This window comes from Panthera leo, chromosome D1 (genome assembly GCF_018350215.1).
Source record: "Panthera leo isolate Ple1 chromosome D1, P.leo_Ple1_pat1.1, whole genome shotgun sequence".
NCBI lineage: Eukaryota > Metazoa > Chordata > Mammalia > Carnivora > Felidae > Panthera > Panthera leo.
This window is the reverse complement of record NC_056688.1, coordinates 84604328-84676416: the sequence shown is the minus strand read 5'-3', so window position 1 is coordinate 84676416 and position 72089 is coordinate 84604328. Positions and strand designations below refer to the sequence as shown.

The 72089-nt window shown below is 39.5% G+C and overlaps 2 protein-coding genes across 9 annotated transcripts in view; one reads left to right on the top strand and one right to left on the bottom strand.

The window, feature by feature from the left end:
- Positions 1-28255: 28255 nt before the first annotated feature.
- Positions 28256-56636, top strand: LOC122199835. 8 transcript variants are annotated; one of them, XM_042905186.1, is made up of 6 exons: positions 28256-28651; positions 50526-50583; positions 52328-52420; positions 53135-53389; positions 54542-54655; positions 55766-56636. In XM_042905186.1, the coding sequence occupies exons 4-6, from the start codon at positions 53325-53327 to the stop codon at positions 56388-56390; spliced, it is 804 nt and encodes a 267-aa protein (XP_042761120.1). In that variant the 5' UTR covers positions 28256-28651; positions 50526-50583; positions 52328-52420; positions 53135-53324; the 3' UTR covers positions 56391-56636. The 8 variants fall into 8 exon arrangements, with proteins under 8 accessions (XP_042761120.1, XP_042761119.1, XP_042761117.1 ...); XM_042905185.1 differs by lacking the exon at positions 28256-28651 and adding an exon at positions 39382-39735 and having other exon boundaries at positions 50529-50583; XM_042905183.1 differs by lacking the exon at positions 28256-28651 and adding an exon at positions 39382-39735.
- Positions 56637-66049: 9413 nt separating this feature from the next.
- LOC122200474 (ADP ribosylation factor like GTPase 14 effector protein) overlaps positions 66050-72089 on the bottom strand; it is a 15518-nt gene continuing 9478 nt past the window's right edge. Inside the window, exons 2-4 of the mRNA XM_042906093.1 lie at positions 71414-71913; positions 69668-69795; positions 66050-68602 (exon numbers count right to left, since the gene is read on the bottom strand). Of these exons, the coding sequence (XP_042762027.1) occupies positions 68374-68602; positions 69668-69795; positions 71414-71836 (780 nt within the window). The 5' untranslated portion in view covers positions 71837-71913 and the 3' untranslated portion in view covers positions 66050-68373. The remainder of the gene's footprint in view (positions 68603-69667; positions 69796-71413; positions 71914-72089) is intronic.

The window sequence follows — 72089 nt, the reverse complement described above, 5'->3', positions numbered from 1 at the left end:
CTTCCTTTCTGCTTGAGGCACACAGCACAGTGCACAGTGGATAGGAGCACAGAGCCTGGAGTCCGTGTGCCTGCCCAAGCCCCAACCCCTCCTCCAGCTGTCTCTGATGTCTTTGCCTGGGTACTTAGCATCACTGTAAAGTAGGGCTGATGATGAAGTTGTTGTAAGTTGTGATACGGAGATCACCACCTGGCATCCAGTTTGTTAAATAAGGTCCCCCATGCTGCCTTGAGATTCTCCAGGTAGGACCTGTCTATTGCCTCCTCACCCTTGAGAGCCCCAGTAGCATTATTTCCAAGAGAGTGTATTTGTTTGCATTCCTTGGAAACTATAATGAACCTCTCTTTCTAAACTATGAAGAACCCCAAGGGCATTTGTGAGAGGCAGATAAGGGGGCCTGACTTTTCAGTTTGGGGATCATATTTTGCAAATCCCTTCTAATCTCAGGAGAGGAAGGAGTCTGCACTCTTCGGAGTTGCTTTAAATGCCACCCGTGGATCTTAGCATCTTTCTCCCTGTGGAGTCTTTACATTCCATGTCACCATCTCCTTCAAGCTCAATTACTGAATTTTTTCTCTACATTTTCTCCCAATCCCTTTTTGTCTTATATAGATGATGTGGGGTTGCTGAAATCCCCTTAAGAGGCAGGTCACTGTTATTCTGACAGGTGGCCAGCGTTAAGCCTGCCTTCATCTCCATCACTTAAGTAAATAAATACTGTGACCCAGGTCTTAAGTAGGGAGAAACAGAAGCTGGGAGGATTTGGGATTTGTCACTTGCAGATAAAACACTTGCTGTGCCCAGAATAATGCCCCCTCCCCCAGCCCTCCACCAGCAAGGATGTGCTGCTCCAGTGGAGTGAACATCCATCTTTTATTTTGGTTTCCCAGTATCTTTTCGTGCCCTGTTCCCACTTTCCTAAAAGTTTTAAGTACATTTTGTTTAATTATTAAACCAAAGTGAATTAAGGTCTACTTTGTTTTGAGAATTTGGCTGTAAGCTGAGGCATTTGGAAACACTGCTGGGCATGGAACAGGAGGCAATGGGATGTGGGGAGGGTTCCAGGACTGGACATTCTTAATGGGTGGTTTTAGAGAAGGATTTAGAGAAGGTATTCAACCCACTTCTGGATGTCAGCTTCCTAATGCAAAATGTTTTTTCTTTTACTTTGTGATAAAGTAGCAAGATTGCTGCCTGTGTCCACTCTGACAAGGCTCTTCCAGAAGCTTAGAGCTGTTTTCGCTTCCTTTTCAAGATGTCACCTCTACCATTTTGTTCCTATCCTGCCTTTCCATGGAAAGATAACCATACTGATTCAAAAACCTCTCTGATAAATCTTCCTCTTCCCTGGTGCCCATTGTAAAGTCGGCCTCTACAACTCACAAGAAGTTCAGAGAGGGTCAGTAGCACCACCATGGTCACAGAAAATCAAGAGATAGCCCCACATTGGCATTTGGGCTCTTAACTTTGAGCATGAACTGCTTTTTCAGTTTGATATTCAGGAATAATCAAAGATGGAGAGATCGATTTGGCCAGACATAATGTGATTTTGTAGCAGAGAAAAACATGCCATCTGTGACTTATTATTATTAAACCAGATTATTTAAAACAAAACAAAACAAAACAAAACAAAACTTAAGAATCTGACCTCCAGGTGTTCCCAAGAAGATTCACTTTCTTTCCCCTCAACTAGTCCACATATAACAGTTCTGATGGGCACCCAATTCCTCCTCCCACAAGAGAGATGTTGCTCTTTGTCACATGTTTTGACACACATGTTTATGTCCAGTCTGGAAGACATTGGGTATCAGTAAGAACCCCTGACTTTGAAATTGGATGTGCTTGCCTTCAGATCTCACTGATGGCTATCTACCATCTGGGTAACCTTGGACATGCTACTCTACTTCCCTCAGGCTCAGACTCCACACCTGTATAATGGGGATAATTCCTACTTCATGATGGATTTGTCAGAGTTGTTATGATAATATCACTAAGTTCCTGGGCCCAGGGAGCTATTATAATACACAGAAGATTTTATTATGCTGTCATTCATAGTTTCTTAAAGCAAAAGAAAAAAGGGGGGGGGGGCAAAAGGAAACATTTAGCTTCTTTTTCCAGGTTATTCAGAGCCCCTCACAAGAGAAAGTGAATTCCTTCAGCTGGACGGAGTCAAGGTTGTAGAGCTACAAACTCAAGCCATACATAAATCGAGCTTTTTAAATTCCTCCCTCTCTCTCTCTAAACTATAAGACAAAACATTTGTAGTAGGTTCTTCTTGACTCCTCCTCATTTCCTTCCTGAATTAAGGATGTCTTACAAGACAAAAATCTTGAGGTAAAAGGCCTTTCATATCTGAAAGCATCTATATCTGGGTAATGGTGAGAGAGAGAAATGCATTTCCATTAGGAAGCATGGCCACAGTGGTACTAAAAGCACGAACAGACTAAACACGCGAAGGCAGAGAGCCTGCACCCATCAATCAGCTTTGATTTTTATGAAGCCACGGTTACCATGCGGTGCATCCGAGTGCTCTCAGAGCCCGCTTACCAGGGGAAGGGGCCTGTAATTTCATAGCCCATTTCTGTCCTGACCTTAGTGGCTGACCTTGAGAATAGGTTGAGTTTTTCAGTAGAAGCTTCTGAAATAGCAAATGACTTGGAACCCAAATGCTCCATGCTTGGGCTCACCAACATGCCCTTGCATACACTGGCTATAATGCTTAGGTACCAGCTACTTAATTCTTAAAAAGGACTCATATTTCCTGGAAGCCTTCCCTGAATCCCCCTACTCATACCCAGAACACTTCCTTTTGGTACTGCCATAGCCCCCACAAGCATTTCTACCTATACCATGTTCTGATTGTTGCTGTCTGCCTGCAAGCTACATGAGGTCAGCGGCCAGGTCTTCTGTTACTGCATTCCCAGCATCTAGGTCTGAAGAATGCTTTCTCAGTGAATTAATCAATGTTTGGCAGACAATAGCCAGGTATGTGAGAAAGGTAGGAGAAACTAATCACAGATAAAATCGACAGACATCTGAACACTGTAGGGCTAGTGGCGTACTCGTAAGCTTCAGCTGCAAAACTCCATTCTTGTCACTAAAGGTCCTTGTAATTTGGTGAAGAAAACAAGATATTGCCACATGAAGCTAAATAGCAGTTAAGATTTAAATAATAGTTCAAAACAGCAATGAAAGGAAATCAGGGCCTGTGATAGTCAGGTTTGTCCAGTTCTGTGAGTAGCCATTGTTATGAGAAGTGCCAGCTGGGGATTTAAGTCTCAGACAAGGCACTGGCAGCTAACCCAGGAGAGGGAGTCTGAGTGATAATGATAATGTCAGTCCCATGCAGCTTCATTCCTGCAGGAGAAAAACCGGTCTGGCCAGTGGCAATTCCAAGTGTGTCACGTAGCTGGTTTGTTTTCTTAATTTACTCTATGAAATGGTTTTCTCTAATGGCATGCCATTGACGAAATGCACCATAATGTCTCCATCCATCACCTCCAAATGCTTTTGCATGCATCAGTTGTTGACTTGTTTTCTCCCGTTCAGCACATAAATGAGAGGAATGATTTATCCAAGGCCACCAGTTACTCTTATGTGGAATCTGAAATAGCTCTCTGGAGAAATACTGCACTAAGCACATGTTTCTTTATGCTGTTCTCAACTTGTGTTAGAGGGTGACTTTGGCCTGGGCTGTACTGCTGTCCTTCTGACCAGTGTTTCCCGGGTAGCTAGTCCAGGTGTCCCCTGTGGTCTGTGACTCTCAGATGTAAGAGCTTGTGTTCCTGTGAGTGTGACCACTAAATTTGGATTACGGGATATGGTAGCCAAGGCTTTGGCCTTTGAAGCTGTGTATGGGCATTTGAACAAGCAGTGATTCCCCCCCCCCCCCACCATGAGCTCTCTTCAAGTCACACTCACCAGGAAGAGAAAAGGTATTTCATGCATGAGTGCAGTTCCCCTTCCTTCTTTCAATTTGCCCCACTTCCTTGAACTCTCCATGCTGGAGACTTCTGGCCCCTAACCCCTCAGTTTTGCATAGATTGGGAGATCAGAAATAGAAGATAAACAGGAACGTCAAGATAATTCTTATCTGCTGCAGGTTCCTTGAGCGGAGGCATGGTATGACATTCTCTAAATAAGGTCTTCAAGTACTAACTTGAACATGAGAAGGGGCACCTCCACAAAGTTTTTGTCTTATTAGATGATGGTGATAATGAAATTAACAGTTAGAAGCATCAAATAATACAGAGACCCTGAAATGTTAAACACAGTACTCCTATCTGTAGCATTAATAAATTGTGGCGAGATGTGAAATACTAGGTTTATCTTAATTCTTAACGTAAAAAGTTGAAAAATACAGCTTGGAGGGTTTCACCTGAGAAATTTGTTTAAATATATTTCGTAGAAATAAGAAATAAGAAAAATGATACTTTTCACTTCGTATTAAAGTTTCTTTCATGAAAGTGTGTGTCTGTGTGCGCACGCGCGTGTGTGTGTCTACTTCAACAATATTATGCCCAATATATAACCAATTAACCTTTTTCCTTGACTGGCTATATTTCTGGTTACCAATGCAATTGAAATAAGATGTACAGAAGGGTAAGAACTTTCCTTATATTGTTTTCTAAAGGACTAAATAATGAAAATTAAAAATCTGGAGATAATCATAAGACCACTAGTTGCCTTGGGAGTGATATGTTGGTTTCACATCATATGAATGGAAGCTATGTGTTCTGCAAAGACTCAGAAACTAAGGTAGATGGACGTGTATTTCTCCTGCATTTGCATTTAACAGGTCACCTTCCCGAGGAAAGGTGAGGTCTATGGGTTTCGCATCCAGGAATGGCAGTAAAATTATTTGAGTTTAGAGATTGCTCAGAGAAATTTACTCAATAAAAAAATAAAGTGCGGATGGAGGAGTGGGGGAAGGAAGGAGAGAAAGCAAGAGATCTGGATCCAAACCTGAATGAACCTTTTGACTTCCCAGGTTAAGAGGTGTGACCTGTGCATGTCGTTTGATCACTTTCTTTCTCTAAACTATGAATTGATAGATTTTTCCTCTCTGATGTTAGGACACCCTCGGACAAAGGGGGCAAGTGAGTTGCCTGGTGGTTTTATTAATAGGAGGTCTGCTGGCTTTTGTGGGGGAAAGGAGAGCCAGACCCCTCATCACAGTCTCTATGTGTTGGCTTTTTCCAACACAGTCAACACAATGGCACATGGGAACCTATTTGGTGGGGATGTTCCTCTTACAGAAGACTTTTCCTAAGAAATAAATTATGTATCTCTGGCGAAGTGACAATATGCAGGCTATTCCAGCTATACTTGTGGATTCAGCAGTATCCCATTTATTGATATGAATATTTATATCCACACCAGTAGTGTTGCGGTTGTTGGTAGTATTTGCAGTGAATGGCTTGGCTGGGATGCTGAGGACATCACCTACTGTTTGTAAAGCTCAGCATTCTCAAAGCTATTTAAAGAACCCCTTCATCCCTACCACTCTGGCCCAGTGTTAAAAGTAATTCAATAGAGGCATTCTCCTTTCATTACCACCCCACCCTCCCCCAAATAATTACTGCTGACCTAGAGGCCTTCTGGAGGTAGATGTATGTTGGTCATTTTTGTTTTTTTATGCAGTTCTCTTTCATCTGAAAATTTTGTAAAATTGTAATTGTCTTTCCCCAGTTGAATCTGTATACAGTTCTTTTAGTTTGCTACAAAAATGTTTCTACTACTTCCCTGAAGAGATTCTGTTTTAGTCCTTATTTTAATTTTTTTTTAACGTTTATTTATTTTTGAGACAGAGAGAGACAGAGCGTGAATAGGGGAAGGGCAGAGAGAGAGGGAGACACAGAATCTGAAACAGGCTCCAGGCTCTGAGCTGTCAGCACAGAGCCCAATGCGGGGCTCAAACTCACGGACTGCGAGATCATGACCTGAGCCAAAGTCGGATGCTTAACCAACTGAGCCACCCAGGCACCCCTAGTCCTTATTTTAGAAAGGAGGTTTGGAAGTGGGGTGGCACACCCAATAGATGTCTTTCAGGTGTTTTTAGTGGCCAGGAACATATAGCTGGGGGATATTAGATTGAGGCCAGGGAAGCAAATGTATATCTCTACATCCATGCACCAGATAACTAATATTTATCGTGTAGGCACTCTGTTTAGCATAAGTCCTCAGCCCGGAGTTGGGCCAAAGAGAGTCTGCAACCAAAGCTTTAACTACCTGGTCTAACCTGAATCAGAGCAAATGTACCTGTGTTCCTCCAAGTGACGTGTTTGAAAATCAGTGATGCTACTCCATTTTCTCCACCTGCTGTCCTGTAACACACAGGCTCAATCTCCTGTAGTGGCTTTTGCTGGCCACAGCTTACATTTCATAACTTTCATTTTTGGGCCATGATGTGTGTAAACAGAAACTGTGTCAGTAAATTCATTTAAGAAGGTTTGATGACAAATATGTTTTATTGGAAAAAGAAATGAATACAAAGCAATTGGCCTTTGGATCATGTAGTTAGGAGTGCATGTCTATAAGCCAGAGAAGTCTGGCTAATGTTACATCTCAAAAGTTAAAGTTTTAGGCCTTTTGACGCTTTCAAAGTTTGGATGATATGTCTTAAAACAGATATGCACTCTCTATTCGTCAAGGATTTAGAACTTCACTGGCTAATACTAACATTGATATCAGCAAAGTATGTTGAAAGGGACACCCACATAATGAAGAATGGAATATAATTCCCATGGTTCTGGACCTTAACTACTTTAAAGCTTTGAGACAGTGCTGAATTTTCCTAACGTTTTAGGATCCCTCCTTTTTCTCCCAAATAAGTCAGTCACAAAACTCCTCTCCACAAATATGTCTCTCTAATTACAATTAAAGAATTAACTACAAACTCAAGACTTTACATATTTCTTCACAACAGCGCTAAATTTCAAGATTCTATTTGTGAGGCCGAGATATATATATTCTTTTTTTTTTCCAGAAATTTTCTGTCTTTTTTAAAAGCAGTATCTTAAAGGTTAGAGATTATGGCCATAATTTGATTTCCACAATTTATAATCTTTAGCTGGTAGTTCAGCCTTTTTTTTTTTTTTTTTTTTGAGATTCTACTGAGGTCTTCATTGCAAATGAAGTCTCTCTAATCTTCACCATTGTCCATTTACACATGAGTAAATATGTTAAACTATTCGTAAAATGATAAAATAATTCTGAAGATAAATGCAAAATGACTTTTACGAAGACCCGAAACAGTACATTACATTCTACTCTGAGTAATGTCTGCCAACATTCCAGAGGCCGGGGATTTGATAAAACACCAATTTAAAGGATGGGGAGAAATGATTCTGTGAGTGAAGAATTCCAGTTCCTTGGGTTGGAAGTCTAATTCTAGAGGGAAGGCGAAACATACAATTTTTTCTTACCTTTGTAATTCAGCAATTCCTAAGCTAATAAATTAGAGTAAGTGGTTAGTCTGAGACATAGAGAAAATTGGATACAGCATGAAAAATTAACAGCAGTGTTAATGAGAAAATGGTTGGCTTATAAGTCCTATGCTTGAATTTAGTATGCAGAGTGATTATGTCTTCATAAAGTTGTTTATTATTATTTAAAAAAAAAAGTATTCGATCTCTTTTTAATGTTTCCAGATCCTACCAAGGTCAAAGAAGACAATCTCTGCTTTGTCACATTATGTTCTGGTATAAGGGTTGATAGTTTAATGAAATTGTTATAGAAGAGCCAGCAGCCAGTGTGCATCAGACTTGTGTGTGTCACTGGGAGAGCATCTTTCACAAACAATTAGCTCTTTATAAGACATATGATAGTCCTCACATTTATCACATATGTCCCATGCCTCCTGAATAAAAACACCATTTGCAACCAACCAAAATTAATCTGGGTCCAGTTGAAGAGAAGGAAGTCAACCCCTAGTTCCTTGTGGGGAGTTAACTCTTTCAAGTCTGATACATATCATTTTATGCTCTTTAGTTGGTAGATCTTTACCCATTTGTACACATTTGTACTAGCAAAGGGCTATTTCTTATAGTAAAGGAAGTTTAATACATCTCTCTTGTCTAAGTGATACTGGATAGGAACCAAAATTCACTCTAATTCACTTTGAAAAAAGGTGGGGAGGGTCATTTAAAGGATACAGACATAATAAATGCAAGAAACAAGCAAGCCTAGCAAGAGAACAAACCAAGAATCTTGAGGCACTTCAGTAGTAGTTGTTCATGGATCTTTTATCTGATGCTTAATAAAAAATATTATCTGATCATCTTCTTCATAATCAAGGAATTGGTACCCCAGGTCATGTGTCCAGCCCTGATATAATCAGCAGTAGAGTCACGTAAAACCTAGAGCCACCCCTTTGGGGAACGAGTGGAATAGGTTGGGTTTAGGTCAGCAGTATACTAATGAGGACAAACATTACATATTCTTGTCCAAAGCCCCACACAATTTCATCCCTAGCACCTTCCCAATAACTCATTGGTGTGGCCATGAAGGTTAGCTGAAAGAATATAAGTGATAGAGGTAAGTCTGTCTCTGCTACGGAAAGGGAAAAAGGCTACAATAATTCATAGCCCTTGATGTGGTCATAGGAATCATAGTACCCCATGTTTATTTATAAGGATAATGAGTTATTAAAAAATCCCCAGACCAGTTTTCCTTGTTTCCTACAAATTAGAGAAATAGATTAGTGAAACTCAAGGAATAAATCATACCAGCTAATCTATGAAGCATCTCTTGCAAGATGTTTTGCCCTGCCCATATTAAAGATCCATAATAGACAGATTTTTAGTCACATGGTTAAGCTAAGTCATACGGTATATGGTTGAAAAGATGAATCTGAGATGATAATGGTGGCGAATAGTTCACATTTTTAGTATCATGTTTGGAACACGGGATTTGGGGCCAGGCAGATTTGGTTCAGGACAGGATTCCATTACTCACTAGCTATGAGATTTTGATCAAGTTTTAATCTCTTTGAGCCTCAGTTCCCTCCTCATTAAAATGAGTGATAACAGTACTGATCTCATAAGATTATTGAAAGGAGTCAATGAGAAAATGGATGCAAAGAGCTTAGCATGGTGCCTGGCACATATGTGCTACCATTATCAAATCATTTATTAGACCTTTTTATATATTCCAATGGTTGATTTATGACTTATCTCCCTTGTCCTTTTCTACACTCTTTAAATTCACTCTGCATGTGCATGCATAACTTTTCTAAATAAGCAAACAAAAAAAAAAAGAACATTTGATTAGTGATTGAGATGAAGATGATTGTGTATACTGGGCACTGAAATAGAAATGTGAACAAAGAAAGAATGGAAGCTGGTCAGATGTAGGAAGTTGTGACTCTGAGTTTGCAAGTAAACCTGAGATTTCCTTCAATAAATTTGGTTTCCTCCTCGGTCTCCTTGTTTTGTTAAGCTGAAATACAGAAAGAGAAGGCACTTGTTCAAGACCAGCTCTGAGAACCAAACCACCGGCCACTTGCAAAACTTAAATTTATAGCACCCATAAAATGTATAGTTATTACGTACAAGCATAAGGAATAAGCAGTCTCGAGGATAAGAAATTTAATAAAAATTGCAGATACAGCCAGCTGCTAAAGGCTGGAATGGGAATATTTTCAGCAGTGGATATGTGCCGCCGTCAAATGCTTAAATCCATACGGAAGGGGCATTCAAAAGGCTGTTGAGGGGTCAAGTTGCTCCAAGTATTTTGCAAGGTTATATTGTCCGTGAATGAATGATTTTACTCAGGGGAGTCAGAGGACAGAGTACTCTCTTAGTCCCCAAGGAGTCTTATCTGTTGTGACTAGCAAAAACCCCAAGTAGGAAGATGGGTCAGCGATCTGAAATCCAGGCCTTGCTGGAATGCGTTGATCCTTAGAAGTAAGCGTCTCAGTATGATAAATACGAACTCCTCAAGCCCGTTAGGGAATGGAAATTTAAGAACCGGTTAGGTCAAAGATCAGGAAATTTATGACGATTATCTGCGGTTACAGTGGAGAGTGTTTGAGGATGGTTTAAGCCAAAGAGTCCAGTGCCTGTAAATCTTGAGAGTGATATTAATACCTCTGTGAGCATGTGTGTACAACGTTTCTGAAAAGATTAATTGCAAAGGCCAGTTCCCAGGAAAGACAAGCAGGTAATTGGCATTTAATTAATGAGAATAAGTTATATTAAATTAAAGACTTAAAATCCTTGATTATTTATCTTCCTGTAGCCAGTGTGACAATCTACTCTTAGATTATTAACTCAGCACTGTTTTTCAAGAGGTCAAACTGAACCTTCTGTTCAGACTGTATAAATAAGAGTATGTTTGCATCTCAACCATGGGAACAAAATAACTTTTGGGAAATCACAGAGGGCTTTTTTTTTAAATATAAATACTTTCTTGAAAATTAAATCTAGCTGAGGATTCAAGGTATTCCCAGGCATATCCCATACTTCTAGAATCAGAAGAGTTGACATGAACTATTGTGTAGTAGACAGGTTGTGAGCTTGAGGGTCAGTCTGACCTGGGGGTAAGTCCTGGCTCAGCCTCATTAATTACATAACCTTGGGCATATTATTAAAATTCTCTGAGGTTCACTTCTCTTATCTTCAGAAATGGGAAAATAATACCTACCTGAAATACATTGTTTGAAAAATTAAGTAGAATAAATTTCCATGGTCCAGTGTCTATATCACATAGATAGTTCCCAATAAAAGATTTTTCTCTTTACTTTCTCCTTCTTTTGCAGCACCAAATGACAGCAGTTAGAAAATTATTCCATAACAAAGTTGGAGAACTCATTCTATTTCAATTTAACAATTGCTATAATGATACATTACTCAAGGCAGTGTGGTTTTGGTGAAGGGATAGGTATATACTTGAATGGAATAGAATCGAAAGTCCAAAATAGACTCGTATAGTATGACCAATTCTTTTTTTTTTTTTTTTTATGAAGGTGCAAAGGCAATTCAATGAAGAGAGGCAGGTCTTTTCAATAAATGATGTTAGAACAATTCAACTTGAAAAATAAATAAATGTGATTGTGCAAAAATAAGTAAACTTAGGCCTAAACCTCATATCTTATACAAAAATTAACTCAAAATGAATCTTTGATTGAATTGTAAAGCATAAATCTGTGAAACTTTCAGAAGAAAACATAAAAGGAAGTATTCATAACTTGGAATTAGGCAGAGTTCTTAGAAATAACATATTCTAAGCATATTCTAAAAAAGAAAAAAAGGTAAGTTGTACTTCATTAAAATCAAAAACTTTTGCTCTGTCAGACACACTAGATATTGAAAAGACAAGCTACAGGCTAGGAAAAAGTATTTGCAAATCACATTACATCTTATAAGCTAGAATGTATTTTTAAAAGTCTAAAAAATCACATTAAAAATGATAAAAGATTTAAATAGACACTTTACCAAGGAAGAGATATGGATGGCTGATAAGCCCAAGAAAAGATGTTAAACATCATTAGCCATTAAGAAAATGAGATGCCACTACTTGCAAATTAAAACCGTGTGATACCACTGCATGCCTGTCAAATGGCTAAAAAAAAAAAAAAAAAGTAAAAGAATGGGAAGAAAAAAAGAAAATTTGACAACACCAAGTGTTGATGAGAATACAGAACGACTAGAATTCTCATGCACTAATGATAGGAATGTAAAATGGTACAGAAACCTGAAAAATGACTTGTTTCTTATGAAATTAAATATACATCGGTCATACGACCTAGCAAACCCACTCGTGGGTATTCACCTTAGAGAACTGATTACTTAGGTTTACACAAAATACCTGTACACAAATGTTTATACCAGCTCTTTTTTCAATCACCAGAAACTGGAAACAACTCAAATGTCTCAGTGGGTGAATGTTTAGACAAACTGTGTGACATCCATACAATGGAATACAACTTGGCAATGAAAAAGAATAGGCCATTAATACACACAACAACTTGAATGAATCTCAAGGAGATTATGCTGACTAAAAGAAGACCAAAAAGTTTATATTCTGTATGATTCCATTTATATGATAATGGCAAAATGGCAAAATTATAGCGATCAATGATTGCCAAGGATTAGAGTGGGGGTGATATGTGACTTTAGTTGGGCAGAGTGGGGAAGTTTTGGGGTGTGGGGGGGCGGAAGGGTGATGGAACCATTTTGTACCCTGACTGTGATGATAGAGGTTGTTAACATAAATCTGTACATCTGTTAAAACTCAAAGAGCCACATTCTTCCCACCCTCAAAAAAGTCAAATTGACTATATTAACTTTTTAATAAAGTAAAAAGAAAACTATTCCAGCAAGAAGTCATTTTGACTTCTGATAAATAAGACATAACACCCTAGAACTCTGGAACTCTTCTGTAAGTATAGTTTATTCATTTATTGGACAAATGTTTACTGAGCGCTTTCTATATGTCCACATTATTTTAGGTGCAGGGGGTGAAGTACTAAATGAAAACCCATGGGACCATGAATCACCATAAATAATAACCATATAGTACATCAATATAAATACTATGGTAAAAGTAATAGGATATTGGGAAAGGTAGGGTTGACATTTTATGTAGCGTGGTTGTAGAGAACAATTGAACCATAGACACAAAGGAAGAGAAAGAACAAGTTATACGAATATCTTGGGATGAATGTGCAGGCACAAGGGGAAATCCTAGGGGCAACTCCTCCACTATGGTACACAACACTGGTCAGAGTTAAACCACTCTAGTTGAAGTGAGAGATCCCTAGAGAATCCTTTGCAGAATTCTAGGGTTAGGATGAAGAATGCAATGCAAAACCACTAAGCCAACCCAACCCTGTAAAGAGCTTATTTGGTTTCAAGCAAAGAAGAATGCTCTCCTAGGTAAGAAAAATCCCTGACCCAAGGACAAGATGAACTCTTTGAAAATCCTACCAGTTGGAGGCAGGCTTTAGGTCTAGATGATAAAGCCAAAGTTACCTAAAGACCACAGAGACTATGTCCAGGGTGAGGTGGGGGCAGAAACCAGCTTATCCAATATCAAGGACATGGAGGGGAGCAGACTGGCCACTGGTATCTTTCAGTGATGCTATGGTTACCCACTAGGTGTGTTGGAGAAGCAAGACTAACCCAAATGATTCATAATTGATTTGGGACAGGGTATCAACCGTGGTTGGAAGGTGATCCCAGATTGGCTGCAAATTGTAGATTCCCAAATTCAAGGCATAGATTGTTAGAGAAGTAATGGCTGGGAAAAACCCTAAGATTGACAGAGGCCAGCAGGAGGGACAATGGCTGATGAGAAACAAGTCGATGAAAGACTGGGACAATTGTAGAATGCAAAATATTGGATAATGTGACTGGAAAGAAGCTAGTGGACACATCAAAGCTGATTTGACTTGAGCCCTGACTGAGCACAGCTGAAAATATCCCCAGATACTGCTTCTTCCCTCCTCTAGCCTCAATGGCTGTTTCTTGAATTTGTCTTGAAGATGGACAGACCTTCAATGAAAAGCATGAAAACTCCTATCAGTTTGTCCACTACTATCCTACTCTCTTCTGAACTATAGCTCAGGAAAATCCAAAAGAACCCGTCCCCTTTAAGAACCAGGAGCTTGCAGGGACTGGCTCCCTGCCAGTGTGGAAAAGTAGAACGGTAGACATTTAAAGCCCTGTTTGAAAACTGTCATTTTTCCAACAGCCTCAGATGGGGTGATTAATCAAGAAGCAATTCCAGAGAGAAGCCATCTTCTTTACCTACTTAAATCTCCCAGGTTAAGTTGTATTTTAAGCTCTGGCTTATTTTTAGACAAGTTTGTTGCTGTTGTCTAACCCTATGTTAAAGCAATTATTGTCTGCGAGGGTCATGCAGAGTTCAGTAGAACTGAAAAACTCACAGCCTTTAGCACTAATGGGGTGAGTAGCACATTCAGGGTCTTTTCCTTAAAGGGGCAGAGCAGAAAGAACTGCCAATAGGACAAAACATATTTAACATTTCAAGAGAGAAGCTGCTGCTTTTTTGGCCTCTGGCAAAGACCCCAAAATCAAACAAAAAAACTTTTGAAGTCAAGTCTGATCTTCCACATGCCAGCACTCAAAAAATATTGTTGAACTTGTTATTTGAACTCAAGTGGCAAATTAGAAATTCAAAAACTGGAGGGAAGAGAACTAGTATATTTTGAACACCTACTGTGTTCCAGTTGCTTTGCCTAAATTATCTGAATTCTCACATCTACCCCTTTGCTGTAATTGTATATTCTATTATTAAGAGTACTTTGCAGGTGAGGAAATTGAGACTCAGAGAGGGAAGTATTTTGCTCAGGATTACACAGTGAGTAACTGGCAGAGCCAGCATTAGAACGCAGTTTGGTCCCACTATAATATGTGGACCCTTTTCACACTACTCCCTGGCCCACCTTCCAGCACAACAGTAGGGTTTTAAATGTCAGGGTAACTGGGGACGTTGAATTTTTCTTTGTTCTTTTAGATTCTGGAAATATATATTAAGATACTTATTTCAGACAACTCTCTTTAATTGGAATTCTGTCTCTTTGAGAAATAATGAGAAATAGTACTTATGACTAAATATCAGATATCGAAGCAAAATGACATTCCTCATTGAATCTACACAGAACACACATATACACATAATTAAAAATAAAAATAAAATATTCAATTATTGGGGCGCCTATGTGGCTCAGCCAGTTAAGCGCCCGACTCTTAGATTCGGCTCGGGTTGTGAGCTCTTGGATTCATGAGTTTGAGCCCCACATCAAGCTCTGCGCTGGAAGCAGGGAGCCTGCTTGGGATTCTCTCTATCCTTCTCTCTCTGCCCCCACCGCCCCCCTCGTGCTGTCCCTGTCTCCCTCAAAATAAATAAATAAACTTAAAAAAAAAAAAGATTCCGTTATCATCCCATTTTACAGAGAAAGAAGCTGAAGCCTAGAGAGTTTATGTCTCTTGTTTATATATGACAGCCAGTGCATGGTAGAGCCAGAATTCAAACCAAGCATTTTGATTGGAGAACCTACTCTTCTCTGCTGTTTCATTAGGTGCCATGGTACCTCCCCTGACAGATAATATTCCACATTTCCTCGGTGAGGAACCTAAGGACTGATCTGCAGCCTTTCTGCAGGGTGCGGCAGCAGCTCAAGAAAAAGAATGGAATGCTTATTTGAGCAGGCTGTAGACATTCTCTCCCTAGCTTCTGGGACCTGCAGTCCTTGTGTGGCATGGCTGTGGTATGTTGCTTAATGGCTGCGAATTCCTTCCATTCCAGCGTCCGGGCCCCTTTGCCCTATAATTTTGCACCTTCCACTGTCTAGGAGGAGAGTCTATCTCTCCACCCCTTGATTCTGGACTGGGGTTGTGACTTACTGGGACCAGTCCACTTCCACCATCTTTGAATGCTGCCCAGAGGCCACCATACAGAGAAGCTGATCTAACCTACTGAAGATGAGGTATCAAATGGGAGAGAAGTGAGGCATCCCAGCCAACAGCCAGCACCCACTGCCACACATGCCAGGTGCACTACCGTCTTTATCTTTGAGCCCAGCTGGCCCTTTGGCCACGTGCAGCTGCCTGAGTGAACCCAGGCAGAAACCTTGGAGCTAATTCACGGAATCATGAAAAATAATAAATCATTGTTTTAGCCACATTTTGGGGTGGTTTGTCACACAGCAAAAATTAACTGAAACAGTGTTCCTTTGAAGTTCAGAGCAATGGAAGGGTGCACCCTTGGTCAACACACTTCTCTGGAACGCTCCAAAGGTTGCCACTGTTCACTCAATGAAATGAAGCCCTCCAGAATCCTGCCTTCATTACCATAAGCTCCTCCAGGGAACAAAGGATGGTTTCAGGGCTCTTTTATCCTTTAGGCCACATAAGCACCCGGGCTATTAGATTGACAGCGTTTGAGATCTGAAAAACATTGTTCATATATATATATATATATATATATATATATATATGGTTTTGGTTTTTTTTTTTAGTGGAAATTCAGGGTGTCTGGATGGCTCAGTTGGCTGAGTATCCAACTTGTGATATCTGCTCAGATCATGATCTCACAGTTCATGGGATCGAGCCCCAAGTTGGGCTCTGCACAGACAGCACAGAGCCTGCTCATGCTTTCTCTCTCTCTCTCAAAATAAATAAATAAACTTAAAAATAATAATAATAAATTTTTTAAAGTGGAAAATTAAAATTAAAATTAAAATAAATAGTTGAATATCTGAAAATGTAATAACATGCCAACTGGTTACTTGCATTTCAACGCTCACAATGATACACAAAATATATTTAATATGAACCATTGTACTTGAATAAATGACATAGGATGTTTCCCTAAAAGGTAGATGATCTGGGGCATAGGAAGATTTTTAGTGGCCTGGGCATTTTGTGTGCTGATGGATCTGGGAGCTCTGTATATTTGGCCATTAAGGTTTACCCAATGCCCCAAACTTTCACTGTGCTATACTCTCCTACCTTTGGGAAGAAGATAATTTATGGAATTCCTAAAACTAAGGGCACCCTATCTACCCATGTCAGTTACCAAAAAAGCCAGCCACACCTGCCTTAGCCTCTCAGATGCTATGTGAGGCAGATCAACGTGACTAACATCAGCAGAAAGGTCACAGAAAAGTAGTATGTTTTTTTCTTTCTAGAGAAACAGAGGATTGTGGGGCAAAGTGCATCATGGGATACTTAAATGAAGCCATTAAAGATTCCTAAATTGTTCATTAGCTAATTGAGAATTATTTAAAATCTAAATCCCACCAGAGGAAAGGAAGCAAGGAATACCTGCATTTCTGTACATCGTAACCACAGCCACACATTTGATGAGAACATAGAAGCAAAAGCTGGCATAGCAGTTTAGTAGGGGGACCAAAAGAACTCTATTGCCACATTAATCCACAAAGAATAGGTCATCTCCAGGATGCCATTTTCAAAGATGAGAATTTGCCATTTCCGCCTGAGTCGAGTTCTCAGTCTGGTTCTGCAAGTGACCACACACGCTATTTTTGTTCTGATATTCTATCTGCAGTATTTGGGAATATACCCATCCTTAATGAAGTTTCCTTAAATCCAGTCTATATAGCCCAGAGACTATGTTGCAAGGAGGGATCAGTCTTATTAGAGGCCATTAGGATCATTAACTAAACTCATGAATCACTCCTACAAAGCAACTGCTTGGTGGAGAGGCCCTGTTAAAAGCCAAGATTGCTCTTAATTTAATCTAGTGCAGGCAGTTCCCTGGAGAGTTGCCAAAGGGCTGTTTATGGGGATGGGGAAGTAATCAATACACCATCAGAGATGGATTCAAATAACTTAGGTCATGTTCATCTGAGGGAGGGCAGACCTTCTGGAAAGGGCATCTGTAACTGTAGTTGAGGGACAGAGAGGAAGGGAGGTGGGAAGGAAAGGAGAAGCAAGAAAGAATATGTTCATCAGGGGAATTTGAACATTTTTGTCCTAATCAGAACAATTAGGAAAAGTTGACAGGTTTCTTTAAACATGTTTCCTGTCAGATCTATTATTCCTAAGAGGTTCTTCAAAGGCCAGTTTGGTTGTTTCCCATCCATAGTTGAACATTCTGGAGCAGGCATGGAGTTCCTGCATCAGGCCTTCCAAGCTTCTCATCCATAGCTTCCTAGCTCATTGATGGCAACTGACAATTCCTGTTCAGCCCAAAATGTTCATCTGCGTTCAGGGAACTGAACAGGCTACACATGCCTTTGGGTAGACACATCCCACTGTTTAGATCATGTTTGGAAAATGAATAAGAGGAGTAACACAGACCTGAGCATGAGCAGGTTGTTTGTGCATTCAGCAACTATCTTTCTACACATGAGTCTATTTATCTTTACCCTTTCAAAAAGGCAATATTCACATATGCTAAAAATTTCAGGTTTACAAGAGGGGCTAAAGGGTAAAATATGTCTCCCTTCTACTCATCTTGACCCCTTTCCATGTATACTTTCCAGAGACAACCATTATTATCATTATTATTTTTTAACATAAGATAACGTTCTTGGCACTGTTTACATTTTGCATTATTTTCACTTGACAATGTGCTTTGAACCTCATGCCTTGTGAGTATGCTTAGATCTGCCTCATTATTTTCAGTGGCCATATAGGATTCACTTTATGTGCATTTAGGTTGCTTCTAGTCTTTTTTTTTTTCCTTTTCTTTTTTCTTTTTCTTCATCTCTTTCCTCCCCCTCTCCCTTCTCCTCCTCCTCCTCCTCCTCCTCCTCCTCCTCCTCCTCCTCCTCCCTCTTCCTTTTTTTTTGGATGCTTTCTCAACACCTCCAAAGATTCTGAGGACAAGATGAATCAGATATGATCCTTGCCTCCTTAAAGATGCCCTAGTGTAGTGGAAGAAACAGGAATAGAAGAAATTAATTGATTATTTGATTAATTGTTGTGTGGGATACAATGCTGAAGTGAATCAAGAATTAGACACATAGAAGACACACAATTCTCTTCGGTGGGGACACAGACGGCATCATGGAGGAGGAGACAGGGAAGCTCACCAGGTGGACATGTAGGGAAGAAGGCAGAAGATAACTCTGCCAGAAGAGGAAACAGCCTGTGCCAAGGTGGGCCTAAGGGGCAACTTCAAGAAGGAATTGCAGGAGGAAGAGAGAGACTGATCATCCACTGACCACAGAGGTTTGCAGACAGAGCTGGTTCCTTCTCTAAGCCTTAGCATCCCCAACAAACAAATGCTCCTTCCTGCACCTTCTTTCTCAAGCGCCCAAACCGCTTAATACACAAGCCTCAGGGAGAACATTCTCAGGCCTAAGCCAGGCTTCCTGGGCACAGAGTATTTGCAGCCCTTCGTGGGAGCGCGACTGGCTCCCTCCACTGTCCCCCTTCCCTCCCTCCTGGAGCCCAGGCGGGAGCCGTGCACCTGCCCCTGAATTGTGTTCAAGGCAGTTGCCGCCCCCCCGGAGCTGAGTGACACAGCAGGTGCCTCCAGCCTGCAGACAATTCCATATTTCAATGGAGCGTCGCCACCAAAGCTTATTATCTAGGGCAATAAAGTTTGGGATTAGGGGGATTCGGAATGATTGTGTGATTCTCCACAAAGCTTATCTTCTAATAGACCAGCTGCTTTATTAGGCTGCCCCCGCCCGCACCAGGCCCTTCCTAAAGCATCCCGAGTCCCAGGCAGCCGAAGGGGGCCTTGAAGGCGGCAGTGGCAGACAGCTGGGGGTATCATATCACCCTCAGTCTCCATCTGTGAGTGTTAAATTACGGGCGGCTTCCAGCTGGGCACACCCCAGCTCCCACCTTCCTCCCACAAAGCCCTCCCCACCGTGTCAATGTCGGGCATCTGCCAAGGACACGACATGGCTGCACCTCCCCCATTGGTCCCCAACTCTGAATTCTGAAGGGGCCAGATCTGGGCATTTGTTTGGAGTGAGGGCCATCACTGTCACAGAGTGAAGTGCAGTGGAGAGCTGGACAGGAGGGGGCACCGTGGAAATTTCGTTTGCAGATGGGGCTCTGCTAGAAGTGTTCACTATAAGAAAAAAGGGGATAGGGTTGTGCAGGCAGAATCTCAAAAAACCTGGCATGCTTATCATACTCTTGATTATTTCCCCCCAAACAGGAAATTAATTAACCCTTAGTTGTTATGGGGGTCACTCCCACACCCTGCTCCATCCCACTGCTCAGTTTCTTTTCTGGCTGGTACAGAGCATGAAGACAGTGCCTCTCCAGCCCCATGTGTGCCAGCAGCACTGAGGCCACCCTCATTTCCTATCCCTCCCCAAGACCCCAGTCCCTAACAGAATATCTGTCCAGAGTAGGAGTTTATTAATAAGCATTCCTGTGCATGTTGAGAGGAATGTGGGAGTCTGCAGATAGGTTTGAGACATAATGAATGCATACCCTTGCTTTCTATGCTGGAAAACATGGATTCTACACTTACTTTGTAGGGCTGTGGTGAGGATTAGAAATAATGTGAGGCAAGTGTTGTTTCCAACATTTGGCACGAACTCAATGCATGTTGATAATAATAATAATAGTTATGATTATTATTGTTGCTTCTGCAGTCATTATATATGACGTGTAAACACATTTATTAACATGGACTCTATAATGATCCTACTGGCATGAGTGTGGGCAAGAATTATTGACTATAAATCTACCACAGTCAGAAGGGCTTGGCTGTTGTGAATGAGTTTGAGAGCATAACACGCGCTTGAGCAGTGATGAGAGGTCCATGTTCATCTAATCTGTGAGCTCTTTATTCATTTACTCAACAACCGAATCCTGAACTTCTATATGTGCTAGGCACTATCCTAGGCTTTTGGGGAAAACAACAGTAAATGAAAATCTAAAAGTCCTTGCCCCTGTGGAACTCCTATTCTTTGGGCGAAGAAAGAAAATAAAATGTAAATTTAAAAAATAATTTCAAATTGTGATAAATGCTATGAAGACAATAACCAAGTGATAGTATAGAAGATGACTGACAGGGTAGGGTGGGTGGGTGACATTAAGGAGGGTAGTGAAAGAAAGAGTCTCTGATGGGAAAACATTTGGGTGAAAACCTAAGCAATGAGAATGAGGCAGGCACGTGAAGATCTGGAAATGCTCAGGCGGAAGAAACAGCAAATGCAGAGCTTTGAGCTTCCAGTAAGAGAGAGGCAGAAAAAGAGGCCAGTGTGGCCGTAATTGGTGAGCAGAGGGCGAGGGACTGGGGCAAGAGCCAAATCACGAAAGTCCTTGCAGGTTCTGGTAAGAGTTTGAATTGTTTTTTTTTTTTTTTTTTTTTTTTCAGCCTTATTGAGGTGTAACTGACAAATCAAACTGTAAGATATTTAAAGCGTATACTGCGGTGATTTAATACACATTTGCATTGTGAAAGGATTCCACCCAACTAGTTAATTAAAACATCCATTACCACACACGTGCACACACGCACACACACATGTGCATGCGGGCGCACACACACACACACACACACACACACACATACACACATATAGGTGAGAACATTTCAGTTCTACTCTCTTAGCAAATTTCAATTTAGGATTTCATTCTAATTGCTATAGGAAGACAGTGAAAGGTTTAAGTAGTCAAAGGACATGATTTCATTTATATGTCGGGAAGGTCCTTCTGGCTAGTAATAGTGCACTTGCATGAAGACCCTTCACAGCATCGTCAACACAAATGTTACCACCTATCATGAAAATTCAAACACCCGGGACAGTAGAAGGCCTGATCCACAAGTGACCTGGCTCTGGAAACTAATATAAGCAAGAAGCCCAAGAAAAGCCTGTGCTGAAGATTAGCTGTAAAGCTGTGTCGCCATTGTGTTCTCTATGGGCTTGGTGCTTTGCTCCACCAAGCAAGTATCTAGAGCAACTATAAAAGCTTAAGATTTGAGAATAGCAAGAGATTATACCTGATTATCTTTTGAATCGGCTACTATGTCCTATTGCTGTTTTTTTTTATTTTTTTTCAGTAGTTACTTATTTATTTTGAGAGAGAGAGGACGTGAGTTGGGGGGCGGGGGTGGGCAAAGAGAGAGGAAAAAGAGAATCCCAAAGCAGGTTCGGTGCTAAAAGCTCGATCCCATGAACTATGAGATCATGACCTGAGCTGAAACTAAGAGTCAGACACTCAACCTACTGAGCCACCCAGGTGCCCCATGTAACAAATTCTTGTGAGTCTGTGGTCCGGTAGGAAATCTATAGAATGAGTGATTAAGAAAGGTGAGGTTTGGTTCTGGCTCTGCTTCTAACAAGCAATAAAAGCTTAGACGAGATATTTATTCTTTCAGATTTCAGTTTCATTTCTGTTGTACGAGCATAGAGTAATACCTCTCTACAAAGAACCCAGGTCCCCTATGCATGATTGAAAATCAAATGCAATTAAAAAACAAAAACTCTCCCATAGGCATCAGGCTAGATCTTCTACAATCCACATACAAAATCTCCTAACAATACAAATTGGAGATACCTTATTTCTACACTTGTTTTCTCATACTTTACACACATTGCTAACGCACTTGGTTTTCCATTCCTAAATTTACCACATACATAGCATTACATAGCAGAAGCAAATACAAAATGAGAAGGATTCCTGTGTACTGACATCCAGGAACTATGATTACATGATATTGTGCCTTAGAACTGTATCTTTGTTTTTTTGTACTTATGATGAAATCTAGCATATTTTGGGTACTTGAGGTAGATGCTCGCTGAAATAAAATTGATATTATCAATTGTTACTGATTTTTTTAAAGTCAGAAAATTCATAAAGCCAAGAAGAATTAAACGAATGTCTAAGTCTCTTAGGGTAGAGGCAAAGGGCCCTAAAATCATGGTAGTATGATACATAACAAAGTAATTAATAATGATATAACAATGATCTGTACCTCTCCAAAATAGCTAAATTATGGACAATATGCTTCAGTTAAGAAGGTGAGAAAGCCTTTTATATATTTCAGCAATGAGTTCATTTACATTTTTAAAAACCCAAACTCAATTATCCAGAAGATAGAGCTATTTCAAATAAATTATTTGTTTATTTGTACACAAATATTTATTGAACACTTACTATATACCAGGGGGAAATAGTCCTGACATAGACAAACCAGGTCCCTTGCCCTCACGGAGCTTGCATTCTACTGAAAGAGCAAGAATATAATAAACACAGAGAAATAAATAAGGAATTTATCTCAGGAATCTTAGTGGCTGAGAGTCTTCTCTAATAAAATCTCATAGGTCGGTCTGAGGAACAACTAAGAAATTAAATGTGAATGTGCTGTAAAAGTTAAATACATTCTAAAAATGGGAGAGTTTAACAGTTATTAATGTCCATCTTATTACTATGTATTCAGATTTGAAATAAAGTAAGTGAAAAAAAATCAAATTGCAGTATATATATAGTGTGATTCTACTCTTGATTATTCATTGAAAAGAAATTCTATTCTGGGATTTTCACTTTTTGAAAACACTTCTATAATGTTCGATTTTATTTTACAAGGGACTTGTATGGTTGTTGTAATTTAAGGGTCTTTAATGCGTAAATAGTCAATGGATGCTCATGGGCCTCTATAAATAGGCATGTGTGCATTCAAAAGAATCAGAATGTGTGTAAGATGGTTGCCATTAAACATGAAAAGTCTCTGCTGTATCTAGCTTGGGTAATGAGGTAGAGAGAAAAATTCATCAAGATGAACTTGGAGATAATTCCTTTAGCACAGAAGGCAGAAACATTAATTGATGGATGTGATGCCCACACAGGACAACACATTTAGCTCCTGAACACGACAGCTTCAGTTGGCCAATGTAAAAATGAAATGAAATGAAATGAAATGAAATGAAATGAAATGAAAGCCTCTTGACTTTGGGATGATAGGGGAGAAGAAGGATGACTTTAGTGGGCACCAAGTATCTACTTTTCACTGACACAAGGTCCAATTAGGAGAGCTCATCCTCATTATCCTTGGGTCAAAAAATCAGGACTGGACCTTTCTTCCTTTTTTCTTCCTTTCGTTTTCCTTTCTTTCATTGTATCTTTTATTTTTTCCATTAAACAACTTCACTCAAGAGGAAATATAGAAATGAAGAAAAATGTTTTACTTTTCAAGAGAAACTATTCCCATTGGAAGACACCACACAAATCTATGCTGGTGTTTTCTTAGGTAGGTAGTTTGAGAAACATGGTCATAAGGATCATAATCAAGGTGAACCAAGATTACCTGAACTCACTCTGAACCTCACGTTACTACAGAAGAAAACAAATCTTCCTGATTCAGACAAATCCAAATTGAAGGCTGACTGCGTAGACAAATCCCAGCTTATGGATCAGGCTGTTCCAGGGAAGCTAATTCCCAATGCCAGATCCCCTGTGCCCCAGCCTGCCTGGGATTCACTGCTCGCTCTTTTGCCTGACATTTCTTTCCTGCACATACATAGCTTGTTCAAATGGTGTAGCCATTGTAGACGAACAGACAACCCAAACAGTCAGAAAGAAAACAGGCAGAGGTGAGAAGGATGCCTCAAGTGTTTCTGAGCAAGATTCGAGATCCTCCCACTCTCAACAGACAATTTGCAATTACCTGAAGCAACACAGTAATCTCAGGGAAACAGAGGGAGGGAGAGGCTTGCATTTAGACAGAGCTGGGTTCAACTTTGGACTTGGCTATCTGCTAGCTGTGCAACCATGGGCAACTCACTTGATCTCTTGCACCTTCAGTGTTCTCTTCTGTGCACTGGAGACAATGATACCTGCCTCAGGGGGTCACAGGAGGATGAAATGAGAAAACACAAGTCGAGTGTTTGGCGTAGCCTATCACATAGTAAGCACTCTGTGTTTGAAAGTATTATTACGGAGAGAAAAGCAGTTAAATTGTGAGTTGAGGCTTAAGGGATTTGGTGTAATTGGCCAAGGACAATCCTTGAATATGGAACTCTTCCAGAATATCATGGGAAGGAATGCAAAAATGGGTAGTTTCGTCTGTGCTGCTAAATCACAGTTCCACAAATGTGTACTGAAAGCTTGGGGTGAATTATGTAATTTCTCTGAGTTCCAATATCCTTGTCTTTCAATGGGAAATATTTATACCCTAATGCAAATGAACTCACAGATCATGTAGTTCTATCTCAGAGTAATGTTGCATACTGATTTCAGCAGCCCAAAAGTAGTTGAAAGGTTATTCCAGTGTTCGCTGGCTTTCCTCAGAAGATGTTATAGACAATTTAAATACTTGGTTCACAGCAGTATTTATTCATTTCTTATACTCTCCCACCCACTTAGTTTACTCCCACAGTTGCTCTAAGCCTCTCTCCTCATGTACTCCTGAAAATCTAACCCCACACCCCCCATCAGCAGCAAGGCATTCTTCTACCCTTCTATCAGTATTTTAATAATTATATCAGTATTTTGTCCCTTTACCAGCAAGAAAGAATCCTTCCTCTTTGGAAGGGAGGAATTGGGGGAAAATTGAGATGGAGATCACAGGTGTCTTTCTGTTAGGCTAGAAGCCTATGAACATTGAAAATGTGCCTTCGCTTACATCTGTCTCATAAGGTTGTTGTGAGAAGTAAATGACCTAATATACATAAAATATAAGCAAAGTACCTGAACATAGCAAGTGTTCAGTAAATTGTTATTTGTTATCACTATTACTTGTGGGCTGATGATGGTCCTTGCTCAGCAAATAGTATACCTTAGTATAAGAAACATCGCAAAATTAGAATGCACAGACCAGAGTTCAACCTTGTTCACAGGCATAGATCTTACGACTCTTCTATTTGACACCTTGCCTGTTTAGACCTAGTGTACCTACTTGCCTCTCTTTAGCTGACTTCCTTGGAAATGACCCTCTGACCTTCCTAGGGAATCTACCAGGCATTTAATTTCCCTGGTCCTCCCTGCCAGAACGATTTAATTGTGACTGTCACCCTGGAATTCCACATTTTATATCACCATATGTTCAGCAGAGATCTCTCACCATGAGAGTTCTCTCATGGCATGGTAGTCTTTGGATTATCCAGCCACAAGAATAAGGAATATTTTCTACCCAGTCTTTTGGGGATACTTCTGTTGATCCAGACTTGTATTTTCTATTTTAAGCAAAGTGAGTAAATAGTGCAGAAAGGTCCAGGCTACCGCAGTCTTTTTTTTTTTAAGTTTATTTTTATTTATTTTGAGATACAAAGAGCAAATGGAGGAAGGGCAAAGAGAGAAGGAGACAGAATTCCAAGCAGGCTCCACAGTATCATCCCAGAGCCCAATGTGGGGCTTGAACTCATGAACCGTGAGATCATGGCCTGAGCTGAAATCAAGAGTCTGAAGCCTAAGGGACTGAGCCACCCAGGCACCCCTCAGCTACTGCAGTCTTAAATGGCATGCCCAAGCAGTGATGTAGTCACATGCAAACAGACCTTAGAATAAGTCAGTAGAATGTTTACTTATCTACCATGGTAATATTTTTAGGAATTGAGCATTTTCTGGTAATATTTTTAGGAATTGGTCACAAAGTAACAGATACAATTGATTAGGGAACCTCCCTCCCCGTGCCTACACACATACTTTTAAAAATCAAGCTCTAGTTTTTGCAGAGGTTTATTAATATTTTCCAGCCCTGACAGCCCCAGTTCCACTACAGGACCTGTTAGGGGGTGAAATGGACTTAGTAATGCCTTTGACTTTCATTACTCAGCCAGATTGTGGAGTCTATCAATTATCCTAGCATTGACAGTCAGGTGAATTAACTGGTGCATTTGACAAGGACAGCTATTACCCTATGTTGTTCTGACAGCTGGTTTTGATATCAGGAATTTGTCAACCTCCCCTTCACAGGAGCGGTGGGAGGGATGGTTAAGTGAACCAAGAGAGGACATTTCAGAATTTTCTTCCTACTCTCAGCAGCTGCAGATTGTCCTCCTCCTAAATAGAATTGCTGACATTCTTAACCTGAGCATCCTGACATATGTCATACTTTCACAGAACGACAATCGACACTGAATGGGGCTGACAAAATGAGAAAAAGACCCAGAAAAGTTGACGAAGTTATTAACACTGAACCGGGAACCCTTTGGTAATGATCTCGTGTGCCCTCGGAGAGCAGGTACACTCACTATGCTCCGCCCTCTGGGCTGCATTCATCTGACAGTAGTGGGCTTCTATCTTGATCAGTAGATAAGGTGGCTTTGGCCACAGGTCATACATGCAGCAGGTTCTGTCACCTCTATTTGAGACGGAAAGATGCAAATAATAAATGACTTTTTAGGTCTTTTTCAAGTTCAAGATTCTGTGATTCTAAAGCTTTTGGTAGCTTCCACAACAACCTTTTGGAATTCTCCTAACCAAGTAACTTGGGCTAGTGGGGGAAAAGAAAGAACAGGAAAACCTACTGTACTCTGTGTGATAACGAAGAAGTCACATCTTTCTCTGAAATCTTGCAACCTGCATGCAGGAATGGAAAAGTGGCCATCCTGCAGCTTTCAAATACGGTTTTCCAAGATAAGGCATCTAGTAAGATTGGGGTAAAAATTTGAACTCTTTGGAAGATAAGCACAGTTAACCCAAGCCATTACTTGTACATTCCTCCTGGGTTTGTGCTGGGTGAAAAAGAAGAAGCAAAGTGCTGATTTCATTGGGATGCTCTAAGGCCAGGTGTTAATCACACTATGCTACGGTCATTTGGTATAACTAGTCTCAGACATTAATGCTGACCATGTGAGTTAACAACTCAGTAGGTCTGCGATTGTCCAGGGTTGAGCAAGAAGTGCTGAGCAGTAAATGTAATCCACAATCCATAAAATTAAGCCTGGTGGAGAAATGCAGTTCAAGGACATTTAAAACAGTTAAGCAAGAGGAAAAGCAAAACTGATGTTCAGTTACATTTTCTGGGTGGCATGTTGGGCTCATAGTGTGGAAGTGACCCTTTGAAAAGGTTAATGGCAAAGCAACTGCCTCCACCATTAGTGAGAAGCTGGGCCTTTCCCTTAGGACATGATTAGGTCTTCAGGGAGCTTGTAGAAGGTGTTTCTTGAAACTGTCTGCTGTGGATTCCCTCTCAACCGCTGAACATGCCACAGCATTAATCTCACTTCCGAGCCTTCCGATCCTCTTCAGAAAAAGATTGTTGTGTTCCTTGTTTTCTGCCCTCATTACTCTCGCCTGTTTCACCACCCACCCTTCCCGAAGATTCTACTGTGAGAGCATTGTTGGGGACGCAAGGAGGGGGCCAGGGGTATATCAAACAAGAAGAAGCAGAAGCTCTCAGCATCAAAGTATACCTAAAAGTTCATTATGCCCAAACAGCCTTCCAAGTGTGGGCCCACAGGACGATGGCCACTGCCAGATGATTGTGCAGCTTTTACTTAAATACATCTGCTGTCGTGAAACTCATTACTCCTCATAGCTTCCCTCTTCAGCTTTATAAGTCTCTGAATAATAAAATGCTTTTCTTAAATTGACCTGAAATCTTTCCTTCTGTAACTCCCACCATTAATTAAAGCTCTAGCTTTCTGGTACCATATGAAATGAGCCATCTTTGCATATTAACACTTTGAAAATAGCTAACACAGGCCTCAGGAGCGGGGATGAATCCAAGTCTTGTGAGACCTGAAGCTTATGCAATTTGAAAGGCCCTCTTTAAGGTAAATGATATAAAATTACTCATGAAAAGTTAGGTACAAAAATAAATATTTATTTTGAATAAGAAATGAATTTCGACCAACTGTACATTAAAAAAAAACTGACAATAATCCATGCTTCACAAATTCCAGAAAAAGAACATAACAATTTTATTACTAAATTGTCCAAAACACCACTGTGATATTGTGATTTATAATAAGAAAGGCATATTTGGTCTCATCCCCATTTCCTGCACAGAGGGCCTAAAACTCTTGGAATTCCTAAGTTAAGAGAACAATAAAGGTGTCTTGTTATATATTATGAGGTAATTTTTGGAATTCATCTAAGGAAGGGGGCTGGTTGCCAGGAGAACCTATCTCGTGATTACAGGGTTAGAATATCAGTCTTACCTCCCTTGACTTCCAGGGAGGGCAGAAGGGCTGGAAGTTGAATTGAACCAATGGCCAATGATTTCATCAATCGTATGTATAGAAAGAAGCCTCCATAAAACCCCAAAAGGATGAGTTTCAAAGAGCTTCCAGGTTGGTGGAAATTTGGAGAAAGTAGAGCCTGGAAAAGGCATGGAAGCCCCATATCCCATCCTCATACCTTGCCTTAGGCATCTCTTCCATCTGGCTGTTCCTGAGTTACATCCTTTCATAATAAATGAATAATCTAGTAGCTCAGGTCATAATCTCATGGTTCATGAGATTGAACCCTGCATCAGGCTCTGTGCTGACAGCACGGAGCCTGTTTGGGATTCTCTCTCTCTCTCTCTCTCTCTCTCTCTGCCTTTTCCTTGAACTTGTAAGCTCTTATGCTCTCTCTCTCTCTCTCAAAATAAACAAATAAATAAATGTTCTTACAAAATCCATATTTTGTTTGCTTATTTGAGAGAGAGCGCACACATGAGTGGAGGAGGGGGCAGAGGGATAGAGAGAATCCCAAGCAGGCTCCATGCTCAGTGCAGACCCTGATGTGGGGCTCAATCCCACAACTCTAGGACCACAATCTGAGTCGAAATTAAGAGTCAGACCCTCAACCAATTGAGCCACCCAGGCACACCTTTGTATCAGTATTCTGAATAACTCTATTTGTCAATTATTTTGTAATGTTATCTTAGGAAAAAAAGAGAAAGATAACTCAATCTTTCTTCTAATATCAAAATGTGTCTTTTATTTTTGATAGATTAGAAGTATTTTTTTCAAACATGCTGGTTGCCAGTTGTGATGGGTAACATCAATAAATTTTTAGTACTGTCAAATTTGAGAAAGCCTACGTAATTTTCTTTTATATACGACCTCTAGGATTTGGAAGAATTTTCCACAGACCAACATCTGGCTCTAAACATTTCATGCCTTGCTTCTCCACATTACCTATAAACATCTGATGCCAGGTACTGAGACTTTGGAAGTGCCATGAAACCCCAGCCTTGTATCTTTATGACATGCTCAGTGATGAAGGTTAGCCAGCATAATCAGTGAAAAGAATATTCTTGGAAGCCATTTTTGTCTCAGTACGGTTAGCCATACTTAACCGTGTATAGAAATGAGTCATGTAACAATATATATTGAATCACTATGTTGTAAACCCGAAACTAATATAATGTTATATGTCAATATATGTCAATAATAGATAGACAGATAATAGAGGAAAAGAAACACAATGATCTAGAAAAGAAAAGTAAATGTGAACCACCAACATATATCCCACTATACCCAAACTAAATATATTCCCATCCCAAGTTCTTAGCTGGGACTGAAAATACACACTGTCACTCTAACACTGTCTTGACACAAAAGGGTGTGGGTGGGAGGGGATGCCCTAATGGAAAGAGACAGTGGCTTTAACCAATTGTAGTTACAATATCTTACTTTAGTGAATGTTATTAAAGCTTGTGACCATGTGAAACATATTGGTGCCCCCTCCCAAATGAAGGTCCCTGAATCTTAAGTTTCCTTAGCTTCACAGAAATCTGACTCTGCCTGTGAGTCTTCAAAGGTAAATAACTCCCATGGGGCCAAAGAGACAGCAGTTCCCTTAACACTGGTCCCGGAAAACCGATGGCAGCAGACAGGATCAGGAAGTGGGCCACTCATCTACCCTGTGGTTACTGTGGCTTTTGGATATGGCACCAAGCATGACACATTTACTGGCAGCTTGACTGATCCTCGCTTTTTTGGGATGTGGTATTTTTTTTCCAGTAAAAGTCTGGATACCCCCAAGCATCAGCTATAGAAAAGTAAAACTGGCAGTAAGTTGTGTCTTATAAAGCCAGGATCAACCTCAGATACAGGAAAAAGCTTTACTTAGGAGGGAAAAAATTATCATCCCACCACATGAAGTTTTCATTGAACATATAACCATTTAGCTTCTCATTCCTTGTCTATGGCATGAAAGGGCAAGGTTGTCTTGAAACTAGGCTGTGCATTTAGATGAATAAATCATGCTGCCCCTCTCTTCCATTTAACACATCCTGGACCATGTTGTTTGTTTATTTAAGTGAATGCATTCCTTCTTCTTAACAACAAGTTTTTCATGCACTTAAAAATTATTTTTTGTATCCTCAGTATCTTTAGTATATATTATGTATAGCAGATTCCGAACGATATCAGTGAAAACCTCTTACATATATTTAGATTAGTCATCTGAGTTTAACAATTGAAATGAAAATTAGTTTTCATTTTTTTCTCCTCCATATTTTTGCCTCTCTCTTTTTTGCTTTCCCTATCTTCCTTCCTTAATTCATCCTTCTGTCTGTTGTCCTTTTATTTCTGTTATATTTGGGCCTTTGGACCTAGAAAGAAATTGAATCCTGGCATGACTGACATTGGGCAAGAGACTTAGCTACTCTGATCTCCAATTCCTACATCTATAAAATGGAGCTAATAAGAGATCTTCTCAAAATCATTGTATGGAGTTGATAAAATAATACAGTGAGTCTCAACTCTCCTAGAACAAATGCTGTAGTTTTATTACAAATATTTTGCAATGCCTCCTTTACTATCCTGAAATAAAATTCATAAATAACATAATCTATATGCACACATAAAAAATCCCAAATGCCCATATGTGATATAAAGAAGATATAAAAGGAAAGTAATTTATAATAAAATAACTTATAAATACTCAGGCACAATTCCACTAGACAATATGAAGCGGCCCAGTGTTTATACCTACATTTTTCACCATATATCTGTCAGGTACAAATGCAGACCAATACAAGTGTGTTATATTAGCAACTCAAGTACCATGGAGCACAAAATAAAATGCAGTCTTCCCTCAGTTTACGTAATAGTTGCAATTCTGGAAAGTTATATGTATATAAAAATATGCCAACATACTCTGTAAATCAAATGAAGTCAGGTTCTAGGCTCAGATAATTATAAACAGGTGTGCACTAGTGAGCCCCTTGAAGGCCATGTGGACTCTGGCACAATTCTTCCTTTTGCAGAACTGTTCCATGCACTGAAGGATGTCAAGCATGATTCATCTTTGGTCCCCACTTTTGTTGTTGTTTTCCAGCACCAACAACCAATTCTCCCAACACCAACTGGATATCCAGTTCTGTTCAATTGTGATGTTAACTATCTAGAGTCAGGGCAGATCCCACATTTAAGGGCTCATTCCCATAAGGCTTCCCCCACTTCAGACACTAGCTTCAAATGGAATGCCCAAGTCACCCACACTTTTGCCCTACCGACTACAGATGGGGAGTCACCACCATCTCCCCACCCCAGGCTCAATAATTTGGTGGAATGATTCACAGAACTCAGGAAAGTACTACACTTACCATTAAAAATTTGTTATAAAAGATACAATTTACGAATAGCCAAATGGAAGATATGAACATGGCAAGGTCTAGGGTAGAGGGGGGCACAGAGCTTCCCTGCCCTTTATGGACATGCCACACTTTTGGGATGGAAATATGTTCACCAACTCGGAAGCTCTCTAAACCCCATTTGTTTAGGTGTTTTGTTTTGTTTTTTCTTTCTTTTCTTTGTGGAGGTTTTATTATGTAGACATAATTAGTTTAATCATTGGACTTTGGTGATTGACCTCAATATCCAGCCCCTGTCTCCTCCCCAGAGGTGGGGAGGAGAGGGGAGGGGAGGGGCACAGAAAGTTCTAACCATATCATCGTGGCTGGTCTTTCTGGTGACCACCCCTCATCCTGAAGGTATCTAGGGGCCCCATAGCCTCCCCCATTCCCCATCTCATTCCGTACTCCTTGCCTAACAGCTATCTCATTAGAAGACAAGACACTCATCGCTCAGGAGATTCCAAGCATTTTAGGGGCTCTGTGCCAGAAAACTTGGGCAAGTGTTTATTTTTTTCATTCTACCACACTACTCCATAAATGTCAGTAGTATTCTTAAATTATTATAGCAACAAAAAATGGCTACACAAACTTTCCAAATGCCACTTGAAGGTGGTACCCCCTTGACTAAGGACCATTGAAATATATCTCTAAGTAGCTAATGTAGTGCCCATATTGTAGTAGATGTACAATCAAAGTTAGTTGCCTTTTATTTGTCTCTTCTATTCTCTTTTTCCTCTATCAGTTGCATGAGTCCTGAGGCATTGAGGAATTATAAAAGGGTGGTGGAGGACTATGTCCAAATCACCCGTTTAGGAATAAGACAATGGGAAAAACAAACATGACTGAAGTAGAAGAAAATCCATTCTCATCCATGGGGCCCTTTAACATTTTTTTCTTTTTCCTTTTGTCTCTGTCTCTCGCTCTCTCTCTCTTTTTGCCCTGCAAGACATCTGTACACTATAAGGACACACGTCCACCTAATTAACTTATTGGTAGATGGGAACTTCATCATGTTCAAGTAATTTAGAGGCAGTTGCCAAAGGATTAGGGGAATAGTCTTGGTTGTGTTTGCTTTGAATGGTACTGAAAACAAAGGTGACATCAGACTTCCCTATGGGCATCTGTTTCATTTCACAGGGAAACTGAAAAGGAATTGCCTGTTAAGGCCAGAGCACATTTGGCAACAGGATTTCCAATGAGTACCTTTGTGGTGCTGACAATAAACAGTGTCAGCTGAAGATTCCTGGTTCTGCGGAACACGTGTCCTTTGGGAAAGCCCACAAAACTTTGAACTTGGATTGGGGGGCAGGAAAGAGCTTTACAGAGATAAGGTGATAATAAATTGGGTTAATGAGGATCCTTTCTGGAACTCATTTTGATGCTCTTATCTGCCAGTTCAGTGTGTCCTATGGATATTAACTCTTTCATCCTCACTTTTTTTTTCTGAATGCATTATAGAACAGAGACATGGTAGCATTTCAAAAAATAAAATATTTCAGAAAGTAAAGAGGAGAACAATTTTGATGAGCATGCAGGTAACTGGGTGAAAATCTCTTAGAGTCTTTGCTCTTATAGAAGTCATAGAGTCCTGGTCAGATAATGTTGGGAAGAAAATATCAGATACATCTTTTGAGATTGTCATAAAATTATCACTTAGAATTAGTTGTAATATGAACAACAACAACAACAAATACTTCCTTAGTACAAAGCACTGAAATAAGCATTTCATATCCTTACAGCAGCACCCTGTTGGTTTTACCATCCCATTTTATAGAAAAACTGAGCTCTGCAAGGTTAAATACTTTGCCAGAGTGCTCACAGCTAAAAGACAAATGTGAACGAGGTGGGAAGAAAGTCCACCTGATTGCAGAGACCTTGAGTTTTCTACTTCCTTCCTCTCTCTCAGGTTTAAGATATCCCAGAATAAGCTCTTACTTTTCTTGGCACTGAAGTAGTGTCTAAGTCTTTCAGGTATAGAATAGGCACATGTTTAAAAATATATAAATATAAATAAATAAATACATCAATATAAAAAATACATAAAAATAAAAAATACATAAATATAATAAAATTTAGAGGCGAAAAAAGTTGATAAATTTGACTACATAAAATTAAGTAAATATTTTGCAGGGCAGAAATACCTTTTTAGAAGGTCAAAAGTAATGAATGAACTGGGAAAAAATATTTATCATATATACCACAAAGGACTAATCCACTCAAGTTCTTTATGCTCTTAAAAATTGAGAGATAAATGACCAGAAGTATGATACAAAAATGAGAAAAAATGAACACAAAAAATATAAAATGGCTCTTAAACATATAAAAAAAATATTCAAACCCACCAGCCATTATCAGCAAAATGCAAATTGAACCAACAAACTATATGCTTTTTCTCACCAATTATATTGGTGAAAATTAACCAGTAGATAGCACATTCTGTTGTCAAGATGATGGAGGAACAAGTATTCCTTTTTTTCCAATGTGGGGCTCTAACTCACGACCCCAAAATCAAGAGTCACATGCTCTACAAACTGAACCAGGTAGGCTCCCTGAAACAAGCATTCTTATATATTGCTGATAAAAATGCAAATTTGCATGACCATTTTTTAAATGTTTACTTTTGAGAAGAAGAGAGAAAGAAGGCAGAGAGGGGCAGAAAGAGAGGGGGACAGAGGCTCTCATGCTCCATGATGAAAGCAGAGAGCCTGATGTGGGGCTTGAACTTGCAAACTGCGAGATCATGACCTGAGCCAAAGTCAGGCGCTTAATCAACTGAGGCACCCAGGTGCCCCTGGCATGTCTGTTCTTGAGGATAATTTGGCAATGTCTAACAAAACTACAGATTCAATTACTTTTTGATGCAGCAGTTTCACTTCTAGGAATGTATATTGAAGATATATGTCCAGCAATATGTAAATACATTTGCACAAGTTTATTCATTTCAGCATTAGTTGTAATTGCAAAATATTAGAAAGAATTAAAATCCGCATACATAGGGAAGTGGCATAGTCACTCAATGAAGTGCTATGTAACTATAAAAAAAAAAGAATTGGAGTGATTTTTGGGATATGCTGTTAAATGAAAAAAAAAGAAAGCAAAGTGTAAAGGGTATTTGTAGCATGTTACCTCTTGTGTAAGAAAGAAGGAGATATAAGAAAATATATAGGTATCAGTCATTTGTGCAAAAGATATACAGACAGGAAACACTAGAAACTAATTGAATTATTTACTGAGAGGTGGTGGGTGAACAGGATGGAAAGAATGGGAGAACAGGACAGGGTAGTAAGGATCAGAGAGAGCGACACTTCTTTGAGTGTATTTTTAAAAAATATATAGCTCTCTTAGGTACATTTTGCACACTCCCAAAATAAATTTATGAAGTTTATAAAAAAAACAGGATATGAGGAGATCCCCAATGGAATACAAACAATAAAAATGAACCTAACTGTATGACAAATTAATTATATAACTACTCCAAAAGGAGAAAAGAAGAAAAGAACTAATATGAGTAACATTGAAGAGCAGTACTTGGATATGATTCAGCTAAAGACAAAAGTAATTATGTACAAAGACTATACTCCAGTTGGTAAGTTTATTTTTTTTCAGAGGGCATGTACTAGAAATTCTGAAACTCTTTATGTACATTCTAGGCTTGAACAAATAAATAAATGTACATAGTGAAAGGTCGCTCACTGTTGGAGAAAGGGGTTATAAATAAGAAAAGGGGGGATCCTAAAATTAATGCTATAGAGTTTGACTAGAATCATAGGTATCAGCATGAAATCAGTGATAGATAGACGGGTAGATATAAAAATTAAGATATTTTTGCATGCATGTGTGAGTACACTTTGTTTATTTCCAAGCTCTATCCACTTGGGAGGGCTTAGAAACAATGATTCCCTGGTACCAGTGGGAATATCTTGTGCCCATATCTTGGTTTCTCTTTGAGAAATGTTTGGTGCCAGAGGTGAAGAGAGGAAAGCACAAGGTGATTCTAGAATATCTTGTATGCCAGAAAGTAAAGGAGTGCTGAAAAAAAGGACGGGGACATGTTAAAAGCACACAGGAATGAAATTAAAGGGGCTCTGATTGGCCAAATCTGGGGCAGTTTAAGAAACCAAAATCATTAATGATAACTCACGAATAAAATAAATAACTATTAGTTCACACATACATAAAAATAGTTGAATAAATAAATAAATGGAAGCAAAGGGACAAGTCTTTCTTACAGCGGATTTCTAATAAATAAATGTGGAATAATATTAGGAAACAAAACAGTAATAATTTTGTTTTTATGTATTTTGAAGGAGAGCAAGTATGAAGGGGGGAGGGGCAGAGAGAGAGAATCCCAAGCCGGCTCCACTCTGAGTGTGGATTGAGCTCTGTCGCGGGGCTCAATCTCATGACTGTGAGATCATGACCTGAGCCAAAATCAAGAGTTGGATGCTTAGCCGACAGACCCACCTAGGCACCCCAACAGTAATAACTTTTATAGATAAGAATCATTATGATACTAAAATTAGTAGGTGAAAGTATGATGATTTGCATAGTACAACATAGCCTTCCAAAAGATACTTATTAAGTGATCAAAATTAACAAAACCAGTAATAAAATATACTGACATCATGTAATTCCTCATATGATGCACTGAGAAGGGTACATCACAAATTCTGTGACCTTTTTGCAAAAATGTCAAAAATGCATGAAACTAGCCTGAGAACACCTCAGACAAATTCAAGTTGAAGAATATTCTACAAATAACTAGTTAGGACTCTCTAAAAGTATTGAGGTCATTAAAGATAAGAAAAAAAACTGAGAAACTGTCACAGAATGTAGGAGACTAAGGAGACATGACATCTAAATACAATGTGGGAAGCTGGATTGGATTTTGAACCTGCAAGAAGATATTAGTGGGGACCCTGGTGAGTTCAAATGAGTATTCCATCAGTGCTGATCTGATTTCAGCCTTATTTCTCATAGGTTCTGGAGGCTGAGAAAGCCAAGGACAATTAGTAGATTTGGTAGCTGGTGAGAGCCCACTTCCTTGATTCATAGACAGCTATCTTTTTGCTATGTTCTCACATGGAAGAAAGGCTAATGATTTTCTTAGGGGTCTCTTCTATAAGGGCACTAATTTCATTTATAAGGGCTCTATTCTCATGACCCAATCACCTTCCAAATATCATCACAGTGGGGAGTAGGTTTCAACATATAAATTTGAGGAGGATACATTCAGCCTATAGCAGTAACTCTAAAATTATTTCAAAATAAAAGTTTAAAATAGATGCCTATTGATTATAGAAAATCAGAAAAATTTAGAAAAGCACAAAGAAAAAACTAAAACCATCAGTAATTCCATCACCAGGAGATCAAATATGTTATTATTTTGGTATAATTGTACATATATTCATTTTTTTTCCAAAATTAGACTAATCAAATGTTCATTGTTACATAACCTGCTTTCTCCCCCCCCCCAGTCAATGAGGCAGTGCTATGATGCAAGAATAACCACCCTGCAAATGCAGAAGCCAGGGTTTTCTTTGGTCTCTTTCACTAAGTTGACTTGTTAATTGGCTGTGTGATCTCAGGCAAATTCCTTAACCTCTCTGGGCCTCATATTATTCCATCTCAAACCAGGTCTTGGATTACTTCAATTGGCATATCCAGATTTTGACCAAAACTCAAAATTATTGCAGGGAAATATAGAACTTAATTTGAAATTACCACAAATGCTTTATGGAATATCCATGAGTCGGGCAGCAGTAGAGATCATTTAAGCGTTTCCAGGAGAGAACATATCAGATGCCACATAGCTTTGTTTCTGACTTTCCAAACCACCAAGTTCTTTACAGCCTCAGGGCATTTGCACTTGCTACTGTAAAATGTTTCCTTTGACCCACAGCTAGTTCACATTTCTCTCATCTCAGATATAATCTCAGATAACATCTCCCCAAAGAGGCATTATCTGGCCACTTATCAATTACTCTGTATTCCATTATCATTCTATTTCAATTGCTTCATAACATTTGAAATGATCAGACTTGTAGATTTATTCAGATACCCATCGTCTGTTTCCCTCCACAGATTGTAAGATCCACAAAAAAGAGTTATTGAGTCCTTGTTCAAACTGTGCCTAGAACATCACCCAGCATCAAAAATGCCTCAAGGCAGGAAAGAACTTAGTGGGCTGAAAATTAGAAAGGAGGCTGTGTAGCTGGAGCTTTTAGGGTGAGGAGAAAAGCTGTAAGAGGTGATTCAGAGAGGTAGGCAGGGCTTAGACCACATAGGTCTTATTGGCATAGTGAGAGGTGAGAATGATCCTGTCACAGGAGAGCCTTTGAAGCTCCTCAACCTACATACTTCCAAAAAATAAATCATTTGCAAATATCCACACTTTACCTATTGTTAGTGACCAACTACTTGAGACATGCTTCAGAGCTGATCATCATCATCCTGGGGTCATGACCTTATAGCTTTACATGATGAGCTCAAAGGCAAGGGATCTTTCAGCCCTGGCTCTAGGGAGTTTGTGCGTCCTAGAGGTGAAATGAAGAGTTTTGCTTATAAGTGCAAGCATGCCTGTGTGCTTCTGGGGAGAGTGTCCAGTGGCCTCAGCATATTCTCACTGGGGCTCTCTAAACCTCTAAATTTAAGAATTATTGATCCCCTCTCTTAGCTTTCTCTGAACACCTTGACTCTTAGAGCACCTTGTTCTAGGCTGGTTGAGTATGCTTGCTGTCTATTTAAAAAAAAAATCACAACTTAAATTTGTGAACTATACTTTTATCAATAAGCAAGCCAAGAAGTAAATATGGGAAACATTTACTTTTTACAAAGATCAATTAGCAAATGACAGCACATGAGAAATCAGTGCTCATGTATTAAGTAACCTGAGTGCAGGTGGCAAGGGCTGATTTTCCTCCCAAATGACAGTGGTTGAAATATCCATATAAAATGATCTTTAAATATTTGACTGTTGCCTTAAAATAGCTATCCTGATTTTTTTTAAAAGAACATAATTTAAAAACCCTTAGCTTATTTTTAATTTATAGTCCTTGAAAAAAAAAATAAGTGCCTGGCCCAATCATTTATATGCCTGGGCAAAAGCAATACATCTATATAAAAGTACAGTGATATATTTCTGTTGCTGGTTTAATGTGCTGCTCCTCGCCCTGTATGTTCTGATTCATTGGAGAGTAGCAATCATGTCGACAGGCTCTGTTCTTCAGTTCCCATCAGCGACAACTAAAGGCCAATTCAAGGTTGTGGTGGGGTCATGAATCTAACACAGTCGCTGATAGAACAATTTCCCTTCCGCACAGCATTGTCAATGGGACACACTGGGAATAGCCAGGGAGGCTGGCTGTGTGTATCTCTATCTTCTTGCTTTTCCTTTTGTTTCTGAGGCCATGTCTGTGGTGTGTACCAATCCAGTGCCATTAGGGAACAGAGGGCAAGTCCATGGAAAATTGATAAGGGAGAAAATTTCTAATGCCTCAAGAATTTGGGGGAAAAAAATCCTGTGCAAACAAGTCATCTAACAATGCATTGCAGAAGGGTCAAGAGCGGAAAGAACAGGAGAGGTGGAAATAAAGACCTACTGGTTGGAAACAAGAGGAGGTCTCAGGGCTTTACAAAGAAAATGTTTTACCTTCCAGAGACTCTGTGGGTTAATTAAATAACTGAGTTGTCTGTTCTTTCTACCTCTGCAGCTGCTTTGTCTGTATTCCTTATTCATCCTAGGCTGCCACCTCGGGTGGACCAGAAAGCCAAGCCTTACCCTTGGCCATCCATGGGGTAAAGGTAGGTTTGAATTAAAGCAAAGTACGAAGGTAGTGCCTCTTTAATTAGGCTTTCATAGGTGGTGTCATGACTTTTGTGGGATAAGCCTAAAGTTTCCTTCCAATTAAAGACATCTGTAAAGTGGGGTGTAGGAAAAGGACGAGGCTGGTTGTGGGACAGGTTTTCTTCAGCGGATGGTCCCAAGTCACAGTATCCAAGGAGCATGGAGTGTATCAGACATTAACAGCATTTAGTGGAGGATTTAAACATAGGTTTGGAATCCAGAGAGGGCATAGAGGGGTTAAGAGCTGATTCAAAGACACATTGGTGAGTGTGAACCTGAATTTGAAGCAAGGCCTGTTGGAGTGCAGAGTCCACTCTTAGTCAGCAGACGGCACCTAGTTTTGGATGTCCATACAAAGGAGGTTAACCATGCACATGCCCTCCTTCTCGCATCCCTCAGGGTCCTGAACAGCAACTGTCTTGACAGCGGCCCTGATTCTAAGGGTGGGAATTCTTTGATCTAACGGGCTCAACTGTTTTTAAAACATTAAACAATTTAAGATGAGTAAGTAACGTGTTTTGGGGAGCTATCAATTGGCAAAGGTGGACCTAATTCCAGCTACCATGAAATAACTAACCATGCCTTTCTTCCTAGAACAAAGACAGCTACCTAGAAAAAATCATAATAAAAGCTAATAAACACAATAAATCCACATACAAGACAAATCCACCACAACAGGTCTGAAGTTCACATAAGGGACAGTTGTTCTATTTACCACTGTTTCTTCTTACAAAAGAAAAAAAGGCTTACTTTTTAAAAAATATTTTTCCATATTATAAAATGAATATGTTATTATTATAGAACATTTTGGAAGTACTGAAAGAGAAAAGAAGTAAATTAACCAGCCATTGTCCTACCACACAATTAATATTTTAGTGTGTTTCTGCTTCACCTCTTTTATATAATTTTATATAATATTTTTCAGATTTCAAATAGTCCTACTGAATACATAATTTTGAAACTAATTTTTAAAATTTACCATTTCTGTGTAAGCATTTTCCTATTTCCTTATAAACTGCTAATAAATATTTTAATGGCTGCTTAATGTTCCCACAAGTGGATATTCCAGAGTTTACTTAATGATTCCTTTACAAGACATTAGGTGATGTTTCCATTTTTTGCTATTACAAATAATGTCATGATAAATATTTGGGGACATTTGCTACATTTCAGATTACTTCCTGGGGCCAGATTTACAGAAGTATGATTTCAGGGTCAAAAGGTATGGAAACATGTGACACTCTTGAGAAACACTATCATCATATTGCTTTATGAAAGAGTTGATGCTGTTTTCACTGCCACTAGCAACTAATCGAGCAAAACTGCAAAGTGACTAAAAACAGTCTATGGGGTTAGACCAGGGTTTCTCAACCTCAGCACAATTGACCTTTTGGGCTGGATAATTCTTTACTGTAGAGGGCTGGTTCGTGTGGTGTGGGGTGTTTAGCAGCATCTCTCATATCCACCCACTAGATGCCAATAACAGCCTCCAGTTGTGACAATGACAAAGATCTCCAGACATTGCTAAATGTCCTGGGGAGGCGGTGTGCAAAAATCACCCTTGATTGAAACCTATGTGTTAGACAAACTTCAACTTCTATTTGAGCTCAACCTCATACTAATATGCCAATGTGAGCAGGTTACTTGATCTCCTTGGCTCCTCATTTATTCATTGTAAACTAGAAACGATCACACTCAGCCCAAGGGTTGACAACACATGTAAGGCATTTCGCATAATGCTTGGCACATGGTAAGAGCTCATAGCCATTTATAATGAAGATCACCATGTTAATGCTTCTAGTATCCCATAAAAAGATCTGGCCTTTTTATGTCAATAAAGGAGAGATGTTAAGTATCTCCCTTGGTAAATCATTGATACTCATTTATTCACTCAAAGTATTTATTGAGCCCTTACTACATACCAGGTATTGTTCTAGGCACTAAGGACACCACAGTGAATAAAAAAACTGTCCTTTCCACATGCAAGTCAGGAGACAGACTAAATAAGATAGAAAAAGTGAATTGTATAGTATGTTTGGGAGATGGAGGAGGTTAAAGCTTTGGGTGCGATACCTCAGGAAAGCACTCTCGAGAAAGCAACATTCGAGTTAAGACCCAATTTCACCATGCATGCACTGTAGTAACAGCAACCCAGTCAGAGGGAACAGCAAGCGCAAAGGCCCTGAATCAGGAACATGCTGAGTGTGTAAGGACTAGCACACAGGTTAGTGTCCTGGAGGAGGCTGTAGAAGGAATGAAGATGGTGCATGAGTGTTTGGTTGGTGGCTTGTCGATGAGGGACTTTGAGTGAGATGGGAAGCCATTAGATACAATTGTTTCATATCCTTTAAAATAATTTCTGATACAAAATCATGGAAGAAGAAATAGGCAATGGAAGAGTGTCCAAGGGATGTAGACCATATGCTAACAGTGGAAAAGTGGAAAAATCTGCTGCTGCTTGTTGACAGGGCTTATCCAGCCACCCTCCAGATCTTCCCAGTTTGGAAATTCCATCTTATCTCCACTGAAAGACCTAATTTGACTGAAGGTAACAGTTCAAGTTTAATGAAGATAGCTGATTGCAGGCATCTGGCATCATCATCATCCAAGGACATGAGCTTGTTTTATTCTCGTGTGTGTGTGTGTGTGTGTGTGTGTGTGTGTGTGTGTGTGTGTGTTTGTGTGTGTGACTTCCATTGCCATGGACACAATTCTCTCCTAAGAATATGAAACTCAACCCTCTCTCTTCTCTCTGTACCAGCAACAAGTCTTCTAAAGCATCCATGGAGGGTATGTTTATTTCTCTTTCTTCTTGAAATGATTAGAAAATAAAGTATTGGAGTGAGAAACTGAGACAATAACTAAAAAGAACAAAGTCGTGTGGGGAGGGTTGAGGGCACTCCATTGTAGCTTGTTCTTATGGCTGTAGAGGGGGCAATCATTGAAACAAATTTCCGTCTCTTGGCAGATTTGGAATGTTGACTTTCTTGGTAACTGTCTCAGTGATATGCTTTTCTCTACTATGACTCAGATTTAAGGTGTATCCTTTACCCGTGTCGACAAGTATAAACACATGTTTGAATGTCTTTTTTTCCACAGTCCAAGTTGATATTAATCAGAATTCATTTCAGATAAAAATCTTAACAAGCACTTGAATTCAAAGGTGAGAGTGCATTCCATTCCATTCTCATTTTATGGAGTAACTTTCTTGCCAGCTCCAGGTTGGCACCTTGACTCTCTTGCAAAAGACAGTTCTCAGGAGTGCCTACAGAGTAGGGAACATCTCTGACCACCCCCCACCACTTTGAAGGCAAGAGGGATTGATTCCTTGGTGTTGCCTAAGGTTTGCAGCATTGGAGGCAATTCTGTGAATTTTGAACTTTTAAAACATCTCTTTATATTTTGAAAAGTGAAATAGTTTAGTTCAATTCTCCCTTTTGCTATTCATTTCAAGATTGTCACAGCAGGGTTTGCTAAAGGACCAAAGACAACTGTGAACCCCTTAAAAGGCAGTTTTCCTCTATAAATGTTACATAGGCAGATTGCTTGGGACTGCATTTATTCATTTCCCAACATTCATTACCATACTTCATCTTAGATTAATTTCTTGACAATGCTGACTGATCACTTTGTGAGCACCATCCCAAAATGGGAATTGAATCACTTCCTCCGGCCCAGAGGGCAGCCTTCATCTACTTGGGATGACAAAGATCTACGGTCCCTTGATCCAGTCATCTGTTCCTTAGTCAGCGTCCCTTTAGCTGAGGCACCTGAGCTATTGGGTGCTACCAGCCTGTCTGATGACTTTTAAGTCTTTTCTTGTCACTAATCAACCTGCCTTATCAAAATCTTTAACCTTGAATGTGAAGAAAACCTGGCTGTTTGTGTGGCCATAAATGCCTCCTCACAACAGAACATTTCCCACCCTTGTGTTAGGAAGGTATAAACTGGTACTCTTTGTTTCAGTGCTGTTCTGTGAAGTGGGACAGGAAAACAGGTGATGTCAGTGGCTTCAGGAAGCATCCACAACAGTAGTGGATCATTCTTTGGTTTCATAGGGTAGGGTCTAGTTTGTGATCATCTGCAATGGCAGACGCAGACCTCAGGACCAGGGAGAGCGCTGTGGCAAGTGGTGTAAAAGGATCTCTGTGACAGGAATATGCAGACATGGGTTTAGCTAGCTCTCGCTTCATTAGATAGAGCCACCTTCTTGGTTGCAGAGAGACTTGAACCAACTAAAAACTACCTATACTATCTGTATAATATTATGCAATTAGACAATCTCTGCTATTAGTATAGAGCAAAAAAATAATCTATTCTTATTTGCTGAATCCTGGGGAAAAATGGAATTGAAATATTTTCTACTGTTTTCTACTATTTTCTACTAATAATGACCCAATATTTCCTACTAATAATGACCCAAATCATTATCATCAATAAACCTACCCACACTGGCGAACACACACTCTGGGAAGGGAGAGAGGGGGCAGGAGGGTTGAATCAGTGAATGAATGAGGACCTACTAGTAAAAATAAGGACCAAAGGATATAAAAGGAATATCAAATCATTCTGTGCAGTAAACCCAACTGAAGCAAAATGATATCAATCCTCCTTTTTCAATCAAAGACTAAGCATTCTGGTAAATAAAATGAAGTGATTTGGGGAAATGTAATTTACTTTAGTAGAAATACAATATTCCAATTTAAGAGTAACTTACATATAATCAAGTACATGAGAGACAGTGGGGTTCAAAATGTCCTTTTAATCTGTAATAAGCCAAGCATTGTAATGAGAGTAGTATCTAAACGGCTTTCCCCTTCTTGTGGTCTACACCAAAGAAGATGATTAGCCTGGCTTAGCTACAGAGAAGCAGCCTCCTAAGCAGGGGGGTGAATGTGTCCTTCCTCTGGGAAAATGCTGGGAACCAAGAGGGCTTGTAAACATCAAGGGACAGGTGTATCCTTTTTTTGCTCTTCACAGTTGAGGATCTGGAACATTCCAGGCTGCCTCCAAAATTGGCAGCAAAAAAAGGTTAACCAGCTGTAAAAGAAAGGAAAAGGTATATCTAAAGGGGCAAACTCTTTCATGCCCTAGGGATGCTTTGGCCTCTTGTAAGAGATTCTGTCCACCTCAGTCTCCCCTCGCCTGAGGGAGGGCTGAAGCTAGCCGACCTGGGGCTTAGAAGTAGGTCCATAGCTGCTTCATGGCTTGTTTTCTAAACACGTCCAAATCAGAGACAGATCAAGACCAAGCTCAAATAGAGGATTTTTAGGCACGGGGTAAACTCGAATTTTTTGATTAGAGAAATGAGAGCTGAGGCAAGAGAGTGCTAATGAAAGATTCCAGGCAAAAACGTCAGGGCCAGCTGCCAGCTCACAGACTGAGCTTGGCAGACAGACAGTGGAGCTCTGACAGGGAGTTTCTCTGTGCATTTTAGAAGAAAGCAAAATGGATCTAAATGCAGCGAACCTATTGATTTATTCTCTTTGTACTGGACATGGCTTTTTATTAAAGAAAGCAGATATTCAATAGTGTTAACTAGTAATGGGGATTGACTTTTCACTAATTGCACAGACCTTGGCATTAATACACTTTAATGGAACCTGGGCTCTGCATCCCTCAGATCAATCCTGAAGTTTTTCTCTAACTCTTTCTGGTCAAAGGACATGAATAGCATTGTAACTGAGGGAGACCTTTTTTAATCTTTCTTTCTTTCTTTTAATTCATGGAATGAATAGTCTGAGGAACTTTCTTTTATTCCACAGGACCAGAGAGAGGGATAGTTTGTACAGAAAGTCTGTGGTCTGAACTGACTGTGGAGTTTGGTGTCGGCTGTTTAGAATTCAGTAATGAATGCTGGAAAAGAGTTTGGCTCCCCATGCACCTGGCTGGGTCCTACCCGTGCTGGATTCTCTGAGGTGGAAGACTCATCACTCATTCATCACTCATTGTTGGATTTATTAAAAGTAAATAGGATCCCTGACAGACGCTGAGCTCACACACAGACCTGGAACCAGCGATGTGAGAATATATATTGCTCTCACGAACCCCTAATAGAATCTGATCTCACCCAAAGGCAAAACACCATGGAATACCAGATCCTGCCAGGAAGGAGGACATTCCTGAAATTCCCAGGATGGCAAATGTTCCATCTCCTGTTCTCTAGATTCTTCCCCTGGCCCAGCAGGGCAAAGATGACCTTCTCAGACATAATGTTTCAAATCCAAACCATGAGACTGTGAGGTTTTCAAAAAAGGATGTTTGTGTCTTATTCATCTTTGAATACAATGCCCAGAGTCAGAGTGGCAAACTGCATTTAATTCATGACTTTAACCTCTTTCTAGCTGTGGGGCATTGAGTGAGCCAGGCGCTTTGGGCTGCTATGTCTTTACCTAAAAGAAAATAAAAAGGGTACAAGAAACATAGGCTTTGCAGAGTTGTTTGGGGATTAAGTTAAGATACTGTAAAGCTTTTACTCATTACACTCAAATCTTTTTAGCTCATTGAGGGCACATAGTAAACTCCAGAGAAGGACAGTTAGGAGTTCATCATCTTGGAATCTTTTGAGCTTAGACATTGGGCATTTGGTAAATGGAGTTCAGTGAATGGGTTCATTCTTTGCTTCAGCTATTTTTATGCCTGCTATGTGCCAGCCACGGTTCTGCAGGGTACAGGCAGACACATCCCCTGACCTCATGGAGTTTACAGTTTGGTGAGGACATAGGCAATAAGTAAATGAGGAATGAATGACTAAACTATGTGAAATGTGATTTAGGATAGTGATAAGTGCTGTGAAAGAAATTAAACAAGATAAAGGAATAGGAAGTAACTGTGTCTGTGAGAGAAGAGCAGGGTGGGGGAGGCAGAGAGCAAGGGGCTGTCGGGGAGACAAGTGAATAAATAACTGTACAGAAATTCTTCAAGTACCCATCATGCACCTCCCCCAGCTTGTTTCAATTCCCCTGACCATGTGCTAACTCAATAACTTCTCTTTTTACCTAAGGATTTTCGTGCTACAGAGTTTGTCACTATGTAGTGAGGTGACGTAACTCCCATTATCCAAACCTCCGTATGCCTTGCATCCTTTTTCCTAAAGTGTCCCCCACCCAAACCCAGGACTTCACCTCAAAAACGAACACTACAATCTGGGAATTTTTCAACAATATAATTTGCTCGAGGGAGTCAGGAAAATGCCTCTCCTTTTACATCTGACTTCTGTATCTCCAGCTTGCCTCTGGAAGGGGACAGCTACGGATTCAAGACGTCTTGGGCCTGGAAGGAGTCTTTGCTTTCTATCTGGCTCTGCAAAGTATAACAAAACTAGACTGCCATATTGAATTATTTTCAGCAGTAGAAATTCTTCGGTGCCCCATCTCAGACCAGGCTCTAATTTGAAAGTAATAACATTTGGGCAAAGCTCAGATGCACTAAGTTGCTGCCGAGGGCTTGGTGGGTTTTGAGGTAATTGGTTTTACTCAGTTGCTGATGCTTCACTTGGACAAATGAGAAATCAAACTACAGCTCAGTTTGCAGAAAAGCCCACGTCAGCAGTTTATTCTGACTACTATTTCAGAGCTTGTTATGTTATTGGCAATAAAATGCAACTAATATACTGTTAATTAATATTGCATCCTAAAGCTAATTTATCACATTATTAATCAGAGTGATAAAACCAGGGAAAATGCGGCTCACCTTTACTGTCTTTTCATCTGTCTCAAACACTGGTATTTATGCACAAATACATGTTTTGGTCAACACTGCCAAGTGTTTGGTTGTTCCTGGATGAGTGTATTCTATTTTCAAACAGTAACTTGCCCCTCAGGAATATTTTATTTAGCAAGACAGGACTTCAAGTGAAAGGGTAACCATTTCTGATCGTAACCTTGGCTTTGTGCTTCTGGTAATTATCCTTTAATTGCATTACCCTATTTGAAATAGAGTTGTAATTGGAAAAAAACAATTTGACATTCCCTGATGCTTACTCTGACATGCACTATTTGCTTTTTATTCAAATGTAAATTCTCTCCATAATACTATCAAAGAAAGAAAAAAAAATTAAGCAAAATTGAAATGTCAGTTGCAATTTCTGACGTGCAGGCAGTGTCATTCACTCGTGCTGTCTGGAAGGCAAGACTTTCGGTTCAGATGGAAAAAAAAATCAAGCTATGAAATTAGCATGCTCTGAGGAGAGGGAGAGATGGATGGCGGAATCACAGATCCATCCATACGTGTCCACTTTGCACAATGGCTCCAAAATATCAGACAAGCTGCCAGCTATAATTTTTGGATGAATAAGCCTTTCTGCTTTACTATAAAAAAAAAAATGTTTTTGCTTAAAAAAACCGAAGGATAATACACTTAACTCTAGAGTTATTTCACCTTAAGCTTCTTGAGGGTGTAATTTTAATTTGGAGCATGTGATATGTGATAGGCTCCAGTGATTTCAGCCTCCTGAGTCACACCCTTTTGTAATCTCTTCCCTTTGAGAGTGAGCTGGACCTTTTGACTTGCTTCTAATGAATAGAACATGGCAAAAGTAATGGGATGTCACTTCCAAGATTAGGTTACACAAAGTGCTGTGGCTTCTGCCTTGGGCTTCTCTGTTTTGCCCTCCCATGTGCTCACTCTGAGGGAAGCCAACTGCCATGTTGTGACCTGCCCTATGGAGAGGCCATGTAGTAACTGAGAGAGGTCTCTGGCTGACAGCCAGAAGGGAATGGAGGCCCTCATCCAAGAGCTCATGAGGAACCCAGTCCTGCCAACGGGATGGAAGTGAATCATTGCTCAGTTGAACTTTCAGATGAGCCTGCAGCCCCGGCCGACACCTGACTGCAACCTCCGGAGAGACTGTTAAGTCACAGGAACCCAGTTGAGTGGCACCTGGATTCTTGACTGATAGGAACTGTGAGGTAGTATGTGTTCATTATTTTAAGCTGCGAAGTTTCAAGGTAATTTGTTATATGGCAATAGATAACTAATATATAGGGCAGGAGAAAATGGTTACTAAACAAGTAATTGTAGATGTTTGGTTTGCCATGGGATTTGATAGGGAAAAAAATGAATGGTGGTGGAGGAAAACAACAGCTATGCTACTACTTCAGTAGGTTTCCTCAAATAAGTCACATAAACTTACTGTGCCTCAATTTTCTTATCTTTATCATAGGAATAATTTACTCACAAAATTTTTGAGTTGAAAATGAAATACCAAATGCAAAAGCACTTAGAAAATTTCTAAGTACCATACATACATGAAATGATTGGTATTAAAAATTTCTAGTACTTTTTAGGCACTTGGGTGGCTCAGTCAGTTAAGTGTCTGACTCTTGGATTTGGCTCAGGTCATGATCTCATGGTTTGTGAGTTCAAGCCTTGCGTCAGGCTCTGCCCTGGCAGCACAAAGCCTGTTTGGGATTCTCTCTTTCTCTCTGCTCCCAACTCTTGCTCTTTCTCTCAAAAATAAATAAACACACACACACACACACACACACACACACACACACACACACACACACAAATTTCTTGTACTTTGGACAATATCCCTCCAATGTAGGACCACGGTATGGTAGAATGAGCACCATGTCTCAGTAGACCTGGATTCGAATCTAGGCTTTTCCACTGCATGGCTGCATGACCTTAAAAAAGGACTTAGGCTCTATCACTTTCAATTTCCTGACACTGAGAAAAAGGGAAATAGGACAAGTAAGTTTTGATCAATAACAGCAGCCTAACAGCATGGGTATAGTAATTGGTCAAAAGTAATTGGTCACTCTGGTCAAAAGTCACAGAAATCCAACCTGAAATAGATTATCTCTAGGATCTACTCTAGATTTTAAAATATTGATTTTTAGTATTTGTTTGGGTTTACTAGGTTCCCAAAGGAATGTGATTGTAATGTTCCTTCACCTAGGATATATGTGTGTCAGAACGAGTGAAAAAAATACATTTCTTGAGAGCATGGCTAGCTAAGTGAATCAATTATACATGCAAATCCTGAGCAAAGGTATTAGAGCAATGATGTCGAAATGCCAGGTATGACAGAGTTGAGCACTGGTGACTGTTTCTGATCATCTGATTCTTCCACTCAACATACCTCCAAACACTTCCTTAGGTGTGGAAGTGGTGTTCTTATTCACATACCCCTGAAGTCTGAATTTTGCAGCTATGACCTTCATGATATCACAGGGCCAGGACAAGCCCTTGCATAACCATGAATATAGGTGTCTCCTACTGCCTCACCTGCTCACTTGCTACATCCTAGTCTTGGCCCAAGTATTATTTCCTTTGGTCCCCCCAAACACAAGCAATAGCACTACCCTTTTTCTTATAAGCAGAGTAGAAAGTTGCTTAACCAGAGAGTTCTGAAGATCCTATGAAGGTCCCCTTGACCACACCATCTTTCTCAATGGCTTTCATCAATATCCTTAAGTCTAAGCTTTAGGTCACTTCCTCAAGTTAGAAGGTATTTGGGAAAGTATACTAAATTTGCAAGCAAAAGATATGGGTTGAAATTCAGGTTCTGGCAGAATATAACTGGGGAAATGTAGGCAAAAATTGTGAGTCGGAAGTTAATTAATTAATCTGGGCCTGACTTTTCTCCTCTACAAAATGAGGAAGAGAATATCTGCCCTGTCTTTCTGCATGTTTTATGGATTAGGTGAAATAATGATTGAAGAATTATTTTGGAATTTAAAAAGTCCTGTGTGAGTGCTGTGATCCTTAAGGGCTAACACATTGTTCTTTATGTTAGCAGTGATGAGGTCATCTGTGCAATCCTTAAGACACTGAAAAGAAGGTGACAAGGCTGAGTAAGTTTTAATTGATGAGCACAGGGTGAGGGCATGGGTGCATGAATCAGGACCCTTAGATCAAAAGTGAAAGAAATCCAGGGCACCTGGATGGCTCAGTTGCTTAAGTGTTGGACTTCTGCTCAGGTCATGATTTCATGGCTCATGAGCTGGAGACGCGCATCAGGATCCTTGCTGCTTGGGATTCTCTCTCTCTCCCTCTCCCTCTCTCTCTGCCCTCCCACACTCTCTCTCTTTCTCTCAAAATAAACTTAAGTTTTTTTTTTTAATGTTTATTTATTTTTGAGAGAGAGAGAGAGAGAGACAGAGCAAGAGTGGGGGAGGGACAGAGATAAAGGGAGACACAGAATCCAAAGTGGGCTCCAGGCTCTGAGCTGTCAGCACAGAGCCTGACGCAGGGCTCGAACCCATGAACCACGAGATCATGACCTGAGCCAAAGTCGGACACTCAGGTGCCTCCATCTCAAAATAAACTTTAAAAGTGAAAGAAGTCCAACTCAAAATAGTTTGGGAAAACGAAGAAACTTTCTAAAAGAGCATTATACTTAACCTAGAGAAGAACAAGGGTGGAATTGTTCCTCATGGAAAACTGGAAAAGGAGTCAAATTCAACCTGGGAGAGGCCCCTTCTCTAGTACGTAGACTGTCTTCTTCCACGTATTGGGAACCTGGCTGATGGGTGCTCCCACCATTCAAATTCTGTTGCTCCCACCACCCAGAGGAGGTGAATCCTCTCCTTAGTTGAAGCTCTAAGTTTTCTAGGGAAGGATTTGGGTTGGCTTGGTAGAGGTGCCCACCAGTGAACCAACTGTGGCCAGGAAGGCAAAATCTCCAGGGGAACACCTAGCAACTGCCTTTCCCAGAGGGGCGAAAATGCCTGGGAATGACCCTCCAAATGTCCTCCTCAATAAGGCCCTCACCACGTGGCTGGGCTGCTACATACAGTCATCTAGGCTGCACAGTGCCCTGTACACAACAGCCCCATCTGCCCCGGGAGAAAACTAAATGCCAGGCAGCTGCATGAAAGCACTTCATTTCTCAAGGGAATGTACCCCAAAAGGTGATAGCAAAAGAAACCATGTAAAATGTTTATCTTAATGAGAGGGGATGGGAAAAGTTTCCCCTGGGAGGAAGGATGTGCCCATGCCAGAGAAGCCTTCTCAATCCTCTGTCAGAGCCCACCAGTGCAAGGCCCTGGATGGAGATAGGCGATAATTCCCTTCTGTTGTAGGGAGAACCCCTACACCTTTCATACTGATGGAATGGAAGGAGAAACTCCATTCAGCCTCTAATATGAATGGGAAAACTACAAAGTAGGAGTTCTCTCTTTTCACACATTAAAGAAATGATTGCTCTTCCCAATGTTGCTGGAGGCATATTCCAAATTGAGCTGTTAAGGTGGGAGGACTCCAGTCACCTTCGTTACCCTCTGCCAGGATTATTAAGTGGCACTGAACCCACTCCATCTCTCCTACTGAATGCGACCAGGTTAATCTTCCTCAAGCCCACAGGCTCTAATCCTCTCCCCACTGCCTGCATTCCCTCATCCGGGCACCCAAAGCCCCCCGCACTATGGCTAAAATCTACCTTTCCAGGTCCATTTCTCACTTTCTCTCTAGTCCATACATACAGACCTTATTCTCCAATATGTCCAACTGGGGCTCACCTCCAATTCTTCAAGTGAGCTCTTCCTCTGCCTGGAATGTGCTGCCTTTTGACATCTTCCCTGTTTGTCCTTTATGAAGCCTTTCCTGACTCCCCCAAGTAGACATGTCTTCTCTGACTCCCGGAACTGATGGTTTGTACTTCCTTATGGCACTCACCACACTCTGTCTCAGGTAATATTTGTACTTGTTATATTTCATCCTTTCAGTGAAAAGATCCTGGAAAGAAAGTTAAAAAAAAAATGGTGGTGGCAAATAGGTACATTTCCTACTATGTGCTGACACCACTACCCATTTTAAGTTATTTAATCTTCAATACAGATGAAAAAATTTTACAGAGGAAAAACTGAGGCACGAAGTTTAGTAACTTGCCCAGGGTCACATAGCTAAGTCGGGATTTGAACCCAGGTAGTGCTCCTCCCTGCACCTGTGCTTCTGACCATTATACCACTTCTCATGCAGGCAGAGGTGTGTTTACAGTGAAGCCCACAAAGTTCTTTCCAAGACAGTGTACTTAATTTTTACCTGTAATTTTGTATTCTTTCTTTAGAGAGGCCCTCAAGATTGTGTTAACTTCAGGTTGTATAAAACCGTCTTGCCCATCTTTGAATCCTCCTAAACCTTGATTAGTGACAATGATCATCAGAAGGGTGATGATGATGATTCCAAGCTTTACATAGAGCATTTACAAGGCATTCTCAGCCAGCATCTCACTGGATCCTTAAAACAACCTGGAAGTTAGGCCTGGTCATTGCCACATTTACAGATGGCAAGACTGACCTCAAAGACACTGATTGAGTTTGCCTAAGGCCGCCAAGCTAGTAAGTGATGGAGCTGGAGCTGAAATTCAGGGTTTCTGATCCCATACATCATGCTTCCTCTACGTAGGTATTTGCTGCCTGTGGGTTCTGAGAACCTTTCCAGCGCTTAGTGGATGGCACTCCTCGCCCCCGCCCTGTAGAGACCCATTTGAAGAGCACTCCATCACAGCCAACAATTATCTAAATTGAAGTTGTCCATCCTGCCTTTTAAGTTCTTCTCCAGATAATGAACCTTTTCAACCAACACAGGGTGCTTGATGTTAATCACACAGAGAAATGCAAACTCAATCTATTCACCTTCGAAGGAGATAGAGCCTAAAAGGTATGGGAAGTGCATTTAACTTCTAAGCCCTAATCTTGATCATTTCTACAGGGGGACTTCTTCATCTGCCTGTATTCCAGAGACTTTTCAAACACCTCACACAGTTGCTAAATGATAATAAAAATATGTTTGCCTGTATCTAGACATTTTTTGGTAAGTAGCCTACAATTTATCATTCTGCATTACAGAAAGCCTGGAGAATTATATTATATAGAAGGGTTCAGCTTTTACAGCTGATATGTAAATATATTCCCAAAGCAGAGGAACCCTGGATCCTGTGAATAATGTCTAAACAATGACCCTGGAGAAATTACAACATCCAGTTATATCCAAGGACACAACAACTCTAAGTATCATGCAGGGAAGTGCCTCCACCAACAGGCCCTTGTCTTCTTTCTCAGACTTAAGGGGTCAGTGGGAAAAAGGTAAACAGAGGCAGTAGTTAAGACCTCTGTCTATGGAGTTAGGCCAGCCCGGGTATGACTCCAGCTTCACCCCATAGCAGCAGTATGGCTTACGCGTATTGCTAAATACCATTAATTGATTCAACAAATATTTACTGAGGACTTATTAGAGGGCAGCCAGCGTGGTAGGTACTGAGACAAAGAAGAGAACAAAACAGAAACCACATCATCAAGTTTTCATTTGCAAAATGGAAATAATTGAAGCACCTATCTTATACGGCTGTGTGAGGATTACAACATGGCAGGGAGCTGGCTCATACTTATCAGTACACAAAATAACAAAATAATCTTTTACTTGGATTTCAGATTTTAAAAACATCTCAGGATTGTTCATTTGTTTATATTTTGAGTCTCTCCAAGCCCCGTTTTTCAGAAAATTTTTCAGGGGTTTCCCTTGATGGGGCCTGATATTAAGTTAAGTTTCTGGTGCTTCAGGCCACATGGGTGGGAACCATGGTAGGAGGTGGGACAGCAGGAGGGTGAGGTACATTCAGCAAATCCAGCCAAGGTCAGAATTTGCAAGGCGGCCTTGGCATAGATACTCCCGACAGAAGGGATTCTGCAGATACTTTTTAACCTCTGGAGTTTCTGTCTGCCCAGAACACTATTAAAAGGTTTCAAATGAAGTGTTTAACCTAAATACCTGATGTTGTGGCTCACATTCATTTCGTTTCCTCTTGCCCTCCAGGTCTCAGTGGTTGGGGGTTGAGTTGGATGGCCCAGCCAAGAGATGCTCACTTCTGCCGGGGTTTGGATACCTGTGCTCTCCCTTGGGCCTGCGATGCACCAGGACCCTAAGCCTGTGAGCCAACCCATCTCTCCCTGGTACACAGACACAAGCCCAGGACCACTCCATCTCTGATGGCCCAACACCTGCTCTTCCCTCCCGTTCCCAGAGAACCACACTTTTCTTCTTTCATCTTTTTATCACTAGGAATCCATTTCCCAGAAAGGCTTAGCATCCATCTCCTTGTCCCCCAGTTTTTGAGATGGGCTGAAACAAGAGGCAAAGTAAATATCTTACGAAATTGCCAATATAAACTATTTTTAACTGAGAGGAAGGAAAGAAGGAAGGCAGGCAAACTTGAAGAAACCAGGGTTGAATTTTGTAATGACTCCTCTGTTCTGCTCTTTAATAATAATTATTACAGATGACTGAATGCTTCCTCTGTACCAAGCAATGAGCTGAGTAAAGTTTTACATATATCATCTCATTTAATGATCACAACTGAATGGATTCCCTCCCCACTACCCCACCCCATTAAGTTATTCCCATTTTAAGGATGCAAAAACTGAGGGGCAGAATTGTCAAGAGACTTGCCCAACGTTCTTAAATATTTGACCACAAGAGCCATGCCTCATCTGCTATATGCGGAGGGGATACAAACCATTAGCATCAACAACTTTCATCACCTTTTGGTAATGCTGTATTTTTGTGATTATTACAGTAATAGTGTTCAGTACAGGAAATTTGAAAATTGTACAACATATGATAGAAAAAATATAAAAGGACATCAGACCAAAGATAAATTCCCTTAACATTTTGGGGTCTCTTTCTGTTTTTCTGCTTTACTTTGTTTTTAAACAAATTTGGAGTTGTCCTGCTTCCCTCGTTTTGTACTCTGTCATAAAAAAAATAATTAACATCATGAGTATTGCCTCATGTCATTGAAATTTTTCCAAAAAACTTATTTGTTTGCATTATGTTGATACATAAATATTATATACCATTAGTTATTCAACAGTTTTCCTCTTGTTGGAAAATTAGTTTGCAAATTTTGCTATTATAAGGGTGATGAGCATCATTGTACAAAATCTCTATTTTTAAGCCCCAGTGGCAACAATGTTTGTCATTTAGAGGCAATTTCCCCCCTACAAGAAGTCTCATCATTTACACCCTCTGGTTGTTTAGTCATGATGACCTTCGTGCCTGGATGGAGCTGATACATTGCACCTGCTGGGAACAGACACAGCTGGGCCTGGGCTGTGAGTACCCAGACCAAAGGCCAACAACAGGCAAAGTGACAGCACCTGCAGCTACTCACCGCTTGCCGTTCTGGGCTCAGCTGGGTGAGGATCTCCCAGAAGAAGGAGGGATGATCGGAGTGGAGAGAGCAACCAATGAGAGCCCGTATGTGACTGTGGACCTGCATATACCTCTCAGAGCTCACCACTGCCTGCCGCAGAGCCCGCTCACCTTGATGCCCACCTTTGGTACCTACAGCTATTTCCTCCTGGGGCCCAGACTCGAGACACTGCACTTCCTGCAGCCCCCAAGCCTTTGCCTTCTCTGCATCAGATTCTTACCTACCAAAGATAAAACAGAGGACAGCAAGCAAAACACTTCCTTTTGTTTATTTTCCCCTTTATTTCCAAAACCTTATTCTTACTTGGTCAAACTCCCATTCCTGACTCAAAGAAAGGAGGGGACTAACTTCTTTTACCCGGGGCAGGGAGAAGAACGGAAAGGGAAGGAGGTAGAAATACACCTAGTAGACTACATTACCAGTTTATCTCTGGCTTCCTGCTTTCCCTAAGGTGTAATGTTTTTATATTTTAAAATATTTAGTCAACAAAATTTGTTGAACATGTAATATATGCCAAGAATTGTGTTTAAAGCAACAGAGGATAGAAATGACCAAGGCTCGTCTCAAAAGAAAATTTCACATAAGTTTGCTCTGATTAGCTGCTTTTCCGGAAATGTAGAACATTGCCATTTACTGAGCATCTGTATTAGGTTCTTAAGTTGGCCCATTTAATCCTCATAATATTGCTATCCTGTAGGTCCCTCATAATATTGCTATCCTGTAGGAAGACTGTAGGTCTTCACATTTTACATGTAAGGAAATCCCAGGCCTCTAGACACCAAGTAACTTGTGTGAAGTCATAAAGCCAGGAATGAATAGCAACAATATTCAAATATTCAAATATTCAGGGTTTTCTAAAGCCCATGTTTATTAGAAACATTCCCCCACCAAAGCGTTTAAGCAAATGGTACTCAAGCAAATGGCACTCCCACTTAACCTTAAGAAATTTTGTTTCTAAATGTATATACTTTGTCCAAAGCAGGTTGGAGAAAACTTCACTGGAAGTTTATAGTAAAACATCGCCCTCTTCTGGACATATGGGCATCGTACAATGGAGATGAATACAAAGGATTTAAACGGCAGAACAAAAGTACAATTATGTGCCCAATGATACAATGGAAAGCTGTTGTTATCATTTATCAGGTGTATATCTTACTCTTAAAAGTAAGAAATGGAATGGAAGCAGAAAGACATTTTGGAACCAGCCAAGCAATAATTTTCCATCTATTTTTATGGAGGTGTCTCCTGGGGATAGAAGTAGGTAAAATCTTCAACTATAGGACACACCTTAAGAAACCTATAATATTACCTAACTATATTAATAACTATAATAACAAGCCATAATACTACCAGGAACATCAGAATCAAATAGCTCCAATGAATCCTGAATAGGAAGAAGTTCACACTCATAACCTGGATGGAGAAAGGATACATATAGTGAATATAGGTCAGCCTTTGCACTTTAGAGTCAAATTACCTCACTTGATCCCTCTCTCTTTCATTTATAAGCTGTGACCTTATGCAAGTTATTAAATTATTTGAGCCTCAGTTTCTTCATTTGTTAAAACGGAATTATAAAAGTAGCTTCTTAAGTGATATAAGCCAGACAAATATTGCATGTAACACTCACAGGTAGAATCAAACAAACAAACAAACAAGAAGTCAAACTCTTAGGAACAGAGTGTGGAAAAGTGGTTTCTAGGGCCTGGCAGTGGGGGAGCAGTGTACAGGGGAAATATGCAGAAGTTGGTAAGAGGGTAGAAACTTTCAGCTAGAAGATGAATAAGGTCTGAGAATCTAATGTAAAACATGGTGACAGTAATTGCTAATATTGTAGTGTGTCATTGAAAAAGGAAAAGTAAGACAGGTGGGAAGAGGAAATGGGATAAAACCTAACAGAGGCAGTAACATTGTTAAGAGTTAGACTCAATATGTGTGAAATGGTACTTTATTATTAGGTCTGTCCCAATTATTAACTGTATAGAATCAGGTATTGCTTTTATAAAATTTTTTAAAGTTTATTTATTTATTTTGAGAGAGAGAGAGAGAGAGTACAAGCAGGGGAGAGCCAGAGAAAGAGGGAGAGAGAATCCCAAATAGGCCCCATAGTCAGCATGGAGCCCGATGTGGGGCTTGAACTCACGAATTGTGAGATCATGACCTGAGCCAAAACCAAGAGTTGGACGCTTAATCGACTGAGCCACCCAGGCGCCCTGGTTATATTAAATTTTGAACCACAAAAGCCAACAATGTAGAATTATAAAAACAGCATGTTTTTTTTTTCCTGAAGTGTGTTTATTTTTTTTAATGTTTATTTATTTTCAGAGTAGGGGAGGGGCAGAGAGAGAGAAGGTGAGAGAATCCCACACAGGCTCCATGCGGTCAGCACACAGCCTGATTGGGGGCTAAGACCCACGTGCAAGATCATGACCCGAGCTGAAATCAAGAGTTAGACGCTTTACTGATTGAGCCACAGTCATCCCTGAAGTGTGTTTATTTTTATCAATGTGTTGGCTAATATCAAAGGTTGAACAAACCAAATATTTCTCTAAATTATACAAGTTTTAGAGCTACGTACTTTTCCAAGGAAATCAATGATATCTCTACAAAGATGGTTTGGAACAAGAACCTCAGAAATCTGACAATCTGTGAAATTCACGGCAAAGATAATCTATACTTTGTTTCATCTAATTTCAAAACTGAAACAAAGGTTTGAAAATGCATCAATATAGTGGAATATCAAAAAAGATGAATGTATCTAAATATCCCTATCATAAGTGATTTAGAATATCCAGCTTTCAGGGCACCTGGGTGGTCCATTTGATTCAGAGTCCAACATCAGCTCAGGTCATGATCTTGGAGTTCATGGGTTTGATCCTCGCGTCGGGCTGTGCTGACAGCTCAGAGCCTGGAGCCTGCTTCAGATTCTGTGTTTTGCTCTCTATCTGCCCCTCCCCCACTCACACCCTGTCTCTGTCTCTGAAAAATGAATAAATGTTAAAAAAAAAATAAAAAAAATAATATCCAGCTTTCTAAAGTACCATCAAGTATCAGAGTCACTGTACTTCTAGTTTTTTGGCACTATTGGCATCGGAAGTGACATACAGAAAATGTTGAACTGTGTGTGCCTGGTTCTCCTTTTCTGGTAGGAACCTTGTCTCACATTTTCTACTTCAACCATACAGAATTAAATGTCCTGTTAAGGGCAGAAGGGAGGAAGAACCAGAGCTGTTAATGCTTAAAATTCACTTTGCTAGCAATGTATTATAAATCACTAATTTAAGGCAATGATATACCTTTAATTGCCTGACAAGTTAATTAATTCAGATTCAGCTATTAAAAATTTCAGATCATTTAACCTAGGAATGAGTTCTAACTATTAGCAGAGAAAATGCATTAGGTATTCAAACAAAAAATTTTAAAACATTCTAAGGGCTTTAAAAGCAAGTAATACGAACCAAAACACCAAACACTGATATTTTAATTGTAAGTCTATTCTCTGTATTATAGAATTTCAAACCCTGGTGGCAAAGTACCACAGTCTGTGCTACATTCATCCTTTAAAGTAGGTTAAGGTCCATGACAACTATAGAGAAGCTTCTGCAAGAATTTGGAGGAGGAAGAAATATGTGACTATAGGTCACAGCTGCTTGTGCTCCTTCTTTAAAATGTATATGTGTTCAGGGGCGCCCGGGTGGCTGTTGGTGAAGTGTCCCACTTTGGCTGAGGTCATAATCTCATGGTTCATTGGGTTCAAGCCCCGCATATTGGGCTCTGTGCTGACAGGTCAGAGCCTGGAGCCTCGTTTGTATTCTGTGTCTCCCTCTCTTTCTGCCCCTCCCCTGCTCATGCTCTGTCTCTCTAAAATAAACATTAAAAAAAAAAAATGTTAAAAAATATATCTATGTTTCAAGGGCATGATTTTTAAACAGGCCATTTTACCTTTGAACTCTGGTGGTTTTTACCGTCGGATGAATAGAGTTAACTCTTCATCTGGTCAATTCCTTGTATTCACTTAAAAGCCAATCGTGGGGAAAAAGTGCAAATGATGGGCTCATGTTAACTGAAAAGTACAGGATTGACTTCAGATGTAACTGGATCCAGGTACCAAATCCTGTCTGTCTGTCTTGGTCTGTGGCTTCTGCTTTTACCTATGCTGCTTTCATTCTAAGTCAGATTCTTCTTGAGTGGTGTCCAGATTAACCACCAATAGGTCCAGTCCTAAATCTGTAAGATTAGAAACTGTCATTGAAAAATGAGTATCTCTTGTTCTCTAGTCCCAGCAAAGCTGATGTTTATTGGCTTTGATTGGCTCAGTTAGTCACTAACTGAAACAGTCACTAAATTTGGGGAGATGCTGCACTCTCAAAGGCCAGGACTTGGTGATGTGCCCACCCCTGGAACCACCAAGTGAGGTCAATGCCACCTAAACAACATGGGCTGAGAGTATAAAGGCGGTTATTCAAAGACAAATTTCAGTACTAACACCAAAAGGGGGAATTGATACTAAGCATGCAAAACACTATTGAGCTTTAACCAGGGTGGTGAAGACAAAATAAAAATGAACAGGAAAAAAAAAAAAAAAATCAAAGCAGATTCAAGAATGTTCCAAGGAGGAACCAAATGGTTTTGACAATAGGAACAGAAGAAAGGGGTAAAAAATGTGCCATATATTCATGGACTTACCTAAGGTAGGATACAGGAAAAGAAAAAAATCTAATGAAGGGATTATATTCTGATTTAGAGTCAGGGCCTTTCTGGGAAACAATTTGGAATAGAGACTTACTAGGTTATTGTATTAGCCAGGGTTCTCCAGAGAAATAAAAGAGGGTGTGTGTATAGAGACAGACAGACAGACACACACACACACACACACACACACACACACACACACACAGATTTTTTAAGGAATTGGCTCACATGATTGCTGGGCTGGTAAACCCAAAATCTATAGGTGATCTGGGCACCTAGAGAAGACATGATGATGCAGCTCAAGTCTGAAGGCAGTCCAGAGGCAGAATTTGTTCTTCTTTGGGGTTCATCAATCTTTTTAAGGCCTTCAATTGATTGGATGATGCCCACTCACATTATGGAAGGTCATCTGCTTAATTAAAAGTCTACTGATGTATATGTTAATCACATCTAAAAAACACCTTCTCAGTATCTAGAGTAATGTTTCACCAAAAACTGGATACCCTTGCCTGACCAAGTTGACACAGAAAATCAAACATCCTAGTCACCCACTTGAATTCTGAATGATCTCCATATTGAGCCAGAAGGCAGTTGGCCTCCCAATGGCTCAGGCCAAACCCCAGACCAATTAAATCAAATATTTGGGGCCGAGGCCAGGTAAGGTATTTTTTTCTGATGTTCCACAGGTTGTTTCCATGTGCAACCAAGGTTCAGGACCATGCCCTGTAGAGCAGTGATTCTCCAAGCATGGCTTCCAGACTAGCCATTTCAACCTCATCTGCAAATTTGATAAAAATGCGAATTTGTTGTCCCTACTCCAGACCTACTAAATCATAAACTGTTGGTTCCACCCTGCGCCTGCAGACTGTGGTTTAACAAGCCCTCCAGGTGATCCTGATGCATGCTCAAATTTGCACTGGTCTAGAGTTCCACAACACAATGCTAACAAGCACAGGACACTAACACTATACCTTCACTCTCTTTTTTCTTAGTTAGCAGGGCAGGTCTGTTAGTAAGCCTCTTTGGGTGAAAGAACTCATTAAGGCTCATTAAGGTTTGCTTAAGTAATAGAGTATTTGTTGCAAGGATCTGTATGAATATAAAGGAATCAACTGTGTGGCCAGGTTTCACTGATAGTGGGTAATTTCAAGATACAACAGATGTACTAATCTGACAGCAGCTCTGGAGACTCAATGACAGCTTCAAGAGCTCTTGCCTCCCAAGTGTGTAGGTCTAGAACCCTAACGTGCCTTAGCTATTCTGCCATTTCATCTCTCTTTCTACAAACCTCTGAATTCTTTCTCCTGTATCTTGTCTAAATTTCTGAAATAGGAGCGCTGGGGTGGCTCAGTTAAGCGTCCGTTTTGGCTCAGGTCGTGATCTTGTGGTTTGTGGGCTTGAGCCCCGCGTCAGGATCTGTGCTGACAGTTTAGAGCCTGGAGCCTATTTCAGATTGTTTCTCCCTCTCCCTTTGTTCCTCCCCTGCTCACACTCTTTCTCTCAAAAGTAAATAAACATTAAAACAAATTTTATTTCTGAAATAATCTGATAGGCTCAGTTAATCTCTTTCATCACTTGGTGATGTTTCCTTTAATATTTGCCCAACGCGTAAGCTTTGCTAGCCTAATTGGCTTTCCTTGGGTCAGGTCTCTTACGAAGCCCAACCAGTTGGGAACAGGGGAAAGCAAAATGCAGAGTAAGAATCTCCTAGGGCCATTTCCCTTAAAAGGTCTGAGGATCCTCCTAACATGAGTTTGTGGGTTATGTCACACAGTGGAAAGCTTGGTCTGTCAGGGATGTTTAGCTGTTCTCTCTTAAATCTATGTGTAGTTCTTTGAAAAAAAAAGGTATCAAGGACAAATTAAGCATTCAACTATAACTTTTTGGAGATGAGTTGGAAACTTTTACTGACAAACTTTGGGAATGTTTTCCTTTCAATATTTGCTATAGGGAAGTCTTTTTGTGACCAAATTTAGAAATGCCATGAGCCATAGTATTTTGGAAAATAATCTTATTTGCACGCACCAGTTTGTAGGGCCTATATTTTATGCAGAAATGCTCTTTGCAGTCTCCTTCACTAAGGCATAAATGACTAAAGTTTATTGGTATTTTCTAAAACCTTATTTACCAAAAAGGAAAAAAAAAAAAAAAAAGCTCAAGTGATAGTTTTCTCTAGATCATCAGATTGGCCCTCCAGGTTCTCTTCTAATAACTGATCTGATTTCACTATACTAAGCTGAACTGAAATACAGGAAAGTCCAATCCAAAACGGAAGGCTTCCCCTTTGGGGTAGACAATGAGTTTGTTATTTACAAACCTTAATGATGCCACAGTTCACTGAACGTCTCTGAATCATTTTACCTCTTAATGCCAAAATTAAATTTGTACTTCACCCAGATCTTTGTAGAACCCATTTACATGGTACCAGGATTGCCACTATTACTTTAGCTTATGCCACCAAATAACAAATTGAATTAAAAAATTGTAATGTTTATTTTTTAAGAGAGCACGACAGAACACGAGCAGGGGAGGAGAAGAGAGGGAGGGAGACACAGAATCTGAAGCAGGCTCCAGGCTCTGAGCTGTTAGCACAGAGCCCGACGCAGGGATCAAACTCAATGAACCATGAGATCATGACCTGAGCCAAAGTCCGATGCTTAACCGACTGAGCCACCAGGTGCCCCACAAATTCAATTTTAAAAGTAACTGGAAGTAAATACTACTTTGAAGTCCAGATCATAAACTTGGGCTACCAGAATATAATTAAAACTAAAGTTTAATTTGGGTTGATCAAACTGATTGGTAACTGATTATTGGTAACAAAGGGATACTTAACAGATAGTATTTCTGTTTTGATTGTTTCAGGTCTCCTTTTACAGGCCATACTCTTCATGAAGTTCTCTCAAAAGGACAAAGATCCTGCAATTTGACCTGTGTCTAGTTTTTACACTATTTAAGAAAAATGTGCCCTCACCTTAAAATGTGTCTTTGAAAAGTATCATCCAAGTTTACAATGAAAATCATGAGCCAAACTTTTGTGTTTTCATGCATTATCTGTTGAAGTTGGGACTATTGGAAGGTTTTGGACATCCTAGCAATGTTTGTAAGCATTATACTTTTAGTATGTCCATTTATTTCAAAATCACAGATGGGGGAGCCGGGGTGGCTCAGTCGGTTAAGTGACCGACTTCAGCTCAGGTCATGATCTCATGGTTTGTGAGTTCGAGCCCTGCATCTGGCTCTGTGCTGACAGCTCAGAGCCTGGAGCCTGCTTTGGATTCTGTGTCTCCCTCTCTCTCTGCCCCTCTGCTGTTCACGCTCTATCTCCATCTCTCTCTCTCAAAAATAAACATTAAAAAAAAACAAAACAAAACACAGATGAAGATTACGGCAACTCCTTAATAAAACATTTGTTTGCTTGTAGATTAATACGAAATGAGAAAATTGAAGTTTTTAAATCATTAAGTGTTTCACAAAGACATTTATCCCTCATGGTTTCAAGGGGAAAAAATTTAATATGGCTAGTTGTGCCACTGATAGGACTGTAATTAAATACTTTTAAATTGCACTTAAAGATGCAGTATTACTAATCCAACTCAGTTAATAATGTTTTACCAGGTAAATCTCCTTTATCTCCTAGAAGCTAGATTATCTTGGTAAAATTAGTCAATCCTCACAACTGTGCCATTGCAAATAATCTATAAATTGGGGTATATATTCTACAGGAGTTTATCATGCTTTTCAAACTAAGTGTTCAGTGAAGCATTTGATGGTTTTCAGTAAATAAAAACCATTATTTTCCCAAGTCTCTCCACTTTATAAAAATAAGTGAGGGGTGCCTGGCTGGCTCAGTCGGAAGAGCATTGTAACTCTCGATCTCAGGGTAGTGAGTTTGAGCCCCATACTGGGTGTAGAGATTACTTAAATAAACCTTAAATAGATAAATAAATGAAACCCAGAAGTGCCTATGCATATTTTCATATCCTGACTCATATTCCTGAAAAAAGAAATCTGGTTGACTACTATTGGGTGAGACCTAAGAATGCTACAAAGAGAAACCATTCTACTCCCAGGGTTCTTTAAAATATTCCACTTTAGTGTAACTACCAGTGTTCACAGTTTAATTTAAAAGTGAAGAGATTAAGCATTTAGTAGCAGCAGAGTTTATTTACATCAAGATACCAGCAGATGTCAGCAAAAACTAAGGCAGTGCCATATGACTTTGTACAAGGGTATTCCTAATGTCGACAGAAAATCTCTAATTACCAAAGTGCAGTCCATTTAAGACCCCTTGGTTTCATACAGTGTTACGTGACCCAGGAGGGGTGGGGCTGAGAGGCCGCAGCGGAATCTGCCTTTTCAGGGCAGCAACAGCTCTTTCAAAGAACTGACTGCTCAGATTTTGTCCAACAAAACCCACCTATAACACTGTACGGCAAACTAAACCATGCTTCAGACAGCCATCCCCATTTAAAAAAAAAAAAAAACAAAAACATGTTTTGGTTTACTGAACACTCATATTACCTAGGTTCTCTGATACAGATTCAGGGGTTCTGAACGTGGGAGTACTTGAGAGGACACAAATGCATTTCTCTGGAGAATTCTGTCAGATGGTAGAACAGCTTGTTATACAGACATAGCTATAATATTAAAAAAATAGAAGAATCTCATGAATAATATTTCAAAGGTAACTATTTTCTTATGCTTATAAAATAAATAGAAAAAAGATTACATGGGATGCCATTTATTTCAAATATATAAATGCACTTTTTAACATTTGTGACCAACACTGTGTAAGACCAATGTTTATGGCCTTACATCAACTTCTTAAGCAGGACCCATATACAGCAGAAGTGTTCTTATCACTTTTATTTTTGCCTTTTAGACTAATAGTATTCTAAAATAATTTTAGCCACCGTGAACCATACTTATGGAAAATATAAAAAGAATTCAGATTATTTCATTGTATTCTGTATTTTGTAATTCTACAGTAAAAAATAGTAAGTGAACTCATGACGTAATTTTCCCAAAACACAGCTTTTATTGTAGTAGACTAAATTAGATATACCTCTCTCTGTAAATATTTTGCATGCTCACTAAAAGTCTGGTCTTCTACATAGGCATAATGAACAAATATAAGCAAAATTATAATAGAAACTTATCCCTGAAACAAGTTAAATATTACCATCTTTGAAAAATAACACAGAAATAGTCTAAGGACTGTTGAAATATAAACAGTTTGAATTTTAAAGTCATTTATTCTGTTGAAAATATATTCCTGTTTTAAACAAAAAAAAAAAATCTAAGATTTATTTATTTATTAATGTTTGTTTATTTTTTGAGAGACAGACAGAGCACAAGTAGGGGAGGAGCAGAGGGAAAAGGAGACAGAATCTGAAGCAGGCTCCAGGTGGGGCTGGAACCCACAAATGACCTGAGCTGAAGTCTGATGCTTAACCGACTGAGCCACCCAGGCGCCCCTGAAAAGCTTAAGCAATATAGTAAATCATACTTACTTAGAACCAAAAAAAACCCAAACCAAAACACAACAAAAAAAACCAACAAACAAAAAACCAAAACATTGGTAGCAATGCAACTAAGGTCTAATGAACCCAGAAGTTCAGATAAAATTAGAAGTCTCTGTATCCTCTATAACAAAATATTTCCTTAATTCAGAAAAACACCCAAAAAACTAGCATCTAATTTAAGTATATAAAGCCAAAATATTCTTTTTGCCAGTGCTCTGTTGAAATCTGAATTAAAGACTTGATACCGATTATACTTCTGATAAGTAGGTCAGTGGACAATTATAACTTAATGACAATACCATGGTTCAAAATGGCATTCCATCAAAGTAAAACCTGTTAAACAGATACCAAAGTATACAGAAATAAAAATAAACCTCCACTGGTCAATCCAATCAAATTGGCTGCATAAATTTCACTTAAATGACTTAAAATGTATCTGAAACTACTAAAAGCTTATCTGGTTAAACTAAAGTACTACAACTTAGGGAAAACAAAGCAAAAACCTAGTTTAGTGGCAATGCCCTAGCTGATAAAATATTTTAGACAGACAGGGAGCTGCTTGAAAAAGGAGCAGAGAAGTTATCACCCACTCTCATTCTCCAAAGAGCACCCATACGAATTCCATACAGAACCAGTACATCAAGATTCAAGCAATTTCCAATTTAATTTATATTGTCTCTACCACTGTTTGTCCACTTTTTTTCCTTTTCATTACTACTGCCTTAAAGCCTTTTTTTTTTTAGCCCTTTTGATCCTAATCACCACCTTATAAAACTTTAATAACATAGACACCATGTATCCCTGTTTCTGTATTGTATGAATATCCATGCTTTATACATAATAAGATCTTTGCCACCAGGAACAAATTTTCACCAAGAATGTATGGCTAAACAATGAAAGGTTTACAATGCTAAAACTTTTTTTTAAGGGTAAGTAGTGACAAGAATTTTAGCACTTAGATATGTAGATTATTTCCAAAATAGTTTTAACACTCAACCACCTAGTTTTATTGAAATTAATTTTTCCTGAAGTAGGCACTGTTCTCGGCTACAGTCCTTGGCTTGCACAGTAGTGCTGGACCATAAAAATGACCATTCGTAGCAACCTTAATAATCAATGGGGAAAATGTTCTGTGACCTCCAAAAACCCATCAAAATATTAAAAACTCTTGTTAGAAATGTAAAGGAAAATGAAAACACTGTAAAAAAAAAAGGTATTTTAGTACACTGTTATTGAAAAACATTGGAAACACTGAGAATTAAAGCATTATTCCGTTGCAAAAAACTAATCAAGAGCAGTTTGAACAGTGCCTGCTTTTTTGCTAACTTAAGATACAAAGTAGGCTATACCATTGCAGATACTTAAGTTTGGATCTGCTTCTACCATTTTCTCATTTGTGCTTTCAATGTTGTAAAATCACTGTAATTTCCTTTAATGTGAAGTTTTTTACTATCACTTCCTCTGGGATATATTCAAGCTTTTCATCACAGCCTATTTCCCTATTTACATTGCTCCCCCCAGCAACCCCCCGCGAGCTTCCTCTAGCTGCATACTGAGGCTCTAAAGAAACAGCAGCATCAACCTTCCCATAAGTGATTTCTTCTACAACTCCATCTACGTTCAGTGCATATCTCACATCTAGCATGATCATTTTTCATTTCTTCACTGCTCTTTTATCTTTGGTGGCCAGTTATTTTGATGATCCACTTTTGGAAAATGTCACATGGGTGACAAGGAGACAGCACAACCACATGCTTTGCTGTCTAGGAGTGGACTGAATGACAGATATGCGGTAACCAGCCACTAGAGGGGTCTGAGTAAAGGTCACGGATGGACTGGTCACTAATGAGGAGGCACATCTGTTACATAATGACTTAGGGACAAAGAGCCAGCAGGGAAGTTTGTACTTCACGTGACTACCCATGGTATATACCATGGAACTGAAATGTGAACTGTGCTAATGGAGGACTGCCTTTACCTACTTGTTGACATTGGCCTGGGCAGGCTTAAAGCTGACTGCTGAGTAAAAGCCCATATAAACTGACATCAAATAATAAATCTTAAAGCACCCTAACTGCAAAACTAATGCATAATGAGTGCATGAGGTGGTTTTCAAATTGTCATCATTTGGCAGTCAACTTTAGAATGCATCTGAGAGTGACAGAGTTTTAGAAATAGAGATGGGATCTTTTCCCATAATTTGATACCACAAATTATCCAGCATGTTTGTTATGAATGATTTCCCCTCCTTCGATTTCGATTTGCTCATATAGCCACTTGCGGTCACAGCGGCATTCAGCTCCGCATTTGGTGGAACCACAGGCAGGACAAGCATAGAAACATCCTAAACAGTCTTCATCGAGGCAGTCACAGAGGTCCATTCCACTGAAAATCAGCAGGCCCTGGCTATCATAGACCTTACTCTTTGCTGGTATCACTTGTCTGTAAAAGAAAACACAAGATGAATGACACTTCACAAAGACATTATTTTTGAATAAATGAAAAAAAGGTAAAAAAAAAAAAAAAAATGGAAGCAAGTAAAATATTTTGAATTAGGGATGAGGTCCTGCAAAACTGGTACATAACTTACCAGACTCAAGCCTACTCTATAATTACTAGTAATGAACTGTGTGTGAGAAGAGACCTCGTTCTAAAGCGTTGAGACAAATCCAAAGAGCCTGAAAATGCCTCTAGAAGTCCATTTAAAAGTCAACTCAGTAAAGGAATGGACCAGAACTATTTCCAAAAAAATATTATTTCTGTGAAAAATATTTTCCCCTTCCCTTAACAACAACAACAACAACAACAACAACAACAACAACAACAAAGAATGGCTGCTTAATAATGGTACATTTTGTTGGTTACCAATCTCTATTACCCTATTGGTTTTTATACTGCAATTAATCTGTTTGTTCTTTAACGGACTCGAGCAAATCTGGCCTAAAAACACTTAAATGACTCATTGGAAAATCTTAACAGATGGAATAAATGGCATATGTAGAAAATAATTCTGAATGATTACACTAACATTTCTTTGTCAACCTGTGTTAGAAATGTTCAGTTTAAAAAGTCATATTCTAAACAATTTACTTTTGTCATTCGTTCTGTTGACTATACCATAACTGTTTCTATTTTAGACATGTAAAAAATAAAAAGCAACCTTGAATTTTCATAAGATTTACTTTTTAGCTGCCACCCATAGAAGGGTGATATACCAATTACATAATACCAATACTTTTCAAAAAACTGTTTTAAATATGTTTGAATTTTAGTTCTCATGCCAAAAATGTTAACCTGTTCACTTCATTGACACTTCCTTAGAAATAAATTTTTAGAGCTGAAAGGGACGCCTTCATTTTATATGCAGCCCTTGGAGATTCCTACTAATTGCAGATTATCCAGTTTAAAATATCTACCCAAAAAATTCAAAACTCCAGAGAAAGATGTGAAACAATAACAGAGAGCCGTAGCAAGCTAACAAAGGTCTTCAGGGAACACACAGCCTACCTGTCAGAACCAGCGGTTGCATTTTTTGTGAGCCTTCTTTTTTCTCTTTTACCAGTTTCTGGAGCAAATTCAGTTTGTTTTCCTGGGTTTGCAAATTGCAATGACCTCAAAGCTTTAGCAGTTCTTCCCTGAATAAAGGTAAACAAATTATCAACTCAAATCTTGACAACAGACCATGAATACATTAATATTTAACTTAATGTTAATCCTGATTATTCCTTAACCTGAAGGACAGTCTGGAATTCACAAAAAAGAAGAAAAAGGTTTTAGAACCCAAGTGCAATGAAATTTACACAGCCTTAGACAATATTCAAAGTTTAACTTTGGTTAACTTATTTGTAATATTTCCATTACCTAATTTTAGTCTCTGGCCTATTAGAAGGGGTGATAGGCCTGCTGAAAACTGCTATGGCTTCTGTCAATATGGGAGAAAAGGCAAAAAAAAAACCCTGCTGTACGACCCAATGGGATAAAACTGAGTTTCCTTGGCACCTGGCTGGCTTGGTTGGTGGAGCGAGCAACTATTGATTTCGGGTTGTGGGTTCAAGCCCACACTGGGTGTAGAGATTACTTTAAAAACGTAACAAAAAAGAAAAACAAAAACTGAGGCTCCTAATATGATCTTGAGTCCTTAAGAAAAGATTCTATTATTGTATACATAGTTAAAAGCAGAGAGATAATAATGGTTTCAAGTCCTGAAACAGTATTATCATCTTTTTAAAAAGCATTGGTAAAACAAAATTTTCATGGTTAAGGATTTAAGTTTGTTATCTGGGGAAAAAGCAGTTTATGTGATATATTACACAGAGCAACAAATAAATGGAATGGAGAAGACATCTATAGTGACAGGTGCAAGTACCTAGTATGAACTGCAAGGTAACACTGGGTCCTGGAGATATGCCTTTGAGGGGAGAACAAAAGGGAAGTACTACATATAATTTAAAATTTTAATTATCTTTTAATTTGGTTTATTAATATAATGAAAAGGGGGAAATTGAGAAAAACATCCCAGCAGCAAGAATTATAAATTGGTTATAAATAGAAATTTTGAGAAGTGCTCCTTTGATATACTTGTCTTTGTTCTACACCCAAAGATAGCTTTATGAAATCTCGGGGTTTTTTTTCTGATGTAGTTAAATAATCTGAATGTAGGTATGTGAATAAGGGAGAGTTATAAATATTTAGTATTTACAATGTAAAAATGTATGCTTTTTGACCATAGGGAGCACTAAAATTAGCTTGATCATATCAAGTAAGAATTCAGAGCTAAAAGCAAAAGATATCCAAAGAATAGTATTAACACCAAAGAAGAAAGAAAGGTTGAAGAAACAATTATTGGAAGTGATTTTTCTGGTGTTCGTTTTAAAGCAGTAATTTTCAAGGGGAATTCATTGTGCTATACAGATCCTCACTGGCTGGCATGTCCCATTGAGTTACTTTGGTATTAGAAAAGAAGCTAAGATAATAACTAGATCCTGGCTTTACCAGAATGTTCTAAAAGCCACTCCTGACATCTTAGCCCTAGGAGTTACAGCTTGAGTCTTGGGCATAGTATGTTATTTCTTTCTCAAGCCCGGTTTATCATCCAGTCTAGGTACATGGGAATATTTAGAAAATCATTTACTTTCACCTCCCCAACTTTAATTTACAATTAGTATCATAATAATATAAATGATTTCTTTATAGTTCAACAAAACCCCACATTGTAGAAGTAACACAGGAGACAAAAATGGCTGCCATACATACATCTGAATCAGGTTTTCTTCTCTGCCGATCTTCAGAATCAACATCCACGCTTCCATTGATTATCTGTGTACATTTTGGACAAAGCTTCCACCCAGGTACAAGCTGTCTTCCAAATTTTGCACTCAGAAAAGTGGCATCATCTAAGTCAATTACATGCAAATTTTTTTTGGCTAGTTTTTTGTGTATGTTAAATGGGTCACAACATGACTTCTGCAAATCCTCAAATCTGTCAATGTAAATTTTCGCATGATGGAAGCAAATGGTATTGTTCCCAGAAAGTGTCATTCCAGTTCTAAGTTGAAGTAAAAGCATATCATTTGATGACAGTTCTTGCAAAGTCTTGAAACCCGTGTGACGAGTATAGTAGGTTTTATGGCACTCATTCGTGGTACGGAGTTGGACTCCAACTGAACATGGATCCATCACTCTTGATTCTAGCAAATTTCCCTTGTTAGATTTTGTCTACAGATCTCTCTCAAGTAGGTCATGTGCTGATTGCCCTAGAGAAAAAAATGAAGAGTCAGATTTGTGCTGCAAACTTTTTATCTGGGAAACTGAAAAAGCATTTGCTGAAATTAACACCTATTTAAAAGAAAGAAACTCTTCATAAGTGAGGAATAGAATGGCATTTACCAAAAGCCTACAATAAACATCAGATATGCAGGACTTTTATGGA

Excerpts from the sequence above, each read along its gene's own strand:
- LOC122199835 (XM_042905186.1), top strand. The coding sequence starts at position 53,325 with ATGTTAATCACACAGAGAAATGCAAACTCAATCTATTCACCTTCGAAG. Across the intron at positions 53,390-54,541 it reads AAGGAGATAGAGCCTAAAAG|GTCTCAGTGGTTGGGGGTTG; the intron begins GTATGGGAAGTG and ends CTTGCCCTCCAG. Across the intron at positions 54,656-55,765 it reads TGCACCAGGACCCTAAGCCT|TCATGATGACCTTCGTGCCT; the intron begins GTGAGCCAACCC and ends CTGGTTGTTTAG.